Source organism: Salvelinus namaycush, chromosome 32 (genome assembly GCF_016432855.1).
Source record: "Salvelinus namaycush isolate Seneca chromosome 32, SaNama_1.0, whole genome shotgun sequence".
NCBI classification, from domain to species: domain Eukaryota; kingdom Metazoa; phylum Chordata; class Actinopteri; order Salmoniformes; family Salmonidae; genus Salvelinus; species Salvelinus namaycush.
In genome coordinates, this window is record NC_052338.1 from 7305642 (window position 1) to 7377730 (window position 72089).

The window sequence follows — 72089 nt, forward strand, 5'->3', positions numbered from 1 at the left end:
GATTAGATTTCGATTTTGTGTTACTGATCTACACACAATACCCCGCAATGTAAAAGTGGAATTATGTTTTTAGAATGTTTTACAAATGAATAAAAATGAAAAGCTGAAATGTCTTAAGACAGTAAGTATTCAACCCCTTTTTTATGACAAGCCTAAATAACTTCAGGAGTAAAAATGTGCTTAGCAAGTCAGGTAATAAGTTGCATGGACTAACTCTCTGTGCCATAATTGTGTTTAACAAGATGTTTTAATGACTACCTCATCTCTGTACCCCACACATACAATTATCTGTAAGGTCCCTTAGTCGAGCAATGAATTTCAAGCACAGATTCTACGACAAAGACCAGGGAGATTTTACAATGCCTCGCAAAGAAGGACACCTATTGGAAGATAACAAAAAAAAACAGACATTGAATATCCCTTTGAGCATGGAGAAGTTATTATTTACACTTTGGATGGTGTATCAATACACCCAGTCACTACAAAGATACCAGTGGAGGCTCCTCAGAGGAGGAAGGGGAGGACCATCCTCCTCAGTGAATTTCAGAAAAACAAACATTTGAAAACATTTAAAAACGTTATCCTTTTTAGATAAAACGATGCTAAATTTAATCACACGCTGCTAAAACAAAACAGGGATAAACATACCTGAATTTGTCCAATACAAACTCACATTTGCAACTGTTGGACTAATTATTACACCCTATATCAGCTAGATGCAGGCAAGAGTGGTAGGTGGTATTGAATGTGTCACTGTCTGTCCATGTGTCACTGTCTATCACCTCAAACTTCTCTCTCGACCTGTGTGCACTTACGTTGTAAACTTTCATTCATAGGCTAGGTTGTAGCAACCTCATGATGGGTATAGGGAAAATTGGAGTATCATGTAGTAGCCTAAACCCATCAATTTTACATTGAACCGGGTGAATGGAATATGAATGACAGTCATCCAATACGCTGTAATAGAAAATAAGGCCATGCTCATGAGAAGCAAAAATTAAAATCGTCCTCCCTCATCTTAAATGGCACTGACCGCCACTGAAAGATACAGGCGTCCTTCCTAACTCAATTGATGGAGAGGAAGGAAACCGCTCAGGGATTTCACCATGAAGCCAAATGGGGATTTTAAACCAGTTACAGAGTTTAATGACTGTGATAAGAAAAAACTGAGGATGTATCAACAGCATTGTAGTTACTCCACAATGCTAACCTAAATGACGGAGGGAATCGAAGGAAGACTGTACATAATAAAAAATATTGCAAAACATGCATCCTGTTTGCAATAAGGCACTAAAGTAATACTGCAAAAAATTTGACAAAAAAATCACTTTTTGTCCTAAATACAAAGCATTATGTTTGGTGCAAATCCAACACAACACATCACTGAGTACCACTCTTCATATTTTCAAGCATGGTGGTGGCTGCATCATGTTATGGATATGCTTGTCATCAGCAAGCACTAGGGAGTTTTTTAGGATAAACAGAAAAGGAATAGAGATAAGCACAGGCAAGGTCCTTGAGGAAAACCTGGTTCAGTATGCTTTTTCTAAGAGACAATGGGATACAAATCCACCTTTCAGCAGGACAATAATCTAAAACACAAGGCTAAATATACACTGGAGTTACTTACCAAGACGACATCAAATGTTCCCAAGTGACCGAGTTACAGTGTGGACTTAAGTTGGATTGAAAATCTATGGCAAGACTTGAAAATGGATGTCTAGCACTGATCAACAACCAACTTGACAGAGCTTGGAGATTTAAAAAAAGAATAATGGGCAAATATTGTACAATCCAGCTTTGCAAAGCTCTTAGAGACTTACCCAGAAAGACTATAATCGCTGCCAACGGTGATTCTATTACCTGAGGGGGTTGAATACTTATCGTATCAAAATATATTAGTGCTTTATTTTCAAAGCATTTTTCTTCCACTTTGACGTCACAGAGTAGTTTGTGTAGATTGTTGACAATTAAATCAATTCTAATCCCACTTTGCAACACAACAAAATGGCGAATAAGACACGGGTGTGAATACTTTATGAAGGCACTTATATAACTCTCTCAATATAACTGCACCCTTTGCCATTGTACCATCTTCACAAATGTCCTGCTTCTCCTCCTATAAGATAACGACTTCCCTCTTTCTCCCAGTAGGACATGCCTAAGAACAAGCACCAATTTAACATTCTCAAAGCTGACAGTGTAATTACATCCTCCTGGTCTCTGTTGGTCTAATTCCAGTGTTCCCATCCATCATCTTCCCTACAGTGTAACTATGTTCAGCTCTGACAAAAGCAGCTGCACTGGTTGCTGCTAAATCATTCGTTTGTATTGGAGTTTCTTTTTCAGAGACCACTAATTGCTTATAGATGGATCGATCAATGTCTGGATGATGGGTTTGATTGTCTGTTTTTGTCAAATGCACCAGTCGGCAACAAGAATTTGTTTGGAGAAAGACAATGAATGATTCTATTCCATTCTATTCCATTCTACTAAGTCCCTAGCCTGATCCTCCCCAATTCAGGTTAGCATTTTCCTCATGTGTCTCATCAAAATACATCACCCCCGTCCCTTTATCCCTTTAACTCACTGTCTGGTGAGGAAGCGTGTCATGGCGTTGGGTTTCCTCATGAACAGCACCACCTGGCGGTTCAGCCAGACGAAGAAGGCCCCCAGGAACCCGCAGGAGATCCTGCAGTGACAACCACCAGCACCTTTACCTCACTCACTCTCAAGGTTCAAATAAGAACAAGAGAAGGTACATTTTCTGAATAATATACAGTATGTGTGCCTGCTTCAGATTTAAGTTTAGTTAGTGTTGATCTAGCCTGTAATATAGTTTTTTTCTAGATCTATAATCTAGGAAGCTGAAGCAAGCACACTAGCAAGCAAAACCATTCACACCATCTCCGTTCTTAAAATAACGACCAATAAAAGAGCTTTATGGCACATTGAATGAGATTAGGCATTCGTGTTGGGTTGTGACAAAGAACTACACACAGTGTGGTCACCGTGCCCTCACCACGCTCCTGGGGGCTCTCGACCCTTTCTCTCACCCGATGACGGCAAATGCAGGCAGCTCCTGGAGGTCAAAGGGGAAGTCCATGCGGAACTTGGTGCGGAAGAGAGCAGTGATGGTGACTATGGTGGATGAAGAGACAGGGGGTGCAGGGAGATAGAGAGTCTTAGAACTTATACATTAACATTATACTATTTATCATATATAGTTCAACAGAAATTCACATCCCTTCACTTTCTCCACATTTTGTTGTGTTACAGCCTGCATTTTAAATGAACTAAATGTAGATTTCTTGTCACTGGCCTACACACAATACCTCATAGTGCATGTAGTACATTGACCCACCTGCATCTTTGTTGAACACAGAGAGCACTCTGAATATGAAGGCACTGAAGGTGGCGGCGAAATAACCTCTCCAGTAGTTCCTCACAGCAAAGTAAGTGGACGTCACCTCTATACTGAACAGCACCCCTGGTGGAACGACAGGATCAACGCAAGAGAGAGGTCAAATATCAGTCAGATATCATATCAGAAAATGTGGCACATAGTTCAACTCTAGATCGCATTTTGAAAACTTGCTATGGACGACCTGTCACAAATACATAACTGAGGCAATTTCAACACCATGCCTATATTGATTGTCAGACACATGACAATTGCTTGAGCTGATTTTGTAGCTTGCTTTCCAATAGATGAATGGAAGGTGAATTGAAAAGGAAAATAGTGTTGTACCTCCAAGAGGGGTACCGAAACAGCAAGCCACCCCAACCGCACAGCCAACTGTAAGGATGTCTGTGTAGCAGTATGGGCTCTACTGACACACAGAGAGACGGTGACAGAGAGAGGGCAGCAGAGATGTACAGAGGAAGGGACAGACAGATAGAGGGAAAAGGGTAAGGGGATCCCACACAAGTAGACAAGGAACCGAGGGAGGAAAAGAGAACCTCAATGGAAAAACATCTAAAAGTATAATGCGACGTGATCCGACAAAACTGTAATGTCCGTGTTCTCAATGTTGGTCAAGTAACTGCTAACCTGATGGACTCCTGAGAAGAACGTCATACACTTGCTCAGCACAGCAGCACAGATGCTGGCGATATGAACAAATGGGCCCTTGGGAAACAAAAGTGGAAGACAAGGGGGCAGAAACAAGGAAACTTGTAGTGGCTTTTTAGACAGCTGTAATCAGGGAATCAGATGTGAGTGTGTGTAACCCACCTCTTTCCCTACTGGCATCCCACTGCCCAGACCTGCAGTCAGACCAATGACCTTGGCAGTAAAAGCCCTGACAGTCAGATACTCCTTCAACACTACGCCTCTGAGAATGGTCTTCAGCTCAGGAATACCAGAGCCTGAGAGAGAGAGAGAGAGAGAGAGAGAGAGAGAGAGAGAGAGAGAGAGAGAGAGAGAGAGAGAGAGAGAGAGAGAGAGAGAGAGAGAGAGAGAGAGAGAGAGAGAGAGAGAGAGAGAGAGAGAGAGCGAGAGAGAGCGAGAGAGAGCGAGAGAGAGCGAGAGAGAGCGAGAGAGAGCGAGAGAGAGAGAGAGAGAGAGAGAGAGAGAGAGAGAGAGACAGACAGACAGACAGACAGACAGACAGACAGACAGACAGACAGACAGACAGACAGACAGACAGACAGACAGACAGACAGACAGACAGACAGACAGACAGACAGACAGACAGACAGACAGACAGACAGACAGACAGACAGACAGACAGACAGGGTGGGGAGGTGGAAAGAGGTCAGGGAAGAGGTAGAATTACAAAACTGTTGTTTTACAGGAAAACCAAATATATGTTTGTCTCAGAACGACAAGGAAAGGTCATAGCTTTAGATAGACAGTGAGGACATCAGTGTGTGAGGACAGGGCTAGGTAGGTACACAAGCAGAGAGGGGGAGAAGATCAATGGATAACGCATTGTGGGTAACAGGTCATTAGGGGTGGCGGGTGATGGGGAAAGTAAACCGTAAGCATTGAGTGAGTGAGCGGGTACACACCGATGGCTTGCGGGGCGACCAGGTGGCAGAAGAAGGAGGCGAACATGATGAGCGCCATGGGATAGCTGACCCAAGCCAGGTACTGGAGCAGGACATTACCCCTCAGCTCCCAGTGAATCCACTTATACACTGACATGGGGACAGAGGGAGGGACAGAGGGATGGGAGAGGGGGGAGTGGAATTGAGGGGAGGGGTGAAAGTGAGGCATGTGAAGGGATGTGAGAAAAAGCAGGAAGGTAGAGGAGCAGGTGAGCAAAACAGAAGGGGGAAGGATGAAGGGCAATAGGGAGGAGGAAATGAGGGGAAGACACAGAACAAGGGGTGAAGATGAGGGAAGAGGATGGAGGATAAGGTAAGGAGGTGAGAAGAGAGGAGTTGGTTATGACAGGGCAGACACTGACACAGACAGTTACAAAGAAAATACACTAAGATGCCCTATTTCTTGGATGAACTGTCAATCCATCTGGACTGACAGATGTCCGTTTCCTTTTGTAGATGATTCTCTTGCCATTAGTAATATTCTGTAAGAGAGGCACTGACTTGCTTAGCTTCACCGTGTTTCATCGAAATGTACACTGTAAAAAAAGATATTGAGATTCAGTCAAAATGACTAGTACTATCTGGCCAAGTCAACTAAATTTGTTATATTTGTTGAGTTGACAAAATATTAAGTTGAGTTCACTTCAAAATGTCAAAGCTTATCAAATCGAGTTAGCAAAAAACAATGTTTACTCAACTTCACAAAATTCACAACCATGAAGTCAAATCAACTGAAGCAACAGACCACTTGACCTTTTCCACATGTTGTTACGTTACAGCCTTATTCTAAAATGGATTAAATCGTTTTTTCCCCCTCATCAATCTACACACAATACCCCATAATGACAAAGCAAAAACAGGTGTTTAGAAATGTATACACATTTGTAAAAATAAAATAAAATAAATGAAATATCACATTTACTGAAGTATTCAGACCCTTTACTCAGTACTTTGTTCAAGCACCTTTGGCAGCAATTACAGCCTCGAGTCTTCTTGGGTATGACGCTACAAGCTTGGCACACCTGTATTTGGGGATTTTCTTCCATTATTCTCTGCAGATCCTCTCAAGCTCTGACAAGTCTGATGCGGAGCGTCGCTGCACAGCTATTGTCAGGTCTCTCCAGAAATGTTCGATCAGGTTCAAGTCCGGGCTCTGGCTGGGCCACTCAAGGACATTCAGACACTTGTTCCGAAGCCACTCCTAGGTTGTCTTGGCTGTGTGCTTAGGGTTGTTGTCATTTTGGAAGGTGAACCTTCGCCCCAGTCTGAGGTCCTGAGCGCACATGGAGCAGCTTTTCATCAGTGATCTCTCTGTACTTTGCTCCGTTCATCTTTCCCTTGATCCTGACTGGTCTACCAGTCCCTGCCGCTGAAAAAACATCCCCACAGCATGATGCTGCCACCACCATGCTTCACCATAGGGATGGTGCCAGGATTCCTCCAGATGTGATGTTTGGCACAAAGACATCAATCTTGGATTCATCAGACCAGAGTATGTTGTTTCTCATGGTCTGAGAGTCCTTTAGGTGCCTTTTGGCAAACGACAAGCGTGTGGTCATGTGCCTTCCGTCTGGCCACTCTACCACAAAGGCCTGATTGGTGTAGTGCTGCAGAGATGGTTGTCCTTCTGGAAGGTTCTCCCATCTCCACAGAGGAACTCTGGAGCTCTGTCAGAGGGACCATTGGGTTCTTTGTCACCTCCCTGACCAAGGCCCTTCTCCCCCGATTGCTCAGTTTGGCTGGGCGGCCAGCTCTAGGAAGAGTCTTGGTGGTTCCAAACATCTTCCATTTAAGAATGATGGAAGCCACTGTGTTCTTGGTGATCTTCAATGCTGCAGAAATGTTTTGGTACCCTTCTCCGGATCTGTGCCTCGACACAATGGAACTCAACGGTCAATTCCTTCGACCTCATGGCATGGTTTCTGCTCTGATTTGCACTGTCAACTGTGGGACCTTATATAGACAGGTGTGTGCCTTTCCAAGTCATGTCCAATCAATTGAATTCAAGTTGTAGAAACATCTCAAGGATCATCAATGGAAACAGGATGCACCTGAGCTCAATTTCGAGTCTCCTAGCAAAGGGTCTGAATATGTAAATAAGTTTGATCTGTTTTTTATTTTGTATAAATGTGCAAAAATGTCTAAAAACCTTTTTCACGTTGTCATTATGGGGTACTGTGTGTAGATTGCTGGGAAAAAAATATTGAATCTATTTTAGAATAAGGCTGTAAAGTAACAAAATGTGGAAAAAGTGAAGGGGTCTGAATACTTTCCGAATGCACTGTAACAGTAGTGCTGGTTGAAAGTGTCAAATTCAGATTATTTCAACATATTTTTGTGGGGCCGAGCTCATTAGAATAATACCCAGCATGACATTTAGCAGACGTTTTTATCCAGAGCGACTTCAGTTGAAGGTAGATTTTTTTTAAAGTAACAAGTAAAACGTTTCTGTCACTGTTGCTGAGAATGCCATTGCAGTTAAAGTGATCTGTTGATTGGTTGACGTTACTCAGTACACTGAAAAACTCACACATGGTGAAGAGACAGATGGGAGGGTAATGTTCCTTACTGAAATCTCTATTATATAATTTCAAAGTATTGTTTCAACTGTAAAGGAAGTTGACACAACTTTACATTTTAAGGCAGCCTGGTTGCAAATTTAAAACAACTTATAGTTTTGTTTTTCTGACAAGCAAATACTTCCTCTACACACTTAGGAATTTGTCAAAACAACTTCTGTTGCTTTGTTAGCGGTAACAAAAATATTCAGTTGAAGCACATTGATTTGACTAAAATGATCAAGTTCACAAAACAAGTTATTAAATCCTAATTTGTGAGTTCCGTTTACTTTACTAGGTTGAAGTAACATTAGAATAAGTAAACTCCACACAAAATCCAGATTGGACTTGAAATTCAATTTTAAGGCAGCTTGGTAACAAACTTTTGTAAGCTATACAGTGTACAGATGTGTTTCGTCCACGTATCAGAGAAAATTTACTCTGCATTTATGAATAACATCACTGAGAGGTAGCATATAAAATTTGATTCCATTACACAAACTTCACTCAACCCCCTAATTTGGGTAATGACTATAAACATAAGTTATCATTTCAAATGTAATGTTTTGCAATGTTTGTTTTGCAAGATTCATTTTGCATATCAGGTTACCGCTGAACTGTTTTACAACACTTTTTGATAATCCCTCATCCTAACCCTCAACAATAAGCAACCAGGTGTCTTGTTAGATAACTATTTATGCTATAAAAGCATTCGTGCAACTGTATGAATTGCCGGTTCAGTGGCTTGAATGCAAGCATTGTAAAAACATATCTCATCATCATAAAACAAGATGGTTTAGTGTGTGTTGCATTGTGGGTATTGTAGTACATTGTAGACTCTTGGCACTGGTGTAGTCCATGGTCCAGCTGACCAGCGCCATTGAGATGCCCAGCAGCACCAGAAAGATCCAGTCCTCTCCCAGCTTGGTGACCAGGAACCTCTGCACACGTGCTACACAGTCTGAGAAAACACCACGACAGACGATAATTCACAATGATGCTTCAAATATATGTATATTTTTTAACTATACAGTGTAAAAAGGTCATCAATTCTAAAATGAGATTTGATTTTAATACAACAATAACCAGTTTTGGTCAATGCTCATGTTCAACTATTGATCGCTAGCTAACACTTTTGAAAGTACAACATTAACTCTGAGTATTGTGGGGCAATAAAGACACTTTTAACTTGAACCCTGTTAGAGTCAATTTAACATCTGCGACTTTATTGAGCACTGACTCCTCACCTCGGCACTTTGAGTAGGAGCGACGTCTCTTAGTAGACAAAGGGTTGCCTTGCTCTGTAGCCATTTGTGCACGTCCCACCTCGTCTGAGTGATGCCGACGCCTGTGCCTGCTGTGGTGCACGTGTCCATGTGTGTGACTGTGGTGGTGGCCATGGTGGTGGCCGTGGGGATGGTGGCCATGGTGATTGTGCGGATGGTGGCCATGGTGATGGTGATGGTGTTTCTTCCATTGTCTCTCTGTCAGAAGTCGGGTGGTCTCTCTCCGGCCAGACCCACCCGGGTGCTCACGGTATTCCCCATACAGCTGAAAGTGACAGGAGGAAGAGAGACTACAGTACATTATCCATATGTTCATGAACAAAGGCCTACAATGAAGACCCGCCGAAAATGTAGTTCAGGTAAGGTTAGGGGGACAGCATTCTATTTTGGGAAAATAAAGAACAATAGTTTAAGATATTTTAATTTGCTCTGAATGTGTATATTTTAAAGACAATATATATCATGCAGTATATATACTATTATTATTACATACAGTACATGTACACATAACAGTTCATATACAGTACCAGTCAAAAGTTTGGACACACCTACTCATTCAAGGATTTTACTTTATTTTGTCTATTTCCTACATTGTAGATGTAAGGTTCTGTATTTATTTTCTTTGTCAACCTTGTGTTCTGTTTCGTTGTGTTCTTGAACGTAGCCCTGTCTTTCATTATTGTTCATTATTTCACCTGTGTTAGTTACGCACCTTGTCTCATCAGCTCCTTATTTAGTTCAGTTCATTCTGTTTGTGCCTTTGTGAGGTATTGTTCGTTTTGACTCTACTAAGCCTGTTCCTAGCTCGTTTGTGAGAACCAGTTATACCCTTCAGTCCTAGTTTTGATTCACTTGCCTGTTTGCCTACCTGTGCATGACCATTGCCTGCCTGTGACCACGATTTCTTCCTTCTGTGAAGGTGAAATAAACACCTGCCGTGCTCTGTGTGTGACTCTAGACCTTTTTCACCCATAGCATTCATAACAGTAGAATAATAGTGAAGACATCAAAATTATGAAATAACATGTGGAATCATGTAGTAACCAAAAAAGTGGTAAACAAATCAAAACATATTATGTGTGTCTTGTGAATTTGTGGAATTTCTTTCCTTTTTAATGCATTTGAGCCAATCAGTTGTGTTGTGACAAGGTAGGGGTGGTATACAGAAGCCCTATTTGGTAAAAGACCAAGTCCATATTATGGCAAGAACAGCACAAATAAGCAAAGAGAAACGGCACTCCATCATTACTTGAAGACATGAAGGTCAGTCAATCCGGAAAAATTTCAAAAGCGTTTCGTTTTTCAAGTGCAGTCGCAAAAACCATCAAGGGCCATGATGAAATTGGCTCTCATGAGGACCGCCACAGGAAAGGAAGACCCAGAGTTACCTCTGCTGCAGAGAATAAGTTCATTAGAGTTACCAGCCTCAGAAATTGCAGCCCAAATAAATGCTTCACAGAGATCAAGTAACAGACCCATCTCAACATCAACTGTTCAGAGGAGACTGCGTGAATCAGGCCTTCATGGTCAAATTGCTGCAAAGAAACCACTACTAAAGGACACCAATAAGAAGAGATTTGCTTGGGCCAAGAAACAAGAGCAATGGACATTAGACCGGTGAAAATGTGTCCTTTGGTCTGATGAGTCCAAATTTGAGATTTTTGGTTCCAACCACCGTGTCTTTGTGAGACACAGAGTAGGTGAACAGGTGATCTCTGCATGTGTGGTTCGCACCATGAAGCATGGAGGAGGAGGTGGGATGGTGTGGGGGTGCTTTGCTGGTGACACTGTCAGTGATGTATTTAGAATTCAAGGCACACTTAATCAGCATGGCTACCACAGCATTCTGCAGCGATACGCCATCCCATCTGGTTTGCGCTTAGTGGGATTATCATTTGTTCTTCATCAGGACAATGACCCAACGCACCTCCAGGCGGTGTAAGGGCTATTTGACCAGAAGGAGGGTGATGGAGTGCTGCATCAGATGACTTGGCCTCCGCATTCACCCGAACTCAACCCAATTGGGAGGGTTTGGGATGAGTTGGACCGCAGAGTGAAGGAAAAGCAGCCAATAAGTGCTCAGAATATGTGGGAACTCCAAGACCGTTGAGAAAATAATTCCAGGTGAAGCTGGTTGAGAGAATGCAAAGCGTGTGCAAACCTGTCATCAAGTCAAACGGTGGCTACTTTGAAGAATCTAAAATCTAAATTATATATATTTTTAAATGTAACACTTTTTTGCTTTCTAATTGATTCCATATGTTATTTCATCGTTTTGATGTCTTCACTATTATTCTACAATGTAAAAAAATTGTAAATAGTAAAAATAGTAAAAATAAAGAAAAAACATTGAATTAGTAGGTGTGTCCAAACTTTTGACTGGTACTGTATGTTATGAAAATATATAAATATAATGTGAATGGTCATGTATCAAAGAAGAACTTAAAATAAATAAACATTATTTTTGTTTCAGAATGTGGGAGAGTTCAAGTGTCATAATGTACAGTGAGCTCCAAAAGTATTGGGACAGTCACACATCTTTTGTTGTTTTGGCTCTGTATCCACAAATAGCATACCCCCCAAGATATTATAACCTCTCACCATTACAATAGCAGGGGAGGTTAGCATTTTTTTTGGTGGGTGTGATATTTATGCCTCTGTAATGTTCTCACTCATCATTATTCACGATTCATTCAGGATTATCCGTAATCATGGTAGCATCCACAGGAATGTAGAAGTGTTAAGAAACATATTCTATTCTTATTTACAATAAAATTGACTCCAAAATGATACATTAAATAATTTACCATTAATTTCTATTGGGCACAAAGTAATGGTAGCATCCACATTAATCCAAAGTGCTGGAATACAGAGCCAAAACAAATCAAAAATTGTCACTGTCCCAATACTTTTGGAGCTCACCGTATTCTGGAGGACGGGTCATGCAGAAAGACAAAACTCCTCGACATGTTGACTTTAAATCTCGTAGAGAGGAAGCATGGGTCTACATTTGGATGAATTACCCCTGGACCGCATCCAGACATCTGGCAAAGAGATAACTCCACCACTCAACTCTTTCACACACAGAAACATGGACATACTTTCATAAACACATACATGCCACACTAAAATAATGTCCTATTATGTAATACATCTAATACTACATGACTTGGCTTTTATCATGGTGTAATTACAATACATGGAATGTATCTTTTTGAGTGATAGCTATTACATTAGTTTCTTACGGAGGTGGGGGGAGCAGGGGGTTGGTGAGCTACTATACCAACCAAAGATCAAGCCAAGATTCAAGGTATTTGATCCTGTATCAGACAAGACTAGCAGTGGGTTGTGGGTAAGTATTTCACCCACTTTGTAATCATGACAGACACATTTCACAATCAAACTGGAGAGGTGGTAAATATAACATCCCATGCCAATTCTAAACGGAAGACGACATATTCTAATTCACTTGCATAAACGGTCAATCAAGTCCACTAATTACTATGATAAAAACACAATCAGACAGCAGACAATCTTGTAAGGAACATGACAACGCCAATATTTTCCAAACTAACAGTTCGATGGTCTTCAAAACTACACTGTTACTGTTTAATTTGCATGATATTGTTTTAGTGGCTCAATTTATTTATTTTTATTTTCATTTCACCTTTATTTAACCAGGTAGGCCAATTGAGAACAAGTTCTCATTTATGACTGCGACCTGGCCAAGATGAAGCAAAGCAGTTTGACACAAACAACAACACAGAGTTACACATGGAATAACCAAACGTACAGTCAAAACACAATAGAAAAAATATATATACAGTGTGTGCAAATGAGGTAAGATCAGGGAGGTAAGGCAATAAATAGGCTGTAGTGGCGAAGTAATTATAGCAAATATATTCGCTATAATTATTTACAGATGGGCTATGTACAGGTGCAATGATCTGTGAGCTGCTCTGACAGCTGATGCTTAAAGTTAGTGAGGGAGATACGAGTCTCCAGCTTCAGTGATTTTTTAAATTCATTCCAGTCATTGGCAGCAGAGAACTGGAAGGGAAGGCGGCCAAAGGAGGAATAGGCTTTGGGGGTGACCAGTAAAATATACCTGCTGGAGCTTGTGCTACGGGTGGGTGCTGCTATGGTGACCAGTGAGCTGAGGTAAGGTGGGGCTTTACCTAGCAAAGACTTATAGATGACCTGGAGCCAGTGGGTTTGGCGACGAATATGAAGCGAGGGCCAGGAACCGAGAGCATACAGGTCGCAGTGGTGGGTAGTATATGGGGCTTTGGTGACAAAACGGATGTCACTGTGATAGACTGCATCCAATTTGCTGAGTAGAGTGTTGGAGGCTATTTTGTAAATGACATCGCCAAAGTCAAGGATCGGTAGGATAGTCAGTTTTACGAGGGTATGTTTGGCAGCATGAGTGAAGGAGGCTTTGTTGCGAAATAGGAAGCCGATTCTAGATTTAATTTTGGATTGGACATGCTTAATGTGAGTCTGGAAGGAGAGTTTACAGTCTAACCAGACACCTAGGTATTTGTAATTGTCCACATATTCTAAGTCACAACCGTCCAGAGCAGTGATGCTGGACGGGCGGGCAATTGCAGGTAGCGATCGGTTGAAGAGCATGCATTTAGTTTTACTTGCAACTAAGAGCAGTTGGAGGCCACGGAAGGAGAGTAGTATGGCATTGAAGCTCGTCTGGAGGTTAGTTAACACAGTGTCCAAAGAAGGGCCAGAAGTATACAGAATGGTGTCATCTGCGTAGAGGTGGATCAGAGAATCACCAGCAGCAATAGCAACATCATTGATGTATACAGAGAAAAGAGTCGGCCCGAAAATTGAACCCTGTGGCACCCTCATAGAGACTGCCAGAGGTCCGGACAACAGGCCCTCCGATTTGACACACTGAACTCTGTCTGAGAAGTAGTTGGTGAACCAGGCGAGGCAGTCATTTGAGAAACCAAGGCTGTTGAGTCTGCCGATAAGAATGTTGTGATTGACAGAGTCGAAAGCCTTGGCCAGGTCGATGAATATTGCTGGACAGTATTGTCTTTTATCGATGGCGGTTATGATATCATTTAGGACCTTGAGCGGGGCTGAGGTGCACCCATGACCAGCTCGGAAACCAGATTGCATAGCGGAGAAGGTACGGTGGGATTCGAAATGGTCGGTGATCTGTTTGTTAACTAGGCTTTCGAAGACCTTAGAAAGGCAGGGTAGAATAGATATAGGTCTGTAACAGTTTGGGTCTAGAGTGTCTCCCCCTTTGAAGAGGGGGATGACTACGGCAGCTTTCCAATCTTTAGGGATCTCAGACAATACGAAAGAGAGGTTGAACAGGCTAGTAATGGGGGTTGCAACAATTGCTCCATACATTTTCCCTGACAACCAAAAGCATTACTTACATTCTGAATGCTTAACAGAACAGGAAAATTGTGAAATTCACGCACTTATTGTAACAATGTGCACTGAGAGTCGGGAAGCAAGTTCAGGGAGTGAGTGTTTTAATAAATAAACACAACATAATACAAACAAACAAGAACATGGAGCCATCTGCTTTGCTTAAGATCAGGAATTTGAAATGATTTATACTTTTACTTCTACTTTTGATACTTAAGTATATTTTAGCAATTACATTTATTTTTGATACTTAAGTATATTTAAAACCAAATACTTTTAGACTTTTACTCAAGTAGTATTTTACTGGGTGACTTTCACTTTTACTTGAGTAACTTTCTATTAAGGTATCTGTACTTTTACTCAAGTATGACAATTGGGTACTTTTTCCACCTGTATTATGGTCATAATACAGTTCAGTTAATGTGAGGTTCCATTTAAAACACAAATAATCGAATGATTCATGTTTGCTTATTACCGAGACACTATGTCCAGCCTCCATTGTTGTAGTCTACATGTAATGTCCTTTAAAGCAATTCTTATACACAACATTGCCAAAAGTAGGTGGACACCTGCTCATCAAACATTTCATTCCAAAATCATGGTCATTAATATGGAGTTGGTCCCCCCTTCGCTCCACTCTTCTGGGAAGGCTTTCCACTAGACATTGGAACATTGCTGTGGGGACTTGCTTCCATTCAGCCACAAGAGCATTATTGAGGTCGGGGACTGATGTTGGGCGATTAGGCCTGGCTCGCATTCGGCGTTCCAAATAATCCCAAAGGTGTTCGATGGGGTTGAGGTCAGGGCTCTGTGCAGGCCAGTCTAGTTCTTCCACACCGATCTTGACAAACCATTTCTGTATGGACCTCGCTTTGTGCACGGGGTCAATGTCAGGCTGAAACAGGAAAGGGCCTTCCCCAAACTGTTGCCACAAAGTTGGAAGCACAGAATCGTCTAGAATGTCAATGTAAGCTGTAGCATTAATATTTCCCTTTACTGGAACAAAGGGGCCTATCCTGAACCATGAAAAACAGCCCCAGACCATTATTGCTCCTCCACCAAACTGTACAGTTGGCAGTACGCATTCGGGCAGGTAGCGTTCTCCTGGCATCCGCCAAACTCAGATTAGTTTGTCGGATTGTCAGATGGTGAAGTCTGACTCATCACTCCAGAGAACGTGTTTCCACTGCTCCAATGGCGGCGAGCTTTACACCACTCCAGCCGACGCTTGGCAATGCGCGTGGTGATCTTATGCTTGTGCGAAGACCCCGATGAACAGTTCTTGTGCTGACGTTGCTTCCAGAGGCAGTTAGGAACTCGGTAGTGAGTGTGTGGCGAAATCCTGCACGGAGCCTTCACCGTGCGCGGCCACTTTAAGAGCGCATGAGCAGTAAGGAAGGAGGAGCTCTTGTTTTTTTTTTGATTGTGTGTGCTATGCTGCAGAAGCTTTTTGTTTGTCTTCAGCGTATGTAGTTATACAGTATTTAAATCAATCCTCGGTGTGATCGCTCGACGACGTGGTTGTTCTCATTTGGGACCGCGACGGTTATGGATCGCAATGGATTAATAGCAACATTGTTGCGAAGCGTTAAACTACAACCCAACACACCATCGGACAGTCAGACCGTACACCTGCACCCTAAAGACCACAGCTAAGACCTCTCTTGTTCCCTTTCTCTCTTTCTCTTCCCGCTATGTTCCGGTGCTTTACTCTGCAACAGACTCTATTTTCCTAAATGCATTGAAGTTCATTGGAGCTGGACTAGTGTGTATATGAACACCACACATTCATACCCTCTGCACTCCTCCACTGGAAGAGAATACAAACTATTGCAAATCCTCTGTGTGATGACTGGGTTCATTCTTTATTGTATGAAGTTGCTGTTTATTTGCTCTGCCATTATTATTATATGAGGTATGCTTGGTGGGGTTACCAAGAATTGTGGAAGGACTGTGCTGTGATGTGGGATCTATAGGGTGTGTATTCTTTTTTCTCTCCGCTGGCTATCTGGTCAACAGGCTACACTCTAGGCAGTCTCTTCTGCTGATGTGTGTAGGTCTGGTAGTGGTACTCTCGCTGTTCTACTATTTTTCTTTCGGCATGGTTAATACCTGCCTGGCGCCCGAACAAAATCTTCTTTACCCTTCTCTAATTAATACCGCTACAGAAGTGACGCCCGAACAGGGACTTGAAGAGAAACACCCATGACACCATCAACACAAGGTTGAATCATGTCTTTTGTTGGAACCCCATACTGTGTCAATGTGGACACACCTAATGGTAATCGTGTTCAAGATTCTTTCATTGTGGAAGGATTCGATGAACTAATGGAGTTGGATAGCACAGACCCTAATCCCCAGGTTTCTGGCTCGCCTATAACATCTCCAACATTACCCTCCCCTTAAACCTCTTCCTGTTACCCTGCCCAGAGAGACTGGGAGAGGTGTCTCTGTGATCACTGGACGACTGGAACATCAATGGACACACACCAATCATAGTTTGACAATGCAGGAGAATGCCATTCGCAAACTCAGTGAATGTGTGGAGGCTCATCAGACAGATGTGCAGCGGAGGTTGGATTACCTTCCCTGTTCAATGGAGGAAAACCAACAACAAATTGTTCAGAGACAGAAATATTTACACGATTCTCTGAAACAGGATATTCAGGGACAACTGCACCAGTTCAAAACACAAATGGAATCTAACCATCAGCAAGTCATAATCTATCTTGAGGAGGAACAAAAACAGAGAGCAGAGGAGTCAGCCTCTGTTGTGAAGGGAGTGTGTTCTTATCTGAAGGAAGTTATGGAGGACATGAAGAACTCTCTCACAGGGGAACTACGATTGTTGATTGAACAGACTCAAAAGGACACCGTTAATGAGATGGAAAAAGCACAGAAGGCCACAGACCTTCAAATGGAAGAGCTGCACCAGGAGGAAATAAAATGCTTTTCCCTTCTGGACAAATCTTCTGTACCTCCCTCAGGTTTTACCTCTGCCACTGGCTTGGTCAGTAACAGAATAGGAACAGGTAGCACTACAAAACCCCCTATGAAAATACTGTTAAACAGAACTCCCGCTGAAACTGTCATGCCTCCTCTAGAGCGCTCCCTCCCTATCAAACTACTTTTCCCCACTTTTGGCAGCCCAGAAGATGATGTTGATCCACTGTTTTTCTTATCTAAGCGTAATAATTTTCTTTCTATCCGGCCCCTTACTGACTGGGAGGTTCTTGCCACCCTCCGCAGTGTTCTCCATGGTACAGCAAGAGACTGGTGGGAGATAGCCTGTGAACATGTGAAAACCTGGGAGGAGTTTCAAAAAATATTCCTCTCAGCCTTCCTCTCAGAGGACTATGGGGATGAACTGGCGGAGCGTGTTCGTAACAGAGTCCAGGGTGAAGCAGAGCCGATACGGGACTTTGCCTTCTCCTATCGAGTTCTATGTAGGAGATGGAAGGCTGACATTACTGAGCAGAAGATGGTCAAACTCATTCTCAAGAACATGATTCCCCGCCTTGCTAGTCAACTTCGAGAACGTGTGCAGAATGTGGATGATCTGGTGCGTCTGGGGACTCAGTTTGAGAAGGACTGGAAGCACCACCTTCAAACTAAAAACCTTGTTCCCTCATCCCAGTATACCCATAGCTCTCTTGGGGCTCAACCATCTCAGATATTTGTACCCAAGAGCCAAGACAAAAGTCCAGTGATGTGTTGGAGGTGTAAAGTCCAACATCCTCCAGGTTCTTGCCCGCTCTATGTCCAGCGTCAGGATTCCGGAAAAGGTCTGAAAGGACAGAAGACCGACAGTCTAGACAGACGTGGTGGCTTGCATACCATTGGGTCAGCCTTAATGCCCATGAAGCCTTTAGACATCACAACTAGCGGTCTTGTTCCTATTCCGCAACAACTATTGGTGCCTCTGACTGTTAGGAACTGGAGAGGGAAGGCAATAATTGACACAGGAGCAACTTACACCCTGATGCAAGAGGCCCTGTGGCAGAACATGGCATTACCTCATGAGGAGCTACAAACATGGGAGGAGGGACCATTGTACTTGGCCAATGGAGAACCTACCACCCCTTTGGGCTGGATTAGTATAATAATACAACTGCATGATGAGACTATTAAACTTCCTGTGGCTATTCTTGCAGATTCAAGCCTTGCATTTGCTGTAGTCCTTGGTCTAGACTTCCTGTTCTTCAGTGGACTGACCATCTCGATGTCTGAACCCTCCTATCGGCTGCACTCTGACTATTCCCAGCCTCATCCATTTCAACCTGGTAATGCACTGATTTCAGGCTGGAGCCTGCTACATTATGCAGAGTCCGGACCAGGTCAAGTCAGAGACCGAGAAAATATAAAAAGACAAAGACAAAAACATGTCCCACCAGTGAAGTCGGAGAACCCAACTGTCACCCTGATTACCGCCGTACCCCCCCCCCCCCCCCCCCCTTCCATCCGAGAGCAAAAGCAAACCTGATGCTGATTTCTACATCAAACAAGCAGTGGAACAGGCATGTCTGTCGGATGATGAAAGGTGGAAGCTCTCCCAGATGTTGGAGATGAACAGTGAGGTCTGTACTCTTACACTCGGCCGTACAACAATCTTCAAAGACAAAATCTATACCCGGCATGATGTCCCTATTAAGCAGCGTCCTTACAGGTTGTCCCCCGCCAAACTGGCAATTCTCAATGAACTGCTCAAAAGCATGTTGGAGAATGGAATTGTGGAACCTTCTTTTTCCGGATGGGCTTCTCCGGTTGTCCTGATTCCTAAGAAAGATGGTGGATATCGATTCTGTGTGGACTACAGGAAGCCGAATGCCATAACAGAAAGCGATGCCTACCCTCTACCAAACATAAATGACATACTGGAATCTCTGGCAGGAGCATCTATCTTTAGTCATCTGGATCTGAACAGTGGCTATTGGCAGGTGGCAATGGATCCCGCTAGTCAGGACAAGACTGCCTTTGTCACCCCTGCTGGTTTGTACTCCTTCAAAGTCATGCCTTTTGGTTTGAAGAATGCTCCAGCAACCTTCCAAAGGTTGATGGAGACTGTCCTGGGAGATCTGAGGGGTAGAAATTGTCTGGTGTATCTGGATGACATCATAATCTATTCCTCCACTGTCGCGGATCATCTGAAGGATATACAGTCCGTCTTCGACAGACTTAAGGCTGCAGGTTTGACCTTGAACTTGAAGAAGTGTCGTTTCTCTTTGCCAGAACTCAAGTTCCTTGGTCATGTGGTTAATGCTGAAGGTATCCATGCAGATCCAGCCAAAGTTGCAGCCGTGCAGGAATTCCCCATTCCCACATCCCTCAAGGCTGTTCAGCGTTTTCTGGGTATGGCTGGATGGTACCACAGGTTTGTGCCTGACTTTTCAAAGGTCGCCGAACCCCTCAACCACCTTAAGAAGAAGGGTGTGAAATTCCAATGGACCTCTGCATGCCAAAGTGCATTTGAAGCACTCAAAAACAGTCTCATTACTCCTCCAGTGCTTGGACATCCTAACCTGAATGCTCATTTCATTGTGTACACGGATGCAAGTCAAACAGGACTTGGAGCAGTCTTGGCTCAACAAACAGGACTTGGAACAGAAGAAGTTCTTGCCTATGCAAGTCGCACCCTTAATTCAGCCGAGAGGAATTATTCAACGACTGAAAGGGAGTGCCTCGCTGTGGTCTGGGCTTTGGAGAAATGGAGCTACTACTTGGAGGCGAAGATCTTCACCGTTGTCACAGACCACGCTGCTCTGCAGTGGGTTCTGGCATCAGGCAAGACCAACAGCCGTCTTATTCGCTGGTCTATCAGACTGCAGAAGTTTGACTTCATCATTGAGTATCGCAAAGGAAAACTGAACGTTGTACCAGATGCCCTTTCTCGGATTACAGAGACTGACAATGTTTGTCCTCCCTTGTGCAGCACTTACACTACCGCTAAGTGTCTGGATGATTCCTTTCCTCTGGATGATGAGAGTGTATGGAGAGCACAGCAGAAGGATGCTGCCATCATGGCGATCCACAAGAGTCTGTCTGAAGAAGACTCAAAGAGTCGTTTCAATGATAAGTATAGCATAATTCAGGATAAAGTGTATCGAAAAACTCCAAGAGGAGATGGAATACACAGCACCCATTATCGCGTCTTCATTCCCTCTACATTGAGTGACCAGATAATCCAAGCTTATCATGCTAATCCAATGAGTGGCCATCTTAAGACGTATCGAAGACTACAAGAGGTGGTTTACTGGCCAGGCATGTGGGTTGATACCCGGAAGTTTGTACAGCAGTGTGAAGTCTGCCAGAAATACAAACCAGACATTGGCAGACCTGCTGGGAAAATGCAGCAGACCGTGGTAAACCATCCAAATCAAATGTTGGGAATTGACCTCATGGGACCTTTTCCTCCCAGCCGGGGAACCCGGAATGAATTTTTATTGGTGGTAGTGGACTACTACACACACTGGGTGGAGTTGTTTCCACTCCGCAAAGCCACTGCATCAGCCATTGCTCTAATTCTGCGACGGGAGGTCTTTACCAGATTCGGAATTCCAGACCAAATCCTCTCTGACCGAGGTCCGCTGTTCATATCGGGAATATACAAAGAGCTCTGTACCTACTGGGGTGTAATTGCCAAGCTGACCACAGCCTACCATCCTCAGACCAACCTGACCGAGAGGGTAAACCGAACCCTGAAGGGGATGATTGCTTCATTCGTGGGGGATCAGCACACAAGGTGGGATCAGCATCTTCCTGAATTTCGCTTTGCACTGAACTCTGCCGTGCAGGAGACTTCTGGGGTCACTCCCGCTGAACTCCACCTGGGAAGACCACTAAAAGGTCCGATGGACAGAGTCTTGCAAAGTTCTAATGTTTCACCTGACTGCCCAGCGTTTGATGCCGTACAACACCACCACACCTTGCTAGCCAGAGTGGAGGCCAGCAAAACCAAAGCCAAACAACGACAGCTGAGAAACTATGATAAACATAGACGAGACGTGTGTTTCCCACCCCAGTCTCGTGTCTGGGTACGTTCACATCATCTGTCAAAGGCATCTAAGAAGTTCACTGCCAAGCTAGCTTCGAGATGGAAAGGCCCATACCGTGTAGTGCAGCAGTTGGGACCAGTGAACTACTTGGTCTGTTTGGAGGACACTGGGGAAGATGTCAGGATGGTGCATGTTGTTGACCTAAAGCCCTGCTACCCTACGGCAGAAGAGCTGGATCGCAGGCAAAAGCAACAACTGCAGGACCTCTTCATGGAGGACTCTGGTGATGAGGACTTCCCTGGTTTTGTGTAGCAGGAACAGGAACCTGTCAAAGCCTGCATCCTCTCTGTTTCTACAGGCTTTGTTTTTTCATGGGGGGAGGAGTGTGGCGGAATCCTGCACGGAGCCTTCACCGTGCGCGGCCACTTTAAGAGCGCATGAGCAGTAAGGAAGGAGGAGCTCTTGGGTGGCGCGACAGTTTTTGATTGTGTGTGCTATGCTGCAGAAGCTTTTTGTTTGTCTTCAGCGTATGTAGTTATACAGTATTTAAATCAATCCTCGGTGTGATCGCTCGACGACGTGGTTGTTCTCATGTGGGACCGCGACGGTTATGGATCGCAATGGATTAATAGCAACATTGTTGCGAAGCGTTAAACTACAACCCAACACACCATCGGACAGTCAGACCGTACACCTGCACCCTAAAGACCACAGCTAAGACCTCTCTTGTTCCCTTTCTCTCTTTCTCTTCCCGCTATGTTCCGGTGCTTTACTCTGCAACAGACTCTATTTTCCTAAATGCATTGAAGTTCATTGGAGCTGGACTAGTGTGTATATGAACACCCCACATTCATACCCTCTGCACTCCTCCACTGGAAGAGAATACAAACTATTGCAAATCCTCTGTGTGATGACTGGGTTCATTCTTTATTGTATGAAGTTGCTGTTTATTTGCTCTGCCATTATTATTATATGAGGTATGCTTGGTGGGGTTACCAAGAATTGTGGAAGGACTGTGCTGTGATGTGGGATCTATAGGGTGTGTATTCTTTTTTCTCTCCGCTGGCTATCTGGTCAACAGGCTACACTCTAGGCAGTCTCTTCTGCTGATGTGTGTGGGTCTGGTAGTGGTACTCTCGCTGTTCTACTATTTTTCTTTCGGCATGGTTAATACCTGCCTGGCGCCCGAACAAAATCTTCTTTACCCTTCTCTAATTAATACCGCCACAGAAGTGGCGCCCGAACAGGGACTTGAAGAGAAACACCCATGACACCATCCACACAAGGTTGAATCATGTCTTTTGTTGGAACCCCATACTGTGTCAATGTGGACACACCTAATGGTAATCGTGTTCAAGATTCTTTCATTGTGGAAGGATTCGATGAACTAATGGAGTTGGATAGCACTGACCCTAATCCCCAGGTTTCTGGCTCGCCTATAACATCTCCAACATTACCCTCCCCTTAAACCTCTTCCTGTTACCCTGCCCAGAGAGACTGGGAGAGGTGTCTCTGTGATCACTGGACGACTGGAACATCAATGGACACACACCAATCATAGTTTGACAATGCAGGAGAATGCCATTCGCAAACTCAGTGAATGTGTGGAGGCTCATCAGACAGATGTGCAGCGGAGGTTGGATTACCTTCCCTGTCAAATGGAGGAAAACCAACAACAAATTGTTCAGAGACAGAAATATTTACACGATTCTCTGAAACAGGATATTCAGGGACAACTGCACCAGTTCAAAACACAAATGGAATCTAACCATCAGCAAGTCATAATCTATCTTGAGGAGGAACAAAAACAGAGAGCAGAGGAGTCAGCCTCTGTTGTGAAGGGAGTGTGTTCTTATCTGAAGGAAGTTATGGAGGACATGAAGAACTCTCTCACAGGGGAACTACGATTGTTGATTGAACAGACTCAAAAGGACACCGTTAATGAGATGGGAAAAGCACAGAAGGCCACAGACCTTCAAATGGAAGAGCTGCACCAGGAGGAAATAAAATGCTTTTCCCTTCTGGACAAATCTTCTGTACCTCCCTCAGGTTTTACCTCTGCCACTGGCTTGGTCAGTAACGGAATAGGAACAGGTAGCACTACAAAACCCCCTATGAAAATACTGTTAAACAGAACTCCCGCTGAAACTGTCATGCCTCCTCTAGAGCGCTCCCACCCTATCAAACTACTTTTCCCCACTTTTGGCAGCCCAGAAGATGATGTTGATCCACTGTTTTTCTTATCTAAGCGTAATGATTTTCTTTCTATCCGGCCCCTTACTGACTGGGAGGTTCTTGCCACCCTCCGCAGTGTTCTCCATGGTACAGCAAGAGACTGGTGGGAGATAGCCTGTGAACATGTGAAAACCTGGGAGGAGTTTCAAAAAATATTCCTCTCAGCCTTCCTCTCAGAGGACTATGGGGATGAACTGGCGGAGCGTGTTCGTAACAGAGTCCAGGGTGAAGCAGAGCCGATACGGGACTTTGCCTTCTCCTATCGAGTTCTATGTAGGAGATGGAAGGCTGACATTACTGAGCAGAAGATGGTCAAACTCATTCTCAAGAACATGATTCCCCGCCTTGCTAGTCAACTTCGAGAACGTGTGCAGAATGTGGATGATCTGGTGCGTCTGGGGACTCAGTTTGAGAAGGACTGGAAGCACCACCTTCAAACTAAAAACCTTATTCCCTCATCCCAGTATACCCATAGCTCTCTTGGGGCTAAACCATCTCAGATATTTGTACCCAAGAGCCAAGACAAAAGTCCAGTGATGTGTTGGAGGTGTAAAGTCCAACATCCTCCAGGTTCTTGCCCGCTCTATGTCCAGCAGCAGGATTCCGGAAAAGGTCTGAAAGGACAGAAGACCGACAGTCTAGACAGACGTGGTGGCTTGCATACCATTGGGTCAGCCTTAATGCCCATGAAGCCTTTAGACATCACAACTAGCGGTCTTGTTCCTATTCCGCAACAACTATTGGTGCCTCTGACTGTTAGGAACTGGAGAGGGAAGGCAATAATCGACACAGGAGCAACTTACACCCTGATGCAAGAGGCCCTGTGGCAGAACATGGCATTACCTCATGAGGAGCTACAAACATGGGAGGAGGGACCATTGTACTTGGCCAATGGAGAACCTACCACCCCTTTGGGCTGGATTAGTATAATAATACAACTGCATGATGAGACTATTAAACTTCCTGTGGCTATTCTTGCAGATTCAAGCCTTGCATTTGCTGTAGTCCTTGGTCTAGACTTCCTGTTCTTCAGTGGACTGACCATCTCGATGTCTGAACCCTCCTATCGGCTGCACTCTGACTATTCCCAGCCTCATCCATTTCAACCTGGTAATGCACTGATTTCAGGCTGGAGCCTGCTACATTATGCAGAGTCCGGACCAGGTCAAGTCAGAGACCGAGAAAATATAAAAAGACAAAGACAAAAACATGTCCCACCAGTGAAGTCGGAGAACCCAACTGTCACCCTGATTACCGCCGTACCCCCCCCCCCCCCCCCCCCTTCCATCCGAGAGCAAAAGCAAACCTGATGCTGATTTCTACATCAAACAAGCAGTGGAACAGGCATGTCTGTCGGATGATGAAAGGTGGAAGCTCTCCCAGATGTTGGAGATGAACAGTGAGGTCTGTACTCTTACACTCGGCCGTACAACAATCTTCAAACACAAAATCTATACCCGGCATGATGTCCCTATTAAGCAGCGTCCTTACAGGTTGTCCCCCGCCAAACTGGCAATTCTCAATGAACTGCTCAAAAGCATGTTGGAGAATGGAATTGTGGAACCTTCTTTTTCCGGATGGGCTTCTCCGGTTGTCCTGATTCCTAAGAAAGATGGTGGATATCGATTCTGTGTGGACTACAGGAAGCCGAATGCCATAACAGAAAGCGATGCCTACCCTCTACCAAACATAAATGACATACTGGAATCTCTGGCAGGAGCATCTATCTTTAGTCATCTGGATCTGAACAGTGGCTATTGGCAGGTGGCAATGGATCCCGCTAGTCAGGACAAGACTGCCTTTGTCACCCCTGCTGGTTTGTACTCCTTCAAAGTCATGCCTTTTGGTTTGAAGAATGCTCCAGCAACCTTCCAAAGGTTGATGGAGACTGTCCTGGGAGATCTGAGGGGTAGAAATTGTCTGGTGTATCTGGATGACATCATAATCTATTCCTCCACTGTCGCGGATCATCTGAAGGATATACAGTCCGTCTTCGACAGACTTAAGGCTGCAGGTTTGACCTTGAACTTGAAGAAGTGTCGTTTCTCTTTGCCAGAACTCAAGTTCCTTGGTCATGTGGTTAATGCTGAAGGTATCCATGCAGATCCAGCCAAAGTTGCAGCCGTGCAGGAATTCCCCATTCCCACATCCCTCAAGGCTGTTCAGCGTTTTCTGGGTATGGCTGGATGGTACCACAGGTTTGTGCCTGACTTTTCAAAGGTCGCCGAACCCCTCAACCACCTTAAGAAGAAGGGTGTGAAATTCCAATGGACCTCTGCATGCCAAAGTGCATTTGAAGCACTCAAAAACAGTCTCATTACTCCTCCAGTGCTTGGACATCCTAACCTGAATGCTCATTTCATTGTGTACACGGATGCAAGTCAAACAGGACTTGGAGCAGTCTTGGCTCAACAAACAGGACTTGGAACAGAAGAAGTTCTTGCCTATGCAAGTCGCACCCTTAATTCAGCCGAGAGGAATTATTCAACGACTGAAAGGGAGTGCCTCGCTGTGGTCTGGGCTTTGGAGAAATGGAGCTACTACTTGGAGGCGAAGATCTTCACCGTTGTCACAGACCACGCTGCTCTGCAGTGGGTTCTGGCATCAGGCAAGACCAACAGCCGTCTTATTCGCTGGTCTATCAGACTGCAGAAGTTTGACTTCATCATTGAGTATCGCAAAGGAAAACTGAACGTTGTACCAGATGCCCTTTCTCGGATTACAGAGACTGACAATGTTTGTCCTCCCTTGTGCAGCACTTACACTACCGCTAAGTGTCTGGATGATTCCTTTCCTCTGGATGATGAGAGTGTATGGAGAGCACAGCAGAAGGATGCTGCCATCATGGCGATCCACAAGAGTCTGTCTGAAGAAGACTCAAAGAGTCGTTTCAATGATAAGTATAGCATAATTCAGGATAAAGTGTATCGAAAAACTCCAAGAGGAGATGGAATACACAGCACCCATTATCACGTCTTCATTCCCTCTACATTGAGTGACCAGATAATCCAAGCTTATCATGCTAATCCCATGAGTGGCCATCTTAGAGTTTTTGAGACGTATCGAAGACTACAAGAGGTGGTTTACTGGCCAGGCATGTGGGTTGATACCCGGAAGTTTGTACAGCAGTGTGAAGTCTGCCAGAAATACAAACCAGACATTGGCAGACCTGCTGGGAAAATGCAGCAGACCGTGGTAAACCATCCAAATCAAATGTTGGGAATTGACCTCATGGGACCTTTTCCTCCCAGCCGGGGAACCCGGAATGAATTTTTATTGGTGGCAGTGGACTACTACACACACTGGGTGGAGTTGTTTCCACTCCGCAAAGCCACTGCATCAGCCATTGCTCTAATTCTGCGACGGGAGGTCTTTACCAGATTCGGAATTCCAGACCAAATCCTCTCTGACCGAGGTCCGCTGTTCATATCGGGAATATACAAAGAGCTCTGTACCTACTGGGGTGTAATTGCCAAGCTGACCACAGCCTACCATCCTCAGACCAACCTGACCGAGAGGGTAAACCGAACCCTGAAGGGGATGATTGCTTCATTCGTGGGGGATCAGCACACAAGGTGGGATCAGCATCTTCCTGAATTTCGCTTTGCACTGAACTCTGCCGTGCAGGAGACTTCTGGGGTCACTCCCGCTGAACTCCACCTGGGAAGACCACTAAAAGGTCCGATGGACAGAGTCTTGCAAAGTTCTAATGTTTCACCTGACTGCCCAGCGTTTGATGCCGTACAACACCACCACACCTTGCTAGCCAGAGTGGAGGCCAGCAAAACCAAAGCCAAACAACAACAGCTGAGAAACTATGATAAACATAGACGAGACGTGTGTTTCCCACCCCAGTCTCGTGTCTGGGTACGTTCACATCATCTGTCAAAGACATCTAAGAAGTTCACTGCCAAGCTAGCTTCGAGATGGAAAGGCCCATACCGTGTAGTGCAGCAGTTGGGACCAGTGAACTACTTGGTCTGTTTGGAGGACACTGGGGAAGATGTCAGGATGGTGCATGTTGTTGACCTAAAGCCCTGCTACCCTACGGCAGAAGAGCTGGATCGCAGGCAAAAGCAACAACTGCAGGACCTCTTCGTGGAGGACTCTGATGATGAGGACTTCCCTGGTTTTGTGTAGCAGGAACAGGAACCTGTCAAAGCCTGCATCCTCTCTGTTTCTACAGGCTTTGTTTTTCATGGGGGGAGGAGTGTGGCGAAATCCTGCACGGAGCCTTCACCGTGCGCGGCCACTTTAAGAGCGCATGAGCAGTAAGGAAGGAGGAGCTCTTGGGTGGCGCGACAGTTTTTGATTGTGTGTGCTATGCTGCAGAAGTTTTTTGTTTGTCTTCAGCGTATGTAGTTATACAGTATTTAAATCAATCCTCGGTGTGATCGCTCGACGACGTGGTTGTTCTCATGTGGGACCGCGACGGTTATGGATCAAATGGATTAATAGCAACATTGTTGCGAAGCGTTAAACTACAACCCAACACACCATCGGACAGTCAGACCGTACACCTGCACCCTAAAGACCACAGCTAAGACCTCTCTTGTTCCCTTTCTCTCTTTCTCTTCCCGCTATGTTCCGGTGCTTTACTCTGCAACAGACTCTATTTTTCCTAAATGCATTGAAGTTCATTGGAGCTGGACTAGTGTGTATATGAACACCACACATTCATACCCTCTGCACTCCTCCACTGGAAGAGAATACAAACTATTGCAAATCCTCTGTGTGATGACTGGGTTCATTCTTTATTGTATGAAGTTGCTGTTTATTTGCTCTGCCATTATTATTATATGAGGTATGCTTGGTGGGGTTACCAAGAATTGTGAATTGGACTGTGCTGTGATGTGGGATCTATAGGGTGTGTATTCTTTTTTCTCTCCGCTGGCTATCTGGTCAACAGGCTACACTCTAGGCAGTCTCTTCTGCTGATGTGTGTGGGTCTGGTAGTGGTACTCTCGCTGTTCTACTATTTTTCTTTCGGCATGGTTAATACCTGCCTGGCGCCCGAACAAAATCTTCTTTACCCTTCTCTAATTAATACCGCTACAAGTGTTGCAACGGAGGACAGAGGATTTTTACGAGCTACAGCCCTCGGTGGTCCCGTTCTGTGAGCTTGTGTGGCTTCCGCTTCGCTGCTGAGCCGTTGTTGCTCCTAGACCTTTCCACTTCACAATAACAGCACGTACAGTTTACCGGGGCAGATCTAGCAGGGCATAAATTTGATGAACTGACTTGTTGGAAAGGTGGCATCTTATGACGGTGCCGCGTTGAAAGTCACTGAGCTCGTCAGTACGGGCCATTCTGCTGGCAATGTTTGTCTATGGAGATTGCATGGCTGTGTGATCGATTATATACACCTGTCAGCAACGGGTGTGTCTGAAATATCTGAATACACTCATTTGAAGGGGTGTCCATACTTTTGGCCATGTAGTGTATCTGTTCCACAAAGTGAAGGCCTACATTGCAACTCCATACTATGGCCTTTTCTCAATTGGATTTGCTGAACTCCTGCGTCCTCTCTCCTACGTCCTTCCTCGCTTCCTTTTGAAAAAGGTCTCCTCAAACCACCCATCGGTTTCCAGGCCACGGAGTAGAGAAGACGGAGGAGAGAGGGTGGAGGATGGACTTTTGCCAAAATTAGAAAAGGCCTATGACACAGTGGATAGGGCATGTTGACACAAAACATCCTCCTGAAATCAGACACAGATCAATGTCAATGGGGTGCTGGGCTGCTTGGGACAATATGCAATATCGAGTAGAACCCATACATCCATACACATACTGTACCTTTGTTTAGTGAACATTTTGATCTGATCAACGTATCTTTCTCACGTAATTTACCATGGTACACCACAAGCACATAGACATCATTGAATTAGTGAAACAAAATATTTTTGGGGAAACCAACAATCTGTTGTGTGGAGTCTGAAAATCCTCTAGTATACTATGAGCGCTCAGATACAAACAACATCTGCATAGTGTAGTTGATCGCTGGTCAACATTGCGACAAGTAGTGACAAGTGGTGCCTAGCATTGACGCGTTGGGCCGGCCTTTCAATAACCTTTCAACACCTCTTAATTTAGTGTACACATACAGATCTGTCTCTGTGGCTCCTAGAAAGACTACTGTACTTGGTCATACACATGGAAACGTATAGCAAATAAATCACCAACATAGCATGAGATGAAACTGAGCTGCACACTCGACATGACTTCCATTGGACCAGACATATCACAGTCAGGCTTCCCATGGGATACACTGACAATAAGTATCAGACTGTATTATACCTGTGTCAGCTTTCACTGTCCAACAAACCTCTTACTAGAACAATATGTTGGAAGTTGTATCATTTCAAAAATAGGCACTAAGGGGTTAAAATTAGGAATTAAACAAGATAATATATGGGGATGTCTTTAAAAAAAAATACTATAGTATTCACTGTAGTGTTATTGCTGGCTTTACTGTAGTATTCACTGTAGCATACTGTATTATTTGTAGTTAAGTATAGTATAAATACTGTAGTGAAAGAAAACTGTAGTACATACTATAGTAATTAATGTAGTGTTTTTGCGTATTGTAGTACACCGTAGTATTTACTGTAGTGTTTTTGCGGACATTACTGTAGTATTTACTATGTTTTATTGTCTTTGACATAGAAGCGGAGGCTTTCTCCTTGAGGAAACCTACTGGAGAAATACTAAAAGAGTACATTTTCCATAACCTGTAGGTAGGTAGGACTGGGGACTGAACTGATAGTTCAGAGCTTCTACTCTTTTCTATAACATGTAGGGAACACAATAATATGGTCTATACTTGGCATGTAGGTCTCTAATTTATGGGTGGCACAAATTGCGATATGGGGGAGGGGAATGGACAGAGTATTTACAAATTAAATACTGTAGCATTTACTATAGTTAAACAAGTGTGGTGTTTTTGCGGAAATAGTATTTACTGCGGTGTTTTTTGCGGATAATAATGTAGTATTTACTATAGTATTCTACAGTTTTCTACAACATCTATAGTAAGCATTACATGACCAAAGGATATTACAGTGTGTAATGTAGTATTCTACAGTATACTACAAAATTCTACAGTAAGCACTACACAATCGAGGGATACTACAGTGTGTAGTATAGTATTCTACAGTTTACTACATAATTCTATAGTAAGTACTGTAAACGGTAAACGGTAATATTTTTCATGTGGGAACTTTCCCAGCTGCCTTCTGCAGATTCTGTGGACAGGATTTAGTAACAATGAATCTTTTATAACAGTATGTTGTTGGATTTTGAATGACTGAATTCAACACAGGTATCAGTAGCAGACTTAAGGATATTATGTGTACACAAAATCCATTTGGCTGTAGTCATGGATTTACTGGGAAATACTAGCCTCCAGAAACGGAGTCAGAAATACTTTCAGTCCCCTGAAGTGCAGCAGTAAAGCCTTGTTATGCCACTTGTTATACTATACCAAGGAAGAAGAAACCTCTCTCAACCGATTCACCCCTAGAAAATAGTGCAAGGTGAGGTTAGCTGAAACCCCACCTGCAATTGAGTGACGATCCTCCACACACCAAAAGATACTCAAAAGGGAATCATGTTAATAATGACAAAACATCATGTCTAATAATGTTTTATAGAAACATTTGGTTTCATTCTTAAAGATTCCATACTGTAAGTTTGATTTAAAAAATATTGTTTGGGGAACTTGGGGAAATTCTCCCCCTACAGATTCCCTTATTAGCGAGAGGTGTACCTCAAGACTTAATCCTCACTCCATTCATATTTTCCCTATTTTTCATCAGGGTCCTTGTGTTTCCTAGTGGTTTCTGTACAAACTCAAGGCCGTCTTTCACCTTCAGGATATATTGTGGTAACATAACATCTTGGCAAACTCCTGTGACAGGAAGGCAAATCTCTTTGATGCTCACTCCTCGAACAAAGGCCATGGGCGAGTTGGGATCTTAAAGATTTCACCAAATATATATGTCTAGTAACACACAGATGTATTCACAAACATTTACTAGGCATTTAATCAACTAGGATCTAACTGCATCTAACTTAGGACAGTCAACTAACTGGTCCATGGCTGTAATGCATCACTATCATATGGCTATTGGCTATTCTACACAATATAATATACTACTAACTACTAATACACTACACAGTAGGTCACAGTAGGTCATATGCTAAAGGTTTTGTAACCATTGTAATATTATTTCAAAATGGTTAACGTCCCCATCAGTTTGCTTGTCGATACATTATGTGCCAGATCAGTCTTGTAAAGTGCCTGTATGAACACCTTATCACCAAGCTGGTCAATTTAAAAGTTCAACATATTTGAATGGTCAACATTTTCAAATTAGAAATGATACCTGTGTGCCTGATACACGTGTTTTATCCCTGCTCTCTCACAACTCCCATCAGTCTATTTCAGTCATCCTCTGCCTTTCCCTACCTCTGTCAGTACATGTAATCCCCCTCTTTCTCCATATTTCTCCTCCCCTCTGAGCCCCTCGCGCTCTTCTGCCTCTACACCTCATGCTCCTCGAACACTTTCCCTCTCTCCCCCTTTCTCACCGGGTGTAACTCTACTCTGGAAGTTATATTTAGCACCGGTGTGACCCAACGTTCACCACTACACACTTCTCCACACCTCTCACTCTCTCTATCTCTCGCCCTCCGGGTGTATCTCTCAATCTCTCACTATCTGTCTGCTTGTCCGTCCCGCTGACCCTCAAGGATTTCTGTAAGGGGAGGTACGTGTGAATGGACCACGACATTTGGGCATGTTCGTAAAGCGGAAAGCAAGCACGTTTATCATAAAGTATACAGAGAGACATCAATCGCTCAGTGTGGATTTGATCAAAACGGCAAAATAGATGTCATCTCAATGAAAATCATAACGGCTCTTTTTGTAGTTTTCACAATGAAGGCACATACCTGGACACACCTGTGAGATAGTTAGGGTGGATTCAAATCAGATAAAACAACATGAGAATAGATTATGACTCATGAGCTCTGCCTTATGACAGTTACGGATTCTGTCCGTACGTTTTTTTTTTTAGTAACAGCTTGACAATGTAACGTGAAGAATTACATGTATTACACTGTCAAGCTGTTATTGATAACTCGGATGGATAAAATACATAACGGTCATGTTATGAATGTCACGGATCCCTCCGGAACTTTTACGCACACCTGTCCCCTGTTCCCACTGATTAGTACACGTATAAGTGTGCCCTTTGGTTTCCATTGGGCTGTCCATTAGTGTTCCAAAGTCCGTTGGTGCGTGTGAGTACCTGTGCTGTGTTTTGGGCTTTCGTGCCCTTGTGGATTACGCAGATGATTACGGGTCTCGTCGCGTGTGTTAATCATTGTGCGCTTGTGTTATTTATTTGAGGCACTCCTCGCTCTTTTGTTTGGGTTTCAACCCTGTGTTTTGTATACGTGTTTGTTTGGTCTTCGTCCCCGTGCCTTTACACGGCACGCCGTAATTTTGTACAATAAAAAATCCTATTATGCATTCCTGCGTCTGTCTCCCGATCCATTATACCAACGTGACAATGAATAATCACTGTTAGCGTTTGCAGGGCTTTCCCCTGCATGTCGGGCCTGACAACACCCTTAACTGTATTCACAATATAACATGTCCTCAAGTGGCAGCCTAATGGCACCAGCAGTGACACCAAAATATAAGAAGTCATTGTAGTAATAATAGTAGTAGTAGTAAAAAATAGGAATCTAACTATCTACTTTCTGCCTGCCTGTCTGTCTGTCTCTATCTGCCTGCCTGCCTGCCTGCCTGTCTGTCTGCCTGCCTGCCTGTCGGTCGGCCTGTCTGTCTGTCTGCCTGTCTGCCTGTCTGTATGTTTGCAGGTCCATTCATCTGCTGGTCGGCTCGACCTATAGACGCGTGACATCTATAGCAATAGGCCACATGACGGGAATGTAAAGTCAAAGTCTTCCAGAGTATTAACCACATACATTCTCTGCATGTCTGTCAACAACTCTCCACATAACTCTCTATTGTGCCTGGCAATGGCATCTTGTTCAAATGAAATGGGAGGCCCCCAGGTGATATAATTTCTTGATCCTCCCCAGCACAATGACAAGGAGAACAGAAACAAACTCCCGCTCCAAAAAAGTGGCACTTCTCAATATAGCCCGGCTCCCCGGGCGACAGTGTAAACATACGGTTATCACAGTCCACATGGCCTGCACACGCACACACACACACACACACACACACACACACACACACACACACACACAGGACCTACAGTACATGCACACACACCCGCACGCAGATACACAGGTGTAGACACACACACACACACACCCATCACCATGTGGACACACAGACTAACAGCCTATGGCCTTAGCCAAAGCCCCACGGTATACTGTTTCCCTGTTAAACACAATACGCCACACCAATTTACATCCTGCGTGTTTCTTAAGAATCTAAAAAACTTTCTGAACGTCCAATGGTTTAAGTCCCTCCAGATGTTTTGGAACAATCTGTTCCCCGGGGTCTTAGACTACGTGACGAGCGGAGATTACAAGCATATTCCACGTGCACAATTGGGTTTACCCTTTCCCACACCACACCACACGGCTTTAAACCTAGATTTATCACCATGGAGGAAATCACACTTTCATGCACACATTTCTCCCAGGTCCATCTGAGAGCATGGAGAGGCACTTACCACCATAAAATACCAAGGAGGTAGTTGAACTAACAAACATATATTTCCTCTTAAAAATGCATTATGTTTGTGGGTAAGCAACGAAAGGACTGAAAGGTGGAGAGGCTAATGAACAGGTGGCCGAGAAAGGCAGAGAGAGAAAGAGCAAGACGGTGAGAGAGAGTTGAGACGGAGACTGAAGGTGTGTGGTCCTCAGACACACAAGACACCTGTTGCCATGAGCCTGTTGCCACAGTAACAGACCTTCTAAGAGGTCTCTGTGACCACCATGACAATACTGTGTCCCTCCCCATGCTCCCTATGCAAGAGCAGGGACGACCCGATATGTCATGCAAGAGATTGCGCAAGATTCATTTCCGAGTTCGAGATGAAGCGGCAGAGATAGGTAGCATTACACAGTGGTACGCTGAGAGCGAATGGAATGAGATCAGAGGAGAAGTTACTGACAGAGTTACGGAGAGGGATAGGAAGTGAGAGGAGAGAGACAGAGAGATCGAGAGAGAGAGAGAGGAAGAGAGCATGGGAGAAAGAACTGACCAGGGTCTGTTGGTATCTCAGAGCCTTCCTTTCCGACGCATCTGCGGCCATTGACACACTGTCACTGACCCAAAAATAAACCAGCTGTCGGTCTCAGCATTTCCAGCTCTGAGTTCGCGCCGGAGAGTACGCGCAGACACACATGCACACTGGAGACACACACAGAGAGATAGATACTCTCCCGCACACACACACATTCTGACACAGTGTAAACGAGCCCTTGCAGTAGACCCCCCCCCCCTTCTTCCCTCCACCACTCGGATTGCCCACCCCTGTCCTGGTAAGCAGTGCGTGTGAACGAGCAGACGCCCCATGCCTCACTAACCCATCTCTCCCTCTATCGCTCCCTCTATCAGATAGGCAGCTCAGACTGTAGCAGTGGCTAATGGCGTACCCATCCTGTTGCCTGGGGCGACCCCCTAAGACTTTGAGAACCTGTTAATTTGAATAGAGGAACAGCAGGGAAGGGGGAGAGAGAGACAGAAGGGGAGGGGGGAGTAGACAGGGAATGAGAGAGTGAGATAGTTCATTGGACATGGCCTGCTGTGAGGGATGTTCCTCGTTGGAGTTGGCACTGCACTTTTTTGAGGCTATGGCACAGGATGTTCTTTTGGCTTGTTGGGTTTGGAGCATTCAGGATATAGCAAGGTTCAGGGTCTAGCAACTGCCACTGTCTGATCCAGCAACTATGAGAGTCGAGAAAACAGATGTTGATATGCAATGCCCGTCAAAAAGAAAAACATTCGGAACTCAGAAAAATATCCAAGGAGTTCAAGATACTACTGAACTTCATTAAAGATAAATTAATTAAAATGCACGGAAAGGAGACAATTACATAATATGGTAGATGTAGGGGAAGCATAGAGGTTTTCAGATCACAAGATGTTTTCAGAGCCCTTTAAAGCAGACTCTATAGCGCTGATGTTTTGGGTGTTTAAAGTAAGTGTTAACTGAAAATCTCTTCTATGATGTCATACTCCTGAGGAGAATGAGCTCACCAATCAGTGGTCTACAGGAGGATGAGTTGGCCAATCAGTGGTCTACTTGCGTGTGTAACGACCTTCGTTGGGAGAAAGAGAGGAGGACCAAAGCGCAGCGTGGTAAGTGTTCATGATGAATCTTTAATAGAACAAACTGAACACTGAGATACAAAACAATAAAGTGAACTACTGAAAACCGAAACAGTTCCGTGTGGACCACACAGACACGGAAGACAACCACCCACAAAACACAATAGAAAACAGGCACCCTAAATATGGTTCCCAATCAGAGACAACGACAAACACCTGCCTCTGATTGAGAACCATATCAGGTCAAACGAAAAACCCAACATAGAAAAACAAACATAGATAACCCACCAAACTCACGCCCTGACCATAAAACAAAGAAATAACAAAAGAACTAAGGTCAGAACGTGACATCGTGAATATTTTTAATTACCATCTTACGCCCACACAATTCTGTTGTTGGGGTATGCCCACACATTTCCAACACAGAAAAGCTGCTTTTTAACATACTTAATAACCAGTTTTTGGAAGGAAAACTATTTCACTCATATTGTAAGTAACTATAAGTCATATTTCGTAGAAATCTGGAAACACTGGACGGTTACTTGAAGAGTTAACAGATGGACAAAAAGAAGTTCCCATGAATGTTTGTCCGATGGTGTTGGAAAACCGCTGAGTAATTATAAAACACAAAGGAAACCCCAACATGACATTGCAAAGCCACACATCCTGTATACCCGTGGAGGCTGCTGAGGGGAGGACGGCTCATAGTAACAGCTGGAATGGAGCCAATGGAATGGTAGCAACCACATGGAAACCATATTTGATACCATTCCATTGACTCCATTCCAGCCATTATTATGAGCCGTCCTCCCCACAGCAGCCTCTACTGCTGTATATAGTACCAACAAACTGCAAGGCGGGGAATAATTGCCCCTCATTCATGAGCCACAGTGACAGTGCACCAAAAGACTGATACTACCTAAGTTACAGTACTTCCCCAATGCCCCCAGTGCCTGTGATTGTTGATAGGAGTGGAAAGACCAGTTTCACTTTGGGAAAAGTAATGGAGATGGGAGGTGTTGGCATTCAAGACTAGCCACGTTGAGGCCCTGTGAATCGACCACACCTTTGACCTTTGATGGAGACAGGTGATGAGGAAGAGACTAAAATTAGTTTGAGATAGTTGTGAGGGCATCGCAAACCCACACGCTGTAGCACTTTACACAATAAGGGACACACTAAAAGCCCAAAACAGAACTCACCGTGAGCAGGTGATAAGGGTGAGGAGGAAAAGGTGCAGGAGAGGGCAGGGCTAACCTGGGAGAGTTACCAAGCAGACACAAGGAAAGAGACGCAGCAGAAGAGAGAGATTGACAGATAGAGAAGTTGGGAAAGTGGGAGAGGCCAATTGTCACATGCCGGTGTTATAATACAATGGAGGGTGATAGACGATCGTTAATATCAACAGTGTGATTGTACTACTGCTTCTAGTGAGGAGGGGCTTTGGATGCTGAGGACCTAATACCATTACACCATCATTGAGACTCAGCCTTACACAGGGAGCATGCCACGTAAGTTGACACAATAAAATGAGTGAATAAATGTACAGTTTTGGTTCAAATAAAGGGTGGAATACATTGTTGGTTAAAATACAAGGTGAAATATCCTAAAAGTTCCATGTTTAGTATCATGTGCGGGGTGTGTATGTGTGTGTCGGGTTGTGTGTGAGAAATGCATGTCAAAGAGCAATGCAGCCAGACTGGTTGAGTGACACAAACATACTTGGAAAGAGGTGAGGGAGGGAAAACGCAGAAATCTTGTCAGAATGTGCTTCCAAACAACACTAAGTGGAGGAGTGTGCTGTGACCATGGCTCATTATTGTTACCTGAGAACAGTGACGAAAGTAGGTGACAAAACACACCCAAAGTTTCACGATCGAGTTTCACGATCGATTATGAAATAGGATACTGTGGACGAGAGGGGAACAGGTGTCTTTCAAAGTGTTGACTTTGATTTATCCTCTATTTAGACAGGTTGTGATTTATTTTGGTTGTGTTTATTTAGACATGCAGGTAACCTAGCAGTTAAGAGCGTTGGGCCAGTAACCGAAAAGTTGCTGGTTTGAATCCCTGAACCAACTAGGTGAAACATCTGCTGATGTGCCCTTGAGCAAGGCACTTAACCCGAATTGCTCCTGTAAGTCGCTCTGGATAAGAGCATCTGCTAAATGACTTAAATGTATTAAAGTAAGGTAAGATGGACATAGCATGGGTGCCAATCTGTTTCATAGGATGTTATTATAGTATTCAAATCCTAAATATTAATATATAAACAACACAACCTGCGTAACTGAACTGGTTCTCAAGGTGACAGAGTATTTGATCCCATTTGCCATTTTGAACATTTACCATGGCCCACTCTCTGTCCTCTCAAGTTGATTCAAATTGTAGTTCCATTTGAAAAACAAATGTCCAGAGAGCTATGAATGGGCCTCTAATTGTTCCATACAACCAGTTGTTGTTTTATCTCTGTGGTGATAAAATGAAAACGGGGGCTGAGTCTGAAATGTCAGCCTGTCCACTATGTAGTGGGAACCATAGGGCCCTGGTCAAAAGTTGTCTACTACATAAGGAATAGTGTGCAATTTCAGACACAACACAGTCTCTTCCTACTGTCTAGCCCCTAGTAATTACTTCTCACATTGACCTGCCCTGACCCTGCCAACTTCATTTCAATAAGGATATCCTGTCCACTTTCACTGACTACTAGTCAGCCAGTAAACCATGTCTTAGCATTTTCCAAACGTCATGCCCAAATCATATCAAAATAACTTTAAATAGCGGTGTTAGTGAACAATAAAAGTCAGACTGTGTTTGATAATGAGGCCTATAAATTCTGAAGTTGAGTATGACATATTGTACTGTGCCCAGACGGGCCAGGCCTATTGTGCAAACAATGCTACGTTACCAACGCACCGGCACGCCCAACCCATCCAGGGTTTTAACGTCTTTAGGACACACATCCCAGATACCAAGCGTGGGTTAACGATCTAACCTTGCCACATTGGTGTCATATTGGACGCCCCTTGCCGAGCTGTCAATATTGCCTTCTTATGCAGTCATTGTGTGATTGTACTATAGTCATAGTCACGCTACTGCACCTTAAGTTGCCTCACCATTCAGACACTATCAGATCTACCCCAGATACCATAGTTTCTTATCTAGGGTTAATCTAAGTCCTGCCTTCAACAAATGAAATGATATGATGAGTGATACTAGCAGTCAAAAACATACGTACACAGCATAACAAAAACATGTTAAAAATACTCACGTTGTCATTGTTATCAATGGGGGGAGTGCAAGACATGCAACATGGAGTGAAATGGAAATTGTACGTCAAGTTTACAAACTGTACAGTCTTTTTCTGTTCTCTGAAGCAGCCATTGATTAGCCTAGATGGAGCTAACGGACTCCAGACGTCCTTACATGTGTCTTGTGTGACAGTGGAAGGTGTTGGACACTCCATGCTGTGTCATTACAGCCGAAGGCTGTATGATGCTGCTGACCGATGGTAATCTAATGATGATATATCCGTGTGTGTGTTCCTCCTCAGGATGTCATCCTACTCTGACGCCGATAGTCAGTGTCAACCGGGGAACACCATCTGTGGTGAGCGCTCCTCTCCTCCTCTCTCCACTCCTCTCTCGTTTTCTCCCGTGTCCCCTTGTCTTTCCCCCTTTTACAACTTACTGCATGTGCACAAGCTGTTGGGACTCCAAGCCAAAGGCATTGATTGAAAACACTTCATACATTTGGACTCTTTAGACTCGATAGACAATATTATGGAAATGATAAGGAAATGTTCAACTGTGTGACAGTTAGCTGTCCATCGATATATTTCTGTGGAGGTGAGTTTTTGCTATTCTTCCCATCGATGTAAAAAGTGCGACGTAACATTCTGTCACAAACGGGTTGTCCAATTACTGAGATTGTATGTGTGCCTACACAGGATCATCATCACAGTAAATGCATTTGATAAATATGGCTATCTCTCTGGGTGGAGACGGTTGTTCCCTTGCCCAGCCTTTACCAAACAGAACTGTAACAAAGGTGTCGCAACCAAAACAATAAAGCCATTTCAAACGTCTAGAAAACACCTTGGATACATAGAACAGAGAGCAGCGGAACTGTGAAATAAATATAGATACATGTGAAATATAGTTAGTGGGGGCTGGTTTTAGTAGGCACCAAACGCAGGGGTGAAAAATACCTAGACTTATCCAGTAAGAAACACTCATTTTGTTTCTGCTGCATGCCCTAATACAATACTAGACTATCTTTTCTGATCCATTCTACAAAGATAAGAGAAATGTGTTGTGTTTGCTGTCACAGTACTCAGATCCACACAAGACAGGCTGGGAGCAGCACAGGGTCAGCCACGTTGTCAGCCGCATTGTCAGGAGCATTGTCAGCCGCAATGTCAGCCGCAGAGCAGCGCAGGCTCGGAGAAAGAGAGCTCAGACTCCCCGGAAGCTTCTAAGGAACAAGAACAGCTGATTGATGATGCGTCATGGATCACCTGGAAATGAATCAAACCCAGATTGTTAAATTCTTATCAATTGGCTTTAAACATTCTAGTGACCTTGTATGGCACAGAGTAGCTTGACTTAGCCAAACAATCAAGGCGTGGTGCAAACATACTGCACCACCACCCACACCTTTTTCAGTATGCTATTTAAGGAGCACTTAAAGGCCCAGTGCAGTCATGTGATTTTCCTGTGTTTTGAATATATTTGAATATATTTACAGACTATGAGGTTGTAATAAAAGGATGATAATACCCTTTTAGTGTAAGAGCTGTTTGAAAAGATCGGCAGCCAGTTTTTTGGTGATGGAGTTTGGCCTGCCTGGTAACATCACCATGCGGTAAATGAGTTAATAGACCAATAAGAAAGAGAGTTCCACATTTCTCTGCCAACAATAGCTAGTTTTCAATGTTTTCCCTCCCCACTCAGACCACTCCCAGACAGTCCTAGCAAAATTATTGCTTGAGAAATGTCTCTTTGCTAAGAAGCTTTTAAAAAAACACATTTTAATTGACAACAATCACAGTAAGGTACTTTATTGTTACCCAGAATGATTTGAAATTGAGATAAAAACAGCTGCATTGGACCTTTAAATAAAAGGAGTGTAAATAAGTAACTTATGAAATATGATAGGGATGACGAGCACTAAATCACCCCTGACAAACAGTCTGAAATACATTCCTATTGGCATGTAGTGTTCTTGCTACTTCAAGTTTATCCTACTCAAAACAAATCCTTGACCACACCTGTTTGCTTTTAAGTGTCATGTACCACGCTGAGTGGACAAAACATTAGGAACACCTTCCTAATATTGAGTTACACTACCTTTTGCCCTCAGAACAGCCGGGGAATGGACTCTACAAAGTGTCGAAAGTGTTCCACAGGAATGCTTCCCACAGTTGTGTCAAGTTGGCTCAATGTCCTTTGGGTGGTGGACCATTCTTGATACACATGGGAAACTGTTGATCATGAAAAACCCAAGCAGCATTGCAGTTCTTGACACACTCAAAATGGTGCGCCTGGCACTTACTACCATACCCCATTGAAAGGCACTTTGTCTTGCCCATTCACCCTCTGAATGGCACGCATCCACAATCCACGTCTCAATTGTCTCAATGCTGAAACATCCTTCTTTAACCTGTCTCCTCCCCTTCATCTACACTGATTGTGTCGATGAACCATATACATTCTATACTTACTCGTTTTCACTTTATTGTTGCCCAATGTGATTCAGAAACGTTGTCTTTTTGCAGCACAGGGTCAGCTGTAGCAGGTTAGAGGTTAAGAGAAAGATGCACCAGAGTTTACTCTCTCTCTCTCTCTCAATTCAATTTAAGGGCTTTATTGGCATGGGAAACATATGTTTACATTGTCAAAGCAAGTGAAATATATAATAAACAATAAAAAATTAACTGTAAACATTATATTTACAAACGTTCCAAATATGACATATTTGTACTGTATATACAGTGTTGTAATGACGTGCAAATAGTTAAAGTGCAAAAGGGAAATAAATAAACATAAATATAGGTTGTATTTACAATGGTGTTTGTTCTTCACTGGTTGCCCTTTTCTTGTGGCAACAGGTCACAGATCTTGCTGCTGTGATGGAACACTGTGATACTCCACCCAGTAGATATGGCAATTTATCAAAATTGTATTTGTTTTCGAATTCTTCAAGGGTCTGTGTAATCTGAGGGAAATATGTGTCTCTAATATGGTCATACATTTGGCAGGAGTATGGTCTTCATAGCCGGTCTTCTCTTGAGAGCCAGGTCTGCCTTCGGCAGCCTTTCTCAATAGCAAGGCTATGCTCACCGAGTCTGTACATAGTCAGAGATTTCCTTAATTTTGGGTCAGTCACAGTGGTCAGGTATTCTGCCACTGTGTACTCACTGTTTAGGGCCAAATAGCATTCTAGTTTGCTCTGTTTTTTGTTTCTTAATTCTTTCCAATGTGTCAAGTCATTCTCATTTTCTCATGATTTGGTTGGGTCTAATTGTGTTGCTGTCCTGGGGCTCTGTGGGGTCTGGATGTGTTTGTGAACAGAGCCCCAGGACCAGCTTGACTAGGGTTCTCTTCTCTCTGCAGGTAATGGCTTTATTATGGACGTTTTGGGAATCACTGCCTTTAGGTGGTTGTAGAATTTAAAGTCTCTTTTCTGGATTTTGGTAATTAGTGGGTATCAACCTAATTCTGCTGTGCATGCATTATTTGGTGTTTTACATTTTACACAGAAGACATTTTTGCAGAATTCTGCATGCAGAGTCTCAATTTGGTGTTTGTCCCATTTTGTGAATTCTTGGTTGGTGAGCGGACCCCAGACCTCACAACCATAAAGGGCATCGGCTGCTATAACTGATTCAAGTATTTTTTAGCCAGATCCTAATTGGTATGTCAAATGTTATGTTCCTTTTGATGGCATAGAAGGCCCTTCTTGCCTTGTCTCTCAGACGGTTCACAGCTTTGTGGAAGTTACCTGTGGCGTGTTTTGTGTGCTCTAGGGCAATGGTGTTTAGATGGAATTTGTATTTGTGGTCCTGGCAACTGGACCTTTTTTGGAACACCATTATTTGTGTCTTACTGAGATTTACTGTCAGAGCCCAGGTCTGACAGAATCTGTGCAGAAGATCTAGGTGCTGCTGTAGGCCGTCCTTGGTTAGGGACCAAAGCACCAGATCATCAGCAAACAGCAGACATTTGACTTCAGATTATAGTTGAGTGAGGCCGGGTGCTGCAGACTATTTTAGTGCCCACGCCAATTCACTGATATATATGTTGAAGAGGGTGGGGCTTAAGTTGCATCCCTGTCTCACTTCCCAGCCCTGTGGAAAGAAATGTGTTTTTTGCCAATTTTAACCGCACACTTGTTGTTTTGTGTACATGGATTTTATAATGTTGTATGTTCTCCCCCAGCACCACTTTCCATCAATTTGTATGGCAGACCCTCATGCCAAATTGAGTCAAAAGCTTTTTTTGAAGTCAACAAAGCATGAGAAGATTTTGACTTTGTTTGGGTTTATTTGTTTGTCAGTTAGGGTGTGCAGGGTGAATATGTGGTCTGTCGTATGGTAATTTGGTAAAAAGCCAATTTGACATTTGCTCAGTACATTGTTTTCACTGAGGAAATGTACAAGTCTGCTGTTAATGATAACGCAGAGGATTTTTCCAAGATTGCTGTTGACGCATATCCCATGGTAGTTATTGGGGTCAAATTTGTCTCCATTTTTGTGGATTGGGGTTATCAGTTCTTGGTTCCAAATATTGGGTAAGATGCCAGAGCTGAGGGTGATGTTAAAGACTAAGTATAGCCAATTGGAATTTGTGGTCTGTATATTTTATAATTTCATGTAGGATACCATCAACACTGCAGGCCTTTTTGGGTTGGAGGGTTTGTATTTTAGTTCATTCAATGTAATTGGAGAATCCAGTGGGTTCTGGTAGTCTTTAATATCTGATTCTAAGATTTGTAATTGATCATGTATATGTTTTTGCTGTTTGTTCTTTGTTATAGAGCCAAAAATAGTAGAGAAGTGGTTTATCCACACACCTTGAGCTGATTTCTGACATGCTGTTCCTTCTTTTTCCGTAGTGTATTTCTGTATTGTTTTAGTGATTCACCATAGTGAAGGCGTAGACTCAGGTTTTCTGGGTCTCTATGTTTTTGGTTGGATAGGTTTTTCAATTTCTTTCTTAGGTTTTTGCATTCTTCATCAAATCATTTGTCATTGTTGTTAATTTTCTTAGGTTGTCTGCCTGAAATTGTTAGATTTGACAGGGAAGCTGAAAGGTCAAATATACTGTTTAGGTTTTCTACTGCCAGGTTTACACCTTGACTATTACAGTGAACTGTTTTGTCCAGGAAGTTGTCGAAAAGGGATTGAATGTGTTGTTGCCTAATTGTTTTTTGGTAGGTTTCTGCACTACTTTCCTTCCATCTATAGCAGTTGTTAATATTGTGCAGTTCCTTTGGCTTTGATGCCTCATGATTGAGTATTGCTCCGTTCAGGTAGACTGTGATCTGATAGGTGTGTCAGTGGGCTGACTGTGAACGCTCTGAGAGACTTTGGGTTGAGGTCAGTGATAAAGTAATCTAAGGTACTACTGCCAAGGGATGAGCTGTAGGTGTACCTACCATAGGAGTCTCCTCAAAGCCTACCATTGACTATGTACAAACCCAGTGTGCGACAGGGCTGCAGGTGTGACCCATTGTTTTGTCATAGTTGTGTCTAGGGGAGCATATTTGGAAGGGAATACTGTCACCTCCAGGTAGGTGTTTGTTCCCCTGTGTGCTGAGCGTGTCAGGTTCTTGTCCAGTTCTGGCATTTAGGTCACCACAGACTAGTCCCCCTCTAGGACGGGGAAGCTGTCATTGTTAAAGTATTAGATTTCTATTGGGAGTATATAGGTAGTACACATGAGGACATTTTTCTCTGTTGAGATAATTTCCTCATGAATTTCTAGCCAGACCTAACCCACTCTAATTTAATAGGGTAAGTTAGGTCTGCTCTATACCAAATTAGCATACCCCCTGTTATAATGTGGCTGGGGGACCCAAGTCTGCCCTCTGACAACAGCTCCAGGGCATACCTAGTTGTTTGGGCACCAGAGTTTAGTCTCTCTCTCTCTCTCCCTCTCTCTCAGAGATCACAGTGTATGAACAGGAAGTGATCATCGTGCCCGTCCTGCTCCTAGCAAGCTTCCTGGTCTCTCTGCTAATCGTTCTCCTGCTGAGGTACTGGCCTGGAAAGGAAAACCGCAGACGACCCACAGTAACCCTAGCCCGACCACACAGCACCAGCAGGTCGAGCAGACACACACAGAGGAAAAGTTCCAGGCGGAACCTACAGGGCATTGAGGGTAAGTTGGTGTGCACATCGATGTAATGCCAATGAGCTTGACTGATGAGCCAGCACAAGTATCTTCCCACGATGTACAAGTCTCTCTAGACAAATGGCAATGCATCAATTCTCCAGCTTAACACATCTTTACAAGTTGTGTTGTCAGTTGGAACAGAGAGGACGAGTCGGAAAGGGGAAGCGCGCCACCGGTCACATTACCGCCCTAGCTAAAGATGAGCACAGTACCCACCTGCATTTTAATCCCTGCCTACCTAAACTCGTGATTTGTTGGGAGAGTTTTCTGTCTGATGAGGACCCTCCCCTGAATAGTTTTTTCTCCCCCTTTTCATATTGTCATATAGAAGCCGACATCCTCCCCAGACCGTGTGCTGTTGCTGCCTAGCTTCCCACTGGGCAAACCACATCATTTCAATGTGGAAATGAGGGTGATATTTGGTTGGGACGTTGATCAATGAGATTTCAGCCTTTATTCACTCACTCAAAAAGAAAGCAAGAAGTTTGTTGAATTCCCAATGTGTTACCACTATGCTTTCAACCATCTAAAAGCACAACCAAACTCCATTGGAAATACAATGTCAGATATTTTGTATTTATACAACAATTGGAATGTGTTATTACTGTGCAGTTGAGTTTACATTAAAAGTACATAGTGCAAGTGATACATGCTGTTCGAGATTCTGTACAGATTGTTATAGCAATTGTAAAGATCTCCACAGACCTGCGACCTTTGCATGCGAACTCAATATTAGGAAGGAGTTCCTAACGTGTGGTATACTCCGTGTAGTTACAAGAGGCTAACCTGAAAATGTGGCCATGGATGCATTACTCATTTTAGGGTTGAATAAATACTGTTCCATTAGTTTGTACAATAGCCTTAACTTTAGGCTATTTAGTGTTTTACAAAAGTAATATTGACTTGTGTTTTGGTTGACAGTGCAGCCAAATAACGACATTTAAAGGATATCTAATGCTTGGATAGGTTCATCTGAGCCACTGGCTTAATCCTATTCTTTAACTTTTTTGGTTTAGTTGAAGACCTAAATCCAACATATCATTTGTTAACTTTGTCGACAAGTTAATTGGCTATTTACTGTATTGCAAAAGTTTGGTTGCCCACACAACCAAATATTCACATTTGAAGGAGATGTATATTTTGTGCCACAGACTTAGTCTGACATTACCTCCAGCTTCTCTACAAACTAATAATTGATATGTTGCATTAACGTCTCCATCTCAACCAAGAATCAAAGTTGAAGAATATAAATAAATCACATCAAACTTTATTTAAAGTGTATTTAAAGTTTCATTTGAATTCATTTCCTATTCTATTCTATTCTATTCTTTAACTTTTTGGTTGAGATGGAGACATGAATCCAACATATCAATTATTAATTTGTAGACACACTGTGATTTAAGGCTGATTAAGTCAGTGGCACAGATGGAACTATTCAAGCAGAAGATCTCCTTCAAATATTGATATTTGGTTGCGTTGACAACCAAACACAATTCAATATCCAGTTTGTCTACAAATTAATAATTGATATAATCATTCTCACAATAGCACATTGATAGTAGACTGTGACAAATATAAAAGCTGGGCTTGGTTAAAACCCTGGATGGGAGACTAAATTAATAGTTGTAAATCAACTCTCCAGTAGGATGTGCCGCCCAGTCTATTGTTTTTTAAATTCTGATAGTAGATATAACGTCGAAGACCTGACATTGTTTCAAAGGTACAAATTCAACACATTTTAGGTTTGTCTATGTTGAAAATTGGTTACAATGATGACATAATCCTGTGGTGGAAATTTCTTTCCTCAAAACAACAGTTACTTTTGTCAAATCCAGTTCATTTTCAAGTTAGATTCCACATCACAGTACTTTGACAACTTACATTGAAACACAAGTTTGTGCCCAGTGGGTTACAATGCTCCAAGGTCTGAGATATCCGAAACTAACTCTGTACTAGAACTACAGTACAGTAGTAAGCATTTACAAACTGTAAAACAAATACTTGGTCAATTGCTTAAGCACAATGATTGCCATATGGTTTATTTCAAACAAACTTTTAAAATAAATGTTTGCCAAAACTAGACAAACTCCTGCCATATATTCATCTACTGGCATATGGTGTATTTATCTACTTTAAAAAGCCTGCATTGGCAGAAACTGATGTTTGTTTTGTAATGCATGAGTTGCATCTCTAGGTCGCTTCTATGCAGTGGTGGAAAAACTACACAATTGTCATACTTGAGTAAAAGTAAAGATACCATAATAGAAAATTACTCAAGTAAAAGTGAGTCACCCAGTAAAATACTACTTGAGTAAAAGTCTGAAAGTCTTTGGTTTTAAATATACTGTACTTAAGTATTGAAAGTACATTTAATTGCTAAAATATACTTAGGTATCAAAAGTATAAGTATAAATAATTTTAAAATCCTTATATTAAGCAAACCAGACGGCACCATTTTCTTGTTTTTTATTTAGTTATAGACAGCCAGGGGCACACTCCAACACTCCAACACTCCAACACTCCAACACTCCAACACTCCGACACTCCGACACTCCGACACTCCAACACTCCAACACTCCAACACTCCAACACTCCAACACTCAGACACTCAGACACTCCAACACTCAGACACTCCAACACTCCAACACTCAGACATAATTTACAAACGAAGCATGTGTGTTTAGTGAGTCCACCAGATGTCGCGTTCGTTGTATACATAATGAGCGGACCAAGGCGCAGCGTGAGTAGAGTTCCGCAAATTTATTAAAGTGAACCCTCAAAAAACAACAAAGAATAAACGAACGTGCAGTTCGTAGCGCACATAGCACTAAACCAAAACGAAACAATATCCCACAAACGCAGGTGGGAAAAGGACCACACTAAGTATGATCGCCAATTAGAGGCAACGATAATCAGCTGCCTCCAATTGGGAACCATACTCACACCAACATAGAACTATTAGACTAGAACACCCCCTAGTCACGCTCTGACCTATTTCACCATAGAGAACCCCAAGGGCTCTCTATGGTCAGGGTGTGACACCAGATCAGAGGCAGTAGGGATGACCAGGGATTTTCTGTTGAGTGTGTGAATTGGACCATTTTCCTGTTACTTTGGGTGTCAGGGAAAATGTATGGAGTAAAAAGTACCTTATTTTCTTTAGGAATGTAGTGAAGTAAAATAAAAGTTGAAAATATATAAATAGTAAAGTACAGATACCCCAAAAAACGACTTAAGTAGTACTTGATTTGATATATGTGCATTACCCATCTCTTTACCTGCAGCTCCTCCTGAGCTGAACCCTCTGGAGCATGAGGAGTTACCTATGAGCACCCCGACCCAGCGTGACACCCCAGCCACGTTTTCTGCCGTACCGGAGACCCCCAAAGAGAGACAGCATGGCTCTTTCAACCTGGTCACTCCGCTGCCCCTCTCCTTCTCCGTCAAACCGGACGACTCTGTCACCCTCTACAGGGCAAGGATGGACAACAGAGACGTGGTTCTACGGACACTTAAAGGTAACATGCTTTGATATTCATTGGAATTATAAAATTGATGCTCCCATCCAGAGACTGACACTCAGTGTATTGTAGGACCTTGAGGTTTATACGAGTATAAAACCTGAAATCTTGGGGTTGTTATCTTGTCTTTGTGTTACTATGAAATCGTGTGATCTTAACTCGATATTCAAATCAAAAGACCTAGTCCTACCCATAACAAAATTGACTAACTTTCCCATGAGTAGCCTACTACCAGATAAAGGACAAAAACATACAAAAGTTTAAGATCAGTTTAAGCAAGGCAAGGTGTAGAATCTCTAATCTTGATAGTATAACGAGTAGTTATTTGGATGTAAGGTGATTTGTAGATCAGTGATTCTACTGTATTCTACTGTCTGAGTCTAATGTAGTTAATCTCAACACGTACCTTTTCTCACCCCAGAAACAGCCGATGACAGCGAGCGCCAGTCCTTCCTGGGCTTTGCCTCCTTCCTGTCTGAGCTGGGGCCCCACCCCTTTCTGCCTGGTCTGGTGGGCGTGGTCTCCCTACGTACACCCCTCATAACCGTGATGGAGGAACTGGTGCACAGGGACCTGCTGGGGTTCCTATGGAGGTGTCGACAGGTATGGTACTCCCATAGAGTTAGATAGAGGACTCATCGTTATATCTGTGCCATTATAGCGTCTGTGACATGGGCAGCATCATTGAGGCTACAACCCATAGGAATCCCCACCCAATTTACTACTTTAAAATGGGCGAAGCACGGTAGAAGCCCTCAATAGCAATGTCCATGCTAAAACGGATTAAATCCATGATGAGTCCTCTATCTATCTCTATGGGTACTCCTACTGTAAGTTACCAAATAGCTGGGGGTGTTCAGGTGGGAGAACACTGTTTTAAACAGAGTGAAATGGAGAGGTAGCCTACTTGAACTTGTCCAATGAGAGATTATTGTTTCACCAAAATGTTTTGCTACGGACTGGAGTATACTGAACACTGCCCTGATATGTTAGGAAACGGTCCAAACTAGAGATCTGCCCGCACAACTTTTACGTAAATTGTCATCAGTTTGCCAGAAAATTCTAGTTGTATGTGGGTCTCAAGAGGCTGAGCAAACACTCTGTAACTCATGCAGACTACAGTGAATATGGACATGATCATTAGTGATAGTGTGAGTGGAAACTCAGTGCTCTTTCTTGGCAGGACACAGGTGTGGAGTCCCCATGCGATATCACAGAGCAGCGCATCTTCACCATGGGAGGACAAGTGGCTTCTGCTCTGGTTGGTCTCTCTCTCCCTCTCGCTCTCCTTCCCACACATCAAGTGATTCATCCATCTCTGTCATTTTGTCTACAATTAAAAATGATAGTTCAAGTTGAGTGCGTATCTTATAAAATGTCAATCTGACGATTACATCATTCTTATTCAGAACTGTATAAACACTGTGACAACTGCTGATGTAAATGATCATTTGATTTGAACCTGTTGGTAGGGGCCAAGAGTTTTACCTGTGTTTAGAAAAAACTCTTGGCCACACACCTACTTGATTCGTCTATATGAATGGCTTTCATACGCTTGAATGTCACATAGCCATATTAAAACACAACATCCTCTCTAATTGTGTATTCAGGAATACCTGCACGGTCAGAGCTGTATCCATGGCAACGTTGGAGCTCGGAGCGTTCTGGTTGGTCGAGACCTAACGGCTAAACTGTGGGGATTGGGTCCAGCATACTGTAAGAAAACACAAGCAGGAACTCCAGGAGAGCTGCAGAACATTGAGATGAGGAAGTGGCAGGCTCCAGAAGTATTGGCAAGGAGACCTGTCAGTCAAAGCAGTGACGTGTAAGTCGCCAACCTGATCGGACATATCCATTACACAAATTATCAAAAATACATGTGATTTTTTTTACTTGAACAATGAACTCTCCGACCATCCTTTTTTTCCAGCTGGTCTTTTGGTATCCTGCTCCATGAAATAGTGACACTAGGTAAATGCTTTTCTAAATAAATAATGTATCATTACTGGTCTACTGAACTGCTATAACCATCACAAATTGAAAAAGATTTATCTCATTATTATAATGTTTATCTTGTATACACGCCCTAATTCATCATTTATTCCTCCACTTTGTAGGTGACCCACCATTCCCTAAAGTCATGGCCGGTGATCTTCTCCAATACCTCCAGAGAGGAAAGACTCAAAAGAGACCAGCTAATTGTTCTAACTCACTGTAAGAGCCCACATTAAGTAATAATACATGAAAAATGACCTAATATACGACAGAAAACATATGATTATAACAGTGCTGTAATAGTTCACTTCGACATTGGTAAAGATGGCCACAATGATTACCACAAAACGAGTTACATTGGTTACAAAAGCTACTGTACCCTTTTCAGGTATTCCATAATCAAGTCCTGCGGCCAGTTCACTCCACACGAGCGCCCTGCATTGGCTGAGGTGATCTGGAAGCTCCAATCAGGAGAGAAGAGTGCCAACAATAGGACAGTTATTCGAGTGCCTGAGCCACTGGACATTGAGAAGTACCTGCGGGAGGCGGGATATGGAGAGGCCTACAATTACGTTGTTCTCTGATTGGCTCTTGCGATGGTCGTTTAAATCAAGTTCTACATTACGTTCAGTGTTGCTTTTCTCACATTATCATGAAGACTGCTGGGAGAGCGTTTTAAATGTCAAAACAACACAACTTGTTTATCTTTAGGTCCCTTACTATGCTCAATACAACGTAAGAGACTGATGAAACACTCAGGTATTAACACATACAGCATTCGGAATGTATTCAGACCCCTTGACTTTTTCCACATTTTGTTACGTTACAGCCTTATTCTCAAATGGATTAAATTTTTTTAAATCCTCAGCAATCTACGCACAATACCCCATAATGACAAAGAGAAAACAGGTTTTTAATCATTTTTGCAAAAAACAGAAATACCTTATTTAACATAAAAGTATTCAGACCCTATGCTATGAGACTCGAAACTGAGCTCAGGTGCATCCTGTTTCCATTGATCATCCTTGAGCTGTTTTATCAACTTGATTGGAGTCCACCTGTGGTAAATTCAATTGATTGGACATGATTTGGAAAGGCACACACCGGTTTATATAAGGTCCCACAGTTGACAGTGAATGTCAGAGCAAAAACCAAGCCATGAGGTCGAAGGAATTGTCCCTAGAGCTCCGAGACAGGATTGTGTCGAGGCACAGATCTGGGGAAGGGTACCAAAACATTTCTGCAGCATTGAAGGTCCCCAAGAACACAGTGGCCTCCATCATTCTTAAATTGAAGAAGTTTGGAACCACCAAGACTCTTCCAAGATCTGGCCGCCCGGCCAAACTGAGCAATCGGGGGAGAAGGGTCTTTGTCAGGGAGGTAACCAAGAACCCGATGGTCACTCTGACAGAGCTCTAGAGTTCCTCTGTGGAGATGGGAGAACCTTCCAGATGGAAAACCATCTTTGCAGCACTCCACCAATCAGGCCTTTATGAAGCCACTCCTCAGTAAAAGGCACATGACAGCCCGCTTGGAGTGTGCCAAAAGGCACTTAAAGACTCTCAGACCGTGTGAAACAAGATTATCTGGTCTGATGAAACCAAGATTGAACTCTTTGGCGTGAATGCCAAGCGTCGCGTCTAGAAGAAACCTGCCACCATCCTTAAGGTGAAGCATGGTGGTGGCAGCATCATGCTGTGGGGATGCTTTTCAGCGGCAGGGACTGAGAGACTAGTCTTGATCGAGGCAAAGATGAACAAAGCAAAGTACAGAGAGATCCTTGATGAAAACCTGCTCAAGAGCACTCAGGACCTCAGACTGGGGCGAAGGTTCACCTTCCCACAGGACCACGACCCTAAGCACACAGCCAGGCCAACGCAGGAGTGGCTTTGGGACAAATCTCTGAATGTCCTTTAGTGGCCCAGCCAGAGCCCGGATTTGAACCCGATCGAGCATCTCTGGAGAGACCTGAAAATAGCTGTGCAGCGACGCACCGCATCAGACTTGACAGAGCTTGAGAGGATCTGCAGAGAAGAATGGGAGAAACTCCCCAAATACAGGTGTGCTAACAAGCTTGTATCGTCATACACTAGAAGACTCGAGGCTGTAGACGCTGCCAAAGGTGCTTCAACAAAGTACTGAGTAAAGGGTCTGAAAACTTATGTAAATGTAATATTTACGTTTTTTTGTTTTTTTTATAAATATGCAAAAAATGTCTTACAACCTGTTTTTGCTTTGTCATTAAGGGGTATTGTGTGTAGATTGATGAGGGGAAAAAACAATTTCATAAATTTTAGAACAATTGTAACCTAACAAAATATAGAAAAAGTCAAGGGGTCTGAATACTTTCCGAAGGCACTGTACATACTTATATTGTGTATTTAAAGAATAATATATGTATATTTCTATATTTGTCCACTGTCCCACTGAATATCTATGTGGCTCCAAAGGACAACAAAATGAAAATTCCCTGCTTACTGCAGATTCTATTGCCAGTGACTTCCAAGGCCCTACCTGGGTCTCTATCCTACACTAGCTCTATATTTCTACTGTACATGCAAACTATTGTCGCTCACACTTTAACCCTTTAAACAACCACAGTGCCATCAAATAGGCTAATTGCCTCATCATAATAAACCTAGCCCAGCAGGGAAAGTAAGTTAAAGAGAAAATCCACTCATAAACTGTCTTTTGTATTATTTTTTCAATTAGTCCACTTTTATACAATCACAAAATGTTCTGCATGTCAGCAGTTTCCAAGATGCAGTATTGGACTTTTAAGAAGCACCGGCCACATCATCACGATGATGAAAAACGCACCCTACATGCATATCATACATCATTTGATATTTCCCTTTAAGGCATCTGTTGTTCAACAAAGCAAAGTGATCCTTCTTCGAGCTGGGATCCCTGCCTAACAAATATGCCTTAAAAAACTCAGAAGTCTTAACCAGTCAAAGGACTGTAAAGTAAAGAGCACAACTAGCTATTACACACAATAAACGATCAGTCTACACAACACTCATCAAATCAGTTTCAAAATAAAAGCACTACCACTCCTCCATGTTGTCCTAGTAGTTTGTTTATTTTTTTGCATGATATTGACCTCGCCTTCTCCAAGCTTAAAACGTAAACACACAATTAGCAGAGCACCTAATCATAAGATGATTGATTATTCATAATAGCCACAGTCACTGCTTCTGTAACAAAAGCCTTGGATAGGTAGAAGTTATGAGGAAAGCTATGAGGAAGACCACAATCCAGGGTCATGTTCATTAGGGCAAGCAGCGAGAACATTAGTGTTTCTTATTGGACAAGTCCAGGTCGTCAAATCAAATCAAATGTATTTATATAGCCCTTCTTACATCAGCTGATATCTCAAAGTGCTGTACAGAAACCCAGCCTAAAACCCCAAACAGCAAGCAATGCAGGTGTAGAAGCACGGTGGCTAGGAAAAACTCCCTAGAAAGGCCAAAACCTAGGAAGAAACCTAGAGAGGAACAGTCCCTCCCTGTTTCAGTCAGTTTTTGTCCGTTTGATGCCTAATGAACACGACCTTGGTGACATGTTCTGTCCACTACTGTAAATAGCTCATGCTGTGTGTAAAACTGCAAAGATTTGACAAAAACACAAACATTTCAAATAGACAGGAGGGCATGTAATCTGAAACACGTTTGGAAAACTACAGTAGCCAATGGGACGGTATAACTTGGATCAGGTGTACCAGTACCTCATAGATTATTGCTGCCACCTCACGTACATTGTAAAAAGGACGTTTTTTTAAATATAAATCCTGTGCACCAATTGTACATTTTTTTCTAACTTCAGCAGACAGAAAATGTCACCCTCTATTTGTCAAGGATCCTTAGGCCAATATATTTGCTACTCCCCAGTAATGGTTGGACAAAGGCAATGGTCCATTGCTTTACATGACCTTACCATACATAACGGCTCGTAAAAATAAGGAATGATATGAAACACGTTATTGATTTTTTACGGACGACTCCGTTCTAGTTCTATTTTAGCTCGTTGAAACTACTTAAAAAAGGCCACAATTTGCACAGAGATAACGCAATGATTCTCTACAGCGTAAACAAAGGCAGTCCAGCCAACAAAGGTATATTTAAATATATAGGCAAACATTACACACATATATAGGGTTTGCTCACTCACTCACATAATGTAACATAATACTCTACATTGAAGGTCCACGTCTTGTGGGTAGAAGCCTCATCTTTTCCACTTTCATTCTATGTTTGTTTTGACAAAATACACTACACGGACAAAAGTATGCGGACACTGCTCGTCGAACATCTCATTCCAAAATCATGGGCATTAATATGGAGTTGGTCCTCCCTTTGCTGCTATAACAGCCTCAAGTCTTCAAGGAAGAATTTCCACTAGATGTTGGAACATTGCTGCTGGGATTTGCTTCCATTCAGCTACAAGAGCATTAGTGAGGTCGGGCACTGATGTTGGGTGATTAGGCCTGGCTCGCAGTCGGCATTCCAATTCATCCCAAAGGTTTTCGATGGGGTTGAGGTCAGAGCTCTTTGCAGGCCAGTCAAGGTCTTCCACACCGATCTCGACAAACCATTTCTGTATGGACCTTGCTTTGTGCAAGGGCATTGTCATGCTGAAACAGGGGCAGCTCTAGCAGGGCAGAAATTTGACAAACCGACTTGTTGGAAAGGTGGCATCCTATGCCATGTTGAAAGTCACTGAGCTCTTCAGTGAGGCCATTCCACTGACAATGTTAGTTTATGGAGATTGCATGGCTGTGTACTCGATTTTATACACCTGTCAGCAACGGGTGTGGCTGAAATAGCCAAATCAACTAAATTTGAAGTGATGTCCACATACTTTTATACAACTAGTGTATAATAAAATTAACACTTAACACAGCTAAAAAGTCGTTCAATGGCCATATTGTCACATCTTCTCTCTCTTTCTCCATCCCTTCTTTCTCTCCTTTTATTTTGGGGGGAGTATTTCAGAATCCCTCCTTTGCTCCTTCCATCCTTCCTCTCAGTCTTTCAGGTTGTTGATGTGGGCACAGATCTTGAGGGCGGGACCGAGCTTGATGTTCATGGTGGACATGAGATGCTCCTCTCTGAGCAGCAGCAGAGCCTGTCCATCAATCTCCTGGGACAGGAAATGGGCTGCCAGCTCCTCACAGTCTGCGAGAGGAGAAAAGGAGGAGAGACGGAGAAAAAGAGGGAGGTTGGGAGTAAGAGAAGGCAAGAGAGAGAGAGAGAGAGAGAGAGAAAGGGGGGGAGACGGTAAGCAAGACAATAACATGAATAGCATTTACAATGGTGAAAATACAATAGCAATCGAATTATCATAGAATAACACTGGGATTTAAAAAAACACAAAAAAACAGGTACGATAACTGTTTTAAATATTTCAAAAGTCACAAAAAGAGTAGCATTTGTGTGTTGGTGCATGACAACGCATGTCCTTCTGAACTGTATCAACCAATGGTGTCTACAGTATATAGCTCATCTCTGTGGTACCAACCTTGCAGAGATGATATGAACTGAGACACTTCCTCCACACTCCACTGGGCAGGGCTGCCGGGCAGGAAGTGTGGCGCCGCCGAGCCCTCGAATCGGAGTGTGGGGGGAGGCTGGTGGCAGGAAGAGGAGGAGGCCGGGGAGAAGGACATGGGGTCGTCCTCTTCCTCCTCGCAACTGGAGACGTCATCCGAACGGCTGGACTCGGAGCGGCACTGTAGACAATGAACCAGAAGTGTATGAGAGGTGTTTGTGCAACAAGGTAGTCACTGGATGGTCATGTCTCTTCAGCACTGTTCCCCCTAAACTGTGCCTCCCCTGCCACGCAGAAATATCAGCCCACAGAGAGAAGCACGAGATTAACCTTTCTAGAGCAGTGGTCACCAACTGGTCGCAATCGACTGGTCAATCTCCAAGGCATTCCTAGTCGATCGTCAAACTTTTCTGTAAAGAACCCAATGATAAAGCCTTGTGTTCCTATTTTTCTTAACTAGTCTCGGCTGTTGGCAGTAGGTGCACCCGATTCTGCTGCCTTGCGCGCCGGGTAGGCCAACTGTTGCCATTTGGAACCATGTCATGTGTCTGAAGTTACAAACTCTGCCTTCCCAGCGGGCTCAGAGAGAAAATCAAGTGCACCATAGGCCTACCGCTGGCCAAAAGGTATGGCTCAGAAGACCGTGTCTGCTGTTATTATGACTGAATTCATGTTTAAGTTCTTACTCAGCTCTGTCAACACTTTGTATTCAACACTTTAATTAATAAGCCATAAAATGCAAGTTCTTCCTATTTCCACTCAGCGCTACAACAAGCACTGCAGCAGTAATGAACGAGTAGGAAAGTGTATCTATAGGCTTGTGTTGTTGTTATTATTAGCGGCTTGGGTCTTTTTTAATATCGAGGAATATTTCACTTTCTTCTATTCATAGGAGTAACAACATGAATGTGTGCATGAGGCCATCAGCTGGAAGACCGTGTCAGTGGAGGAAAGGGAGAGCGGAGGGATTTTGAGAGGCGGACCCTCAGTCTGCTGCTCTCTCCCTCCGCTGAGACTGACCATCAGCCCAGTAAAATAAAAATAAAAAGCGAATTATTTAAATGTATGCTCACTCAGCAGTGCTTCACAAGTAATACAACAACGGATCTATTACCGGTGTGATCATATAGCCTACCTCAAATTTTGAACAACAATGGGCAATTCAAGCAAAGCCAATATGCGGTGATAATGTATTGGGCCTATAGCTTACTGCACAAACCTCATTGCTACAGAACTGTTTTTAATTGGTTCATGTTGGCTTATGTTTTTTAAGTCATGTAAAAAAAAATCTGAGTAGTAGATCTCGGCTTGCATTTTGACTCAGAAAGTAATCTTACTCAGAAAATGTTGGTGACCACTGTTCTAGTTTTCCCTGTTAACACTATCAATGTTTCCCTTTACTGTGGCAATTGTGATCGCGTTAACGCAACATTAGGCACTTTCAATGCAACATACCGAAACAAAACCAACTACGCAAGATATTTGTTGTAGGCATAACGCATCTGAGTAGCAGTCTATTGCATTGACACGCACTACTCAGTCCGTACTGTACACAGACCGGTGAGGCATAAACAATCAGAGCTGCAGTAGGCCTATATGAAAATAGACCATTGCCATATATGGACCTGTACCATTTACTTTGAACTGGACTGTGTTTACAGCATGAGCGGTTGTGAGTAGATGAGCTTGATCAAAGCACATGTAGCCATGCATGTTCATATCCTTTGCTAGTTAGTGAGTCGTTAGCCCAGTTACAGATCATTTGTAGTCAGCAATAGGGGAGTGGTTGCTTCTTACAAGAGCACAAAACGTGTACATTTCTAGGCATCTTTGAAAAGCGAGTCAGGTAATGAGCTTTTTTTTTTGTCTTAAAGGGGCAGTGTTGTATTTTGAGACAGGCTTGAATAAGCTAAGTAGCCAATAGGCAGAGGGTAGCATAATTTGTCTGATTCTCTGTAATAATGGTATGATAATAATAATGCATTTTATTTTGTAAAGTGTTTTTTGCATCAAACACACAACAGCATTTTCAGTCACCTTCTTGTCTCAAGGACAAGTGGATAAACAGGTTAATGTCAAGCCTTGCATGTTTTTTTATAAAGTCTCATGGATTGTAGGCCTACATTGAACACTATACATTGGCTGCTACTATAGGCTGAATGATAGAACAGCTATTTCCATGTTAAAATGTTATGGGATGCATTTTCTCCATTGTAACCTGTTAAAACTAACTTAAAGCGGGTACAGCCTCAGTGTTCACAGTAAACGCGAGCAGGAAAATGCAGAGAATTTTCACAAAAAATTGGAGGGAATATTGCTCTTCAGTCATCCATGCCAGCTCAAAAACAAGTGTACAACTATCAATGATGAACTGACCATTACCTTGACTGGTAAGGGTCTCCCGGCTATTTTGGCACTGGCGATCTCGGAGCTGGTCCTGTGGGGTACCCTCCTCCTCAGGACTCCGTCCTCGTCAGAGTGGGTGAGGTGAAGCCCCTGTCGCAGGCGGAAGTGCTGGCTGCAGCTCACGTTATACCTAGAGCAACAGGGAGACATATAGCAGGCATATACTGAGTGTTCAAAACATTAAGAACACCTGCTCTTTCCATGACACAGACTGACCAAGTGAATCCAGGTGAAAGCTATGATCCCTTATTGAATGATTTTGAAGCCTTGAGACAACTGAGACATGGATTGTGTATGTGTGCCATTCAGAAGGTGAATTGGCAAGACAAAAGATTTAAGTGCCTATGAACTGGGTATGGTAGTAGGTGCCAGGCGCACCAGTTTGAGTGTGTCAAGAACTGTAACGCTGCTGGGTTTCTCACGCTCAACAGTTTCCCGTGTGTATCAAGAATGGTCCACCACCAAAAGGACATCCAGCCAACTTGACACAACTGTGGGAAGCATTGGAGTCAACACGGGCCAACATGGCTTTGTTACACGTGGTCTGCGGTTGTGAGGCCGGTTAGACGTACTGCCAAATTCTCTAAAACGACGTCCGGCTTATGGTAAAGAAATGAACATTCAATTCTCTGGCAACAGCTCTGGTGGACATTCCTGCAGTCAGCATAACAATTACGCAGCTCCCTCAACATTTTGACAGCTGTGGCATTGTGGTGTGTGACAAAACTCCACATTAAAGAGTGACCTTTAATTGTTCTCAGCACAAGGTGCACCTGTGTAATGATCATGCTGTTTAATCAGCGTCTTGATATGCCACACCTGTCAAGTGGGTGGATTATCTTGGCAAAGGAGAAATGCTCACTAACAGGGATGTAAACAAATTTGTGCCCAAAATTTGAGAGAAATAAGCTTTTTGTGAGTATGAAACATTTCTGGGATCTTTTATTTCAGCTCATGAAACATGGGACCAACACTTTACATGTTGCGTAGATTTTTTTTCTCAGTATAGTAGACACAGAACACTGCAGTGACTTTGTACTATATTATGACTGTACCTCTTGGAACAGGTCAAGGAGCAGAAGCGCTTGGTCCCTCTAAACTGTCTCGCTGGGGCGAAGCTTTTGCAGTACTCACACTTCAGCACTGGGAAGAGAGAACAGGAAAAGGGGGGTTTAAAGAACTACATGAATTATAGTTTGTAGTCAAACCAGTGGCATTGATGGAAACGTGACTTGGACTATGGTCTGAGCCTAACCTGTAGCTGTATTCACAGTCTCAGGCTGACTGGCGTCTGGATTGTCCATGGCCAAATCTTCTCCAGCTGGCTCTTTCACTGGCCCACTCACCTGCCAATCAAAATACAGGAACAAAATGTGTTGTGTACAACATTACTGATTAAAGGGAATTATTGATAATATTGCTTTGATCTACAGTACATGTCATTATTTACATCAGTACAGCGCATTCAGAAAGTATTCAGACCCCTTGAATTTTTCTACATTTTGTAACATTACAGCCTTAGTCTAAAATGGATTAAAACGTTTGTTCCTCGTCAATCTACACCAGCGGTGGAAAAAGTACCCAATTGTCATACTTGAGTAAAAGTATAGATACCATAATAGAAAGTTACTCAAGTAAAAGTGAGTCACCCAGTAAAATACTACTTGAGTAAAAGTCTAAAAGTATTTGGTTATAAATATACTTAAGTATCAAAAGTAAATGTAATTGCTAAAATATACTTAAGTATCAAAAGTAAAAGTATAAATAATTTCCTATTCCTTCTATTAAGTAAAGCAGGTGGCACCATTTTCTTGTTTTTTAAATGTAGGGATAGCCAGGGGCTCCAACACTCAGACATCATTTATAAAAGATGCATTTGTGTTAAGTGAGTCCGCCAGATCAGAGGCAGAAGGGATGACCCTGTGCTGTCTTGATAAGTGCGTGAATTGGACCATTTTCCTGTCCTGCTAAGCATTCAACATGTAACAAGTACTTTTGGGTGTCAGGTGAAATGTATGGAGTAAAAAGTACATTATTTTCTTTAGGAATGTAGCGAAGTAAAAGTAAAAGTAGTCAAAAATATAAATAGTAAAGGAAAGTACAGATACCCCAAAAAACTACTTAAGTAGTACTTTAAAGTATTTTTACTGAAGCACTTTACACCACTGATCTACACACAATACCCCATAATGACAAAGCAAAAACTGTTTTTTTGATTTGAATAGCTGCACAGCTATTTTCAGGTCTCTCTAGAGATGTTCGATTAGGTTCAAGTCCGGGCTCTGGCTGGGCCACACAAGGACATTCAGAGACTTGTCCCAAAGCCACTCCTGCGTTGTCTTGGCTGTGTGCTTAGGGTCGTGGTCCTGTTGGAAGGTGAACCTTTGCCCAAGTCTGAGGTCTGGCACGCCCTGGAGAAGGTTTTCATCAACCATCTCTCAGTACTTTGCTTTGTTCATCTTTCCCTCGACCCTGACTAGTTTGCCAGTCCCTGCCGCTGAAAAAGATGCCCAAAGCATGATGCTGCCACCACCATGCTTTACCGTAAGGATGGTGCTAGGTTTCCTCCAGATGTGACGCTTGGCATTCAGGCCAAAGAGTTCAATCTTGGTTTCATCAGACCAGAGTCCTTTAGGTGCCTTTTGACAAACTCCAAGCGGGCTGTGCCTTTTACTGAGGAGTGGCTTCAGCCTGGCCACTCTACCATAGAGGCCTGATTTCTGCATAGATGATTGTCCTTCTGAAAAGGTTCTCCCATCGCCACAGAGGAACTCTGGAGCTCTGTCAGAGTGACCATCGGGTTCTTGGTCACCTCCCCGACCAAGGCCCTTCTCCCCCGATTGCTCAGTTTGGCCGGGCGGCCAGCTAGGAAGAGTCCACTGTGTTCTTGGGGACCTTCAATGCTGCAGAAATGTTTTGGTACCCTTCCCCAGATCTGTGCCTCGACACAATCCTGTCTCCGAGATCTACAGACAATTCCTTCGACCTTATGGCTTGGTTTTTGCTTTAACATGCACTGTCAACTGTGGGACCTTATATAGACAAGTGTGTGACTTTACAAATCATGTCCAATCAATTGAATTGACCACAGGTGGACACCAATCAAGTTGTAGAAACATCTCAAGGATGACCAATGGAAACAAGATGCAGCTGAGCTCAGTTTCGAGTCTCATAGCAAAGGGTCTGAATACTTATGTAAATAAGGTATTTCTGCTTTTAATTTTTTATACATTTGCAAAAAAAATCTAAAAACCTGTTTTCGCTTTGTCATTATGGGGTATTCTGTGTAGATTGATGAGGCCATTTATTTTATTTTATACCTTTTAGAAAAAGTCAAGGGGTCTGAATACTTTCCGAATGCACTGTATATCCCCAAAGGTTATGAATGGATGTTGTATTGTATATGAGAACCACAACTACTCTAAGGTGAACTGTACATACAGGGAAAGGTTCAGCTCCCTCCTGGATGACGAAGCCCTCTATGAGGTGGGTGAGGACGTGGGGTTTGACCACAGCCTGTGGAGGGGGGGCTCTCTCCCCCTGGCCACCCCCCATACGGGACACCGAGAGGGCAGGGGAAGGAGAGGGAGAGGGGGAGGGAGAAAGTGGACCAGGGTCTTAAGAAAAGACGGTTGAGGGGAGAGAAAGGATTTTATCATTTATTTTTGAACAATTTGAGCAAGGCTGACTGGCCACAGTGTCTAAATCTATGCAAACGTGAGGTTTTTGGAATCATGTATAGGTATGGATCAAAGGGAATTTGACATGTTGGTGGCTGGGCTATGGTGGAAAATGGTCTCCCTGCACTCTTATCCTTCCAGTGGTCGTAAAAGAGAGGAATGAGAAAGGCAAAGTATTTAAGACAAGTGGGCACATTCGTAGCTGACTCCTTACCTGCTTCCATGGCAGAGGAGGAGAGAGCAGGGGAGTGTTCACTCATAGGAACAAGGTGGGGAGGAGGGGGACCATCTTCCTCATTGGCTGCGTCTGACTCGGATTTCCTCTTCATCGACTTACCCTTTGAGGAATGTCATTATTTCACAAATGGAATCGACAACTACTACGTAGTTTAGAAACATCAGTAATTTATAGTGTCATCAGTGCTATCAGTAAGGAACAACTCACCTGGGGAGGCGGAGGACACACAGGCTCTCCATTGGCACCCACTACAGTGGATGCACTGCTCGCTTCAACCAACGGCAGGGGTAGAGTGAGGGAGGAACGGGAGAGGGTGGGAGGAGAGATGGCGGCCTGGGACTGAGAGGAGATGCTGGTGGCTAAGGTGCAATTTTGATTTTGATTCAACCCAGGACTCTGATTGGCTTGTGCTTGCACGTGAGAAACGTGGGCCAATGAGAGGGCTTCCTGGGCTGATTGAAGGCTCTTTAGACCCACCCCTTTGCCTATACCCCCTCTCTCTCTGGATGCGATGGAGGCCACCATGGTGAGGAGGCTGGCGCTGCTGGAGCTATTTAGAAGGGTAGCTCCGTCCTGGGAACAGGCGTTCCGGGCCTGGACCAAGGCCAAAGCCTGGGGGTTTCCTATGGAGCTTGGCCTGGCCCCTACTATCTGGACTGGGATGTGCGGCGGAGGCTGGGCGGCACTAGTCTGGTTGTTGGCGGGGGGCGCGGGGAGGATGGGAGGTGGGTTGCGAGAGGGCAGTTGCAGTGGCATACGGACACCCTGTTGAGTTTTGGGCTGGATTGGAATGGGACCGTTCCCATGGCCTCCCTTGTCGTTAATAGTGCTTTTCTGCAGAGGCTGAACCACCAGCGTTTGAGTACTAACATTGGGCTTGATGGTGGCAGCACCCATCTGGTAACTGTGGGACTGGGTGGGTGCACTGGAAGTGGGCACCAGAATGTGCGTCGCCGTGGCGGCGGAGTTTACCGTGGTGATAGCCCCGCCCCGGCCAAAGTTGGGTCCGGAAAGGAGGAGCTGTGAGAGTGGGACAGAGGTGGAGGGTGAGGAGGGGGTGTTAGAGTGGTGGTTGCCCGTCTTGAGGTTGAGTGAGGAGAGGTTGGCATTGGAGCTCTGGATGTAGGTGGGAATCTTGATGTGGGACTGTTGCAGTTGGGTTGGTTTAGTGGGAGACTGCTGAGTGGACTGGTTGAACTGCTGGTGAGATGACTGTATAAGGGAGTAGGTTGCTAGAAAAGAATGAGGGAAATGAATAACTAACAGGTAAGTAAGTATGCTAAGTATGTAAAGCTAAGTATGCTGCGATTTCACTCCCCACCTGTTTCACCCCTCTCTGGGGTTTCAGTCTTGACCCCGACCCCCTTGGGACTGCCGACACATCGCAAAGCCAGGTTCTGCACCTGGCCCAGAGAGAAAGGGGAGATGAGTTTATGAGGATTGATGGAAAGAAGAGGCCAGAGAGAGGGATGCAAGAGAAGTACAAGCAAGAGTTTCACCAATTTCAGAGTATAATACTGTAGTTTTACTGCACAAAAAGTATAGATTTTTACTGGTCCCAGATCTGTTTGTGCTGTAATGACCACAGGAACTGGCAAGACAGCAACAACAGATCTGGGAAGAAGCTATTCTAGATGACATCACTAAAGCAGGACTCACTCCAATGCTCTCAGTCACAAATACAAAGTTGATCCATACCTGGTCATTGTCTGATTGGTTGCTGGAGGAAGTAGGTGTAACTTCCTGTTGTTGCTGCTGCTGAGTCTGTGGCTGCTGGGTGACCGTTGCCATTGCAGCGGTTGCTGTGCTACCAGGCATAAAGATGAGTTGTGAGGAGAGGGGAGCCCTCAGAGACCGGTTCACCTACAGTACAACAAAAGAGACTGTCAATCAAACAGTCCTTTCATGGAAACAAATGACAAAAGCAGATACAATACTCACACTCCTGAGCCAAGCCCGAACCACACCAAGCTAAGCTGTACTGTGCTGACCTGGTTATGAATCCACTGTAATGGAATTGGAACTGTGCTGAAACTATCTGAGCCAGCAAAGTTTTGTTCGGGTCGGCCATATAGTGTGAATCAGGCAATGGTGCATGTGTTCTCACTCTCAGATACATCTGTCCCTGTCCTGCTGCACTCCCACCCAGCAGCACTGATTGGCTTATGGTGGATGTCCCGGAAGAGCCTGGGCCTATAGCGCGGGTGCTGGTTATGGCCCCTCCCCCAGAAGTGGTTACGTTCACCTGAAGGGGAAAGAAAAAAAGTGGATTTGAGAACAACCAAAGCAAACTGTATTGACTAGTTTGGAGACAGTTAAACAATGGAAGTGCCAGTAACTCAAATATATAAAATGTCACAGATGTCCAAACTGAAAATGATGGTTTCACGCAAATATCACTGGAGTTCCCTATTTGAAGCTGTATTTGTGTCAATGACACCCGTTCTGCCAGTTACATTCTGTTAAATGTCCACAAAGCACACACATCCCTGGGTCGCTCCTCTTTTCAGTTCGCTGCAGCTAGCGACTGGAACAAGCTGCTAAAAACACTCAAACTGGACAGTTTTATCTCCATCTCTTCATTCAAAGACTCAGTCATGGACACTCTCACTGACAGTTGTGGCTGCGTCGCGTGATGTATTGTTGTCTCTATCTTCTTGCCTTTGTGCTGTTGTCTGTGCCCAATAATGTTTGTACCATGTTATGCTGCTGCCATGACGTGTTGCTACCATGTTGTTGTCATGTGGTGTTGCTACCATGCTATGTTGTTGTCTTAGTTCTCTCTTTATGTGGTGTTGTGGTGTCTCTCTTGTTGGGATGTGTTTTGTCCTATATTTTTATTTGTAATCCCCCGTCCCCGCAGGAGGCCTTCTGCCTTTGGGTAGGCCGTCACTGTAAATAATAATTTGTTCTTAACTGACTTGCCTAGTTAAATAAAGGTAAAATCAAATCTAATAAAAATGATTGTGTGCTGTGCTAGTTCTGAAAAAGGCATGTATGTGTAAACGTACAGATGTGACTGTTGTGCTGGTGGTCTGAGAGGTGCTGTTGGTGGCAGAGCTGGACTGGCGACTGGCAGCAAAGGTGGCCTAGAACAGGGACAACAAGGAATAATGCAAAAAGCCATTGCCATAGTTTAGAGCAGAAAAAACAGACTATGTCCCAAACCTCATGGTGATGTTTCAACATATTGTACTGCCACCCTACCCTAAACATTCTGCCTTTTAAAATGGCAAACCAACCGTAACCTGACCATGTCAAAATAGCACCAATGTCCACTATTCTGAGCATGCATTATTGATACAGTTGAAGTCGGAAGTTTACATACACCATAGCCAAATACATTTAAACTCAGTTTTTCACAATTCCTGACATTCAATTCTAGGAAGAATTCCCTGTCCTAGGCTAGTTAGGATCACCAATTTATTTCAAAAATGTGAAATGTCAGAATAATAGTAGATAATTATTTATTTCAGCTTTACATTTTTTCATCACATTCCCAGTGGGTCAGAAGTTTACATACACTCAATTAGTATTTGGTAGCATTGCCTTTAAATTGTTTAACTTGGGTCAAACGTTTCAGGTAGCCTTCCACAATAAGTTGGGTGAATTTTGGCCCATTCCTCCTGACAGAGCTGGTGTAACTGCGTCAGGTTTGTAGGCCTCCTTGCTCGCACATACTTTTTCAATTCTGCCCACAAATTTTCTATGGGATTAAGGTCAGGGCTTTGTGATGGCCACTCCAATACCTTGACTTTGTTGTCCTTAAGCCATTGTGACATAATTTTGGAAGTATGTTTGGGGTCATTGCCCAATTGGAAGACCCATTTGCAACCAAGCTTTAACTTCCTGACTGATGTCTTGAGATGTTGCTTCAATATATCCACATAATTTTCCTTCCTCATGAAGCCATCTATTTTGTGAAGTGCACCAGTCCTTCCTGCAGCAAAGCAGCCCCACAACATGATGCTGCCACCCCCGTGCTTCATGGTTGGGATGGTGTTCTTCGGCTTGCAAGCCTCCCCTTTTTCCCTCCAAACATAACGATGGTCATTATGGCCAAACAGTTCTATTTTTGTTTCATCAGACCAGAAGACATTTCTCCAAAAAGTACGATCTTTGTCCCCATGTGCAGTTGCAAACTGTAGTCTGGCTTTTTTTGTGGCGGTTTTGGAGCAGTGGCTTCTTCCTTGCTGAGCAGCCTTTCAGGTTATGTCGATATAGGACTCGTTTCACTGTGGATATAGATACTTCTGTACCCGTTTCCTCAAGCATCTTCACAAGGTCCTTTGCTGTTGTTCTGGGATTGATTTGAACTTTTCGCACCAAAGTACGTTCATCTATAGGAGACAGAACGCGTCTCCTTCCTGAGCGGTATGACGGCTGCGTGGTCCCATGGTGTTTATACTTGCATACTATTGTTTGTACAGATGAACGTGGTACCTTCAGGTGTTTGGGAATGAACCAGACTTGTGGAGGTCTACAATTATTTTTCTGAGGTCTTGGCTGATTTCTTTTGATTTTCTCATGATGTCAAGCAAAGAGGCACTGAGTTTGAAGGTAGGCCTTGAAATACATCCACAGGTACACCTCCAATTGACTCAAATGATGTCAATTAGCCTATCAGAAGCTTCTAAAGCCATTACATAATTTTCTGGAATTTTCCGAGATGTTTAAAGGCACAGTCAACTTAGTGTATGTAAAATTCTGACCCACTGGAATTGTGATACAGTGAATTATAAGTGAAATAAACTGTAAACAATTGTTGGAAAAATTACTTGTGTCATACACAAAGTAGATGTCCTAACCGACTTGCCAAAACTATAGTTTGTTAACAATAAATTTGTGGAGTGGTTGAAAAATGAGTTTAGAACTCCAACCTAAGTGCATGTAAACTGTCGACTTCAACTGTAGGTGTGGTTCATAAAGATGGTTCTATACCTGTTGTACTGCAGCCAGGTTTTGTAGCTGGGCACTGTTGATCTGTTGCTGCAGCATCAGCTGCTGGAAGTACTGCGCTGCGTTGGGCTGCCTCTGCAGCGCCTGAAGGGCCTTCAGTTGCACAAGATAGAAAACAGGGAGAGGGAGTAATGACATTGCACTGTCAATAACCCGCAGGTTGATATACGAGCGCTTGCACAGTGATAATGAGACAACTACGCTACAGGCAAGGATTACAGATGATCCTGTGTGACTATGAGTACAATTTGTGATTGCCATGTCAGAAAAAGGTATAGGCTATACATAATATTCCCATTAATATGCATACACACCTGTGCACACGCACACCCACACATACTGACCTGCACAGCCTGTCTCTCGTACAGGGACATGGAGTTCATTGGAGAGGGGCGGGAGTTCACTCCTGATGGAGTGGTTCCATTGGTAGAGCCCTGGTTTTGGTCCCCATCTGTCTCCATCACTGAAGAAAAGAAGAGAAGCTTTCAATCAAATGCTGCCTAGAAAACAATGACAAAAGACCTGGCTATCAGTCACTGGTGGAAGGTAAACTATTATTCACACTACAGCTTTGTGGAGCTGCAAGGTGTGGAATATATCTGTCATGCCTGGATAACTAACATCTATATTTACATGTTGACAAGATTGTATCTATCAATCAAGAATGCCATTCCTCCGTTCACTCCTTCACGTGACTGCTTGCAAACAGTTGATTGTCATGCAACATAAATTCAATACATCCTAACTAGTAATACATGCATTATTAGTCGCGTGCAAGGTAAAACATTATTAGATAGCTAGCTGTCCACATGTTATGCAGCTCACTTGTTTCACTATAATTAAAAGCAAGTTGAGTGCTGCTAGCTAGTACAGTAGTTAACTAGCTAGCTACAGTAACTAGTTGCAGACAGTGCTAGCAAAAAAGCTAGCTACTGTAACTAGCTAGCTACCAATGAGCACCGTATGCTGCAAATCCCTTGCTCACCGTGGACGTTGGTGTATTGCCACCTATGTTTCTATCTCGACTTCAATGCGTAGCAGTATACAACAATTCCTTTTGCACGACGATATTACAGTACATTCAATTGGGTTGTTGACAGTTTGCATAAATTTGGGTGGAGGACAACGCCTCCTTCTGATGTTTGTAGTTTTCCGGCGCAATGGAATGACGGCGCACGTAGGTCGCCTGCCAAAATGTGTAACAACAACATAGTTACAACGTAATATCTACCTGCAATAGTTACACGGTTAATATGTCATTCATTGCGACAATGTATGTGATGCTTCCTGTTACATTGTAGCTGCATCATGAAATAATAATTCGAGCAGCCTTGTGCATCCGCTACAACTAATTTGATTACCCCAATTGTGTGACCATACACACATTTTCCAGAAATGTAAAATGAGCGAAACCGTTTTACCTTCTAGTTAACTAAGATGCGTTTATAAGTAAAGCTACCATTACATTTTTTATTTTAAAACGAGGTTAAACAATGTACTTTGGCCACTTTCTTTCCTTCGAAGCTTCAAGCTCTAAACCTGTCACTCAAAATGGTCTCTGTCAGCATCACCTAGTCCCAATCATGTTGAAAGAACGTGTCCAAATGAAGTACACATACAAACAACCAGGAATTGCTGTTTGTAATGCCACCTGGTGGATGTAAATTAGGTTAATAAAGCAAGACGCTGACTTTGCACTTGCCAACGATAGTATCAGAAGGTATCAAAGTCTGTGTGTTTGTTAGATGTGGGATATTTTATTTAACATTGTATTCATATATACAAACATAAGTGAAACGAATACATGTAACATATGAGGGTGCATTATTGCTGTTAGTTTGTTGTAATGTTTCATTGTCTCAAAAGCCATTACATAGCCAGATGTATACTGTTTGTGTGATACATTTTCCCAATACAAGTCAATTATCAAATGGATTCAAAAGTGTGCTTTTCTGTACTTCACATGATCTTGAAATATGAATTAGACCATATTTTTTAATTCAATACCAACATTGATTATTTCATACACTTTCATTTCAATTGTTTATGGCAGAGACTATAGACATTGCTTAAATGCCCTTTGTTTGGTGCCTAGTGGAGAATAAGAGTACAAGACTTTGGAAGCAGGAAGAATGTGTTCACAGACACATACGGTACACATTAGCTGAAAGGGGCTGAAGACGAGGCGCAAATAAGCAGCAGAAACACGGAACTCATCAACACGATCACTCAAAGCAAACGGAAGGCCATGAAACACAGGCCAGGGGAAAAAATCGACATAATAGCAATACCAACAGCATGGGTAAAACCCCATTTCAAAACAACATGGTTTTCTGAAGTCATTTGGAATAGATCTCTGTGACAATATAGGATACAATCATCACACACTGAGGACACCATAAGGTGTATACTAAGCAAGTGGATGGCAAGTGGAAGAGGGGGAGGGAAGAACTGTTGTGGAGCAGTGGTATGGAAACTGGATTTATTTCCAGTGTATATTTTGACATAAATAATACTTTAACCACAAAGTTAATAGAGCAATGTGTCTCAATGCTTCAGCGTATTACTAGGAAACAATCTAAATAGTTGCTCACTCATTGGACGATGGGCACCCCATAAGTCAGAACAAGCACACATTCAACCACTGCAGTCAACATATAAATATTATTTCTGAAAATACACATTTACAAATAAATACTCTCCTAACTGTGTACAGTAAGTGAATGTGCATATGGTAGCTGGGTATGTTTCAGTTAGTACAGTATTGCAGTCTTGTTAACAGTAGTGAGGGAATGCAGCCATTGAATACCATTTTTTCCTAAGAGTAGAGGTCAAATACTGAACACTACCATCAAAGGAATGTATTTTCCCAGTGCAACACATATCATATATCCACAATATATTATATTAATACAGAACAAAGCCATGACCCAGTCATCTTTCTAAGCAAAATAAATAGTGAATGTCCTTGGATCAAAATTACTACATATAATTTACACAACCACAAAAAAAATAAACATTTATCTACTATATCTATACAATGAAATCTTTAAATAAATTACTATTTTTAAAAATGTTCCACATGGTAATCGTCAGACAAATGGTCACAAAGTAGAGTAATTAAAAAGCAATTTTGCACAAATCCTCACATTTGGTCACAACTAAACTCCCATTGTGGTATTTCAAATCCACATTGAATAGACATCCGTCACAATTATATATATATATTTTTTTTTATGAATGCTCCCACTGCAGAACAATTCAAAATTGCACTCAATACCACAGAGAAAATCGCTGGAGTCCTTTGCGCTCTGTGGTTGATTCTAATCGAATCCAAGTTTATAACATCACAACTCATATCATAATCTATTATAATCTAATATCTAAAATAACTATCTTTATTAACATTACCCATCCTTTATATAAAGTTTCATCCTTTTTCATTTGAAACCTCTATTGCAGTCCCCTTAGTCAATATAGTTAAATGCAATTCTACGCTATCCTAAAGTATTTTTCTAATAGGCTAGCTGTAAAAGCACTCCCTCAGGTAAATATTTATCAAATTATTCCTTATGTGGATTAATTTGCCTTAAAGCGCTTTTTAAAGAGTATATTAGCTATTGTGGAGTTTTAATTGATTTCTATTTGGTTAATACGGTGCAGCTTGAGTTAAAGTGACAGATGTGCTCTCTCTCATTGAAAACAACAGCCATTTTCCTTCATCAACCATCCAAATGTGATTCTTTATCAGTGGATTCTTACATTGAATATAGGGTAAAAGCACATCATTTTGATCACGAATACATCTGTTGAAAAAAAATGGCAAGTATGATCCTTCTGGGATTATTGGGTTATTTAAAAAAGCTATTTCTAAACCAAGAAAGCAAACCAATGCAATTGACCTTAATCTACAGTTTCACTGTTAAAACAACTATTAACCAGAAACACTATTCAGGTTGTTTGTTTTGACTAGGCCCACTTTCCTCTTGAAATTATGATGCACTCAGTAAAAGAAGGCAAAAAAATGAAATACTACTTTTGACCTATAAATTGAGAACACTTCAAAAAAGATATTACACATGAAAGAAAGAAATCCTAGCTACCGTATTCCACCAAAATATGTGTGCGTTGTGGCTTTCCATGTACACGAAAAGTATTTCCCGTCACCTCAATCACTCGTCCCCATGTACCTGAACTCCCAAAGAATTAAGCTTGAATCTGTTTTTGAACCTGCTGATCCCCAACACCTGACATTTAACCCTCAACCCGACGCAGGGTTCTACAAGCTCGCCTATGCAGTTAAGATGGACTTATCCTCTGCTGCTGCCGCCCCCACCAATGGGACCTTCTCCTTGATGGGCGAAGCAGGAAGTGTTACGCTGCTACTAGTGGGAGGAGCTTCCACAGAGGTGGTGGGGGGCAGGGGGGCTCCGCCAAACTCGCGGGCGATCTCGTCAAAGGTCTTGCCCTTGG

At 43.2% G+C, this 72089-nt stretch overlaps 4 protein-coding genes and 1 non-coding gene across 5 annotated transcripts in view; 1 reads left to right on the forward strand and 4 right to left on the reverse strand.

Annotated features, from left to right (window-relative positions):
- Positions 1-8012: 8012 nt before the first annotated feature.
- LOC120026714 (histidine-rich glycoprotein-like) lies at positions 8013-34982 on the reverse strand. The gene is made up of 3 exons (XM_038971423.1): positions 34794-34982; positions 8861-9164; positions 8013-8574 (listed from the first exon to the last, which is right to left on the reverse strand). The coding sequence occupies exons 1-3, from the start codon at positions 34842-34844 to the stop codon at positions 8393-8395; spliced, it is 537 nt and encodes a 178-aa protein (XP_038827351.1). The 5' UTR covers positions 34845-34982; the 3' UTR covers positions 8013-8392.
- Positions 30206-30258, reverse strand: LOC120027558. The gene has a single exon (XR_005473319.1). It is a non-coding gene; the product is annotated as a U7 small nuclear RNA (small nuclear RNA).
- A 4435-nt stretch (positions 34983-39417) lies between the features above and the next one.
- On the forward strand, positions 39418-51364 carry LOC120026778 (tyrosine-protein kinase STYK1-like). The gene is made up of 9 exons (XM_038971495.1): positions 39418-39472; positions 45034-45249; positions 48549-48782; positions 49207-49388; positions 49969-50046; positions 50396-50610; positions 50716-50756; positions 50903-50999; positions 51169-51364. The coding sequence occupies exons 1-9, from the start codon at positions 39418-39420 to the stop codon at positions 51362-51364; spliced, it is 1314 nt and encodes a 437-aa protein (XP_038827423.1).
- Positions 51365-55596: 4232 nt separating this feature from the next.
- LOC120027287 (polyhomeotic-like protein 1) lies at positions 55597-68726 on the reverse strand. Its single transcript, XM_038972205.1, has 15 exons — positions 68602-68726; positions 67961-68079; positions 67599-67709; positions 65669-65746; positions 64765-64902; positions 64356-64520; positions 63979-64060; positions 62865-63889; positions 62634-62757; positions 62181-62356; positions 59995-60085; positions 59795-59882; positions 58716-58869; positions 56304-56514; positions 55597-55960 (listed from the first exon to the last, which is right to left on the reverse strand). Exons 2-15 carry the CDS (start codon positions 68075-68077, stop codon positions 55809-55811), a joined length of 2712 nt encoding a protein of 903 aa, XP_038828133.1. The 5' UTR covers positions 68078-68079; positions 68602-68726; the 3' UTR covers positions 55597-55808.
- A 3181-nt stretch (positions 68727-71907) lies between these two features.
- The window catches only part of LOC120026780 (solute carrier family 2, facilitated glucose transporter member 1-like), a 21344-nt gene continuing 21162 nt past the window's right edge, over positions 71908-72089 (reverse strand). The window contains exon 11 of the mRNA XM_038971496.1: positions 71908-72089. This exon is cut by the window's right edge and continues 85 nt beyond it. Within this exon, the coding sequence (XP_038827424.1) occupies positions 71908-72089 (182 nt within the window).

Coding starts and splice junctions, on each gene's coding strand:
- LOC120026714 (XM_038971423.1), bottom strand. CDS start 34,844: ATGGCCGCAGATGCGTCGGAAAGGAAGGCTCTGAGATACCAACAGACC. Junction 9,165..34,793: donor TGAGATACCAACAGACCCTG/GTCAGTTCTTTC, acceptor TGTCACTTTCAG/CTGTATGGGGAATACCGTGA. Junction 8,575..8,860: donor CTCCTACTCAAAGTGCCGAG/GTGAGGAGTCAG, acceptor GTGTTTTCTCAG/ACTGTGTAGCACGTGTGCAG.
- LOC120026778 (XM_038971495.1), top strand. CDS start 39,418: ATGTCATCCTACTCTGACGCCGATAGTCAGTGTCAACCGGGGAACACC. Junction 50,611..50,715: donor GTCAGTCAAAGCAGTGACGT/GTAAGTCGCCAA, acceptor CTTTTTTTCCAG/CTGGTCTTTTGGTATCCTGC. Junction 51,000..51,168: donor GCTAATTGTTCTAACTCACT/GTAAGAGCCCAC, acceptor TACCCTTTTCAG/GTATTCCATAATCAAGTCCT.
- LOC120027287 (XM_038972205.1), bottom strand. CDS start 68,077: ATGGAGACAGATGGGGACCAAAACCAGGGCTCTACCAATGGAACCACT. Junction 65,747..67,598: donor ACCTGGCTGCAGTACAACAG/GTATAGAACCAT, acceptor TCCCTGTTCTAG/GCCACCTTTGCTGCCAGTCG. Junction 55,961..56,303: donor GTTCATATCATCTCTGCAAG/GTTGGTACCACA, acceptor CTCCTCTCGCAG/ACTGTGAGGAGCTGGCAGCC.